Genomic DNA, 60948 nt, shown 5'->3' with positions numbered 1-60948 from the left:
GCAGGACTGACCAAAGTCATCTCCCAAGTAGGCTGTTCAAGATACTGCCTGGTACCAGGTTAGGTCCGAACCATTTTCTCTATCAAAAGGCTTGGTTAGATGTAAAGAAAAGATTGGACTGCTTTAGCAGAACATTCATGATTGGTGTTACTATGTTCTGAGACCACACACCGTACGGACATGGCTATAGTACTGGTAACAGCCATGCGTGTCCACAAAGTCATCCTCACCGTATTCACAGCAAGCAAGTTGAAAGAAACCTCTCTTTGTTTTATTTTACAATGTGACAAGTTTCAAGAGGAAGAAACTAAGGTATTGAACACCTTTGTGTGTCTGGCTATTTCATATAGCCCCTTCCAGACATGGTTTACAGGAGCTATGGTGCTACCAAGATCCATGGGTGTTCATGCTTTACCTAAAAATATTTGTGTATAGTGGGTTTCCTAATACCATATGTGTGTAAGTGCTATGGAAATTTCTAATACTGTATTTAAGAAATAACAAATAAAAATCGGTATGAGTTTGGTACACATTCTTCATGGAGTTGGTTGGATCCTGACGTGGGGCCCACAGTTAGAACCCAGGGCATTGTCTCAAAGGACATGCTTTGGGGCCAACGCTGAACTAACTTCAAAGTCCATGGGACATTTTAAAGTTAGAGCTAAATTATACCCAACACTGAGACTTTAGACAGGAATGTTAAGTGAGCCAGAATTCTCTTGAAGCACACAATTGTGGAAATAGGTCACGTAGATACAACTTTGGGATGGAGACATTAAATATGAAAGGAATCACTCAATGAAATGTCTTTTTCTATTCCGAGGTAGTCAAAAATTAAGGAGGAAGACTGGAGTCTATGGAACAGGCTGCTGTCACTGGACACTGAGTCTGGAGCTCTTTGCAATCCTGTTTTATTATAGTAAGCTTCACAGCAGGAGACCTATGGAGCCTCTTCCTGTCCCATTTGTACGCCCTACCTGCTAGGTCAGTGTAGGCACCAACAGTGTTACTTTTGCTTTATCAGTGACTACAAATTCTTATTCCAAGGTAAGGCAAATATCTAGCTTGTAACCTTTCCATTAAATGTGATGAGCCTACACAATAAAAGTAATAACTCTTCTCTTGTGGCATTAATCGAGACATTTGATCCAGCTGTTTTACCCTGGAAATACTCAACATCAGCTCAAGTTGACATGAAGATGTTTCCTCACTGCAAACCAAAATCCAAGAACCACGGCCACTTTGTGTGGTCTTGAGTAGACAGGGTCCGTGAACTCTCATCAGTGTCCTGTGTCAACGTCAGGGGTGCTGTGCTAAGGGTGAGCCCGGAACAAATAACAACAAGGTCATCATGCGCCATTTCTAAGGAAGCCTTCAGGGCAAATGCCAGGCTGTATAGCTCTGGTCTTGAGTCTGTCACCCTGTAATGATACAGACTAAATGAGTGCTACAGATAGCGGATGCTCCTGGGGTCAGGGGCCAGGGCATGTGATGTTGGCCTGGTACCAGCCACATCCCCAAAAGTGCCTGTAGTGTATGAACTGGGTTGGTGCTGGGTAGCTTTACTGTTCACCTTGACCTGAAAGGGTCCTTGAGGTGGGGTTGTTATTCTCACTCAGAGCAGGTGAGGCGAGTCTTCCCGGAACAGCCATTTGCATTTTATACTCCGAACAGTGCACTGGCATGGGTGGATTTGTGGCAAGGTTGTCCTTGTCTCCACACATGGGTGAAGCCAACTGAGACACATAGATCAAGCTAGTTTCTTCCGTCGGGCTTTCTGCCAGGGACTTCATGTAGTCTTTCCCTAGAACATTTAGTAACTTGTCAGGTGGGGTCAATAGTCCAAGTTGAAGTGGTGTGTCTTTCAGGGGTCCTGGAACAAGGCCATGGGAACCAGCGTCAAAAGCTGACTGATCGTAAGTAAAATTCTCAAAGAAGACACAGGGCACGGGGCCAGAGGAACTGTTTTCTGTTGGCACAGAGAGAGGCTTACTGGGTACGTCTTCAGTGTGTGCTTTCCCAGAGCCTATGCGCTGTGTCTTGGGGCCTTCTACCTTGTTTATGACTTCAAGGACGTCTGGAATGCAGTCTTTGACATGCATTATTAAGTGCGGGTTCTTCTGCAAAGGAATCAAGCATATGTAATATCAGTGCACTTGTGGGAGTAGCCAAATGGACCGTGTATGGCGTGTGCACCGAGAGCTTCCCCTTCCTTCCTGGCCACATGGTGTGACAACAGGCAGAGGATTCACCAGGACAGGACAGATTATTTCTATCCTAAGAGTGCTTGTCTGACTCCCAGTCGGATGAAGCCTTCCCCTCTCACCACTGGCTTTTAATAGCCCACGATGAACAAGACTCAATCACATTTGTTTGTTTGGCCTATGTTGGGAACAAAACAGGGCCTCACCCATGCTAGGCGAGCAAGCACTCTGTCACTGAACTAAACACTCATTCATCCAGCTGCCCGTCTCATGGCTGTGTGTGTGTCTGTAATTTATTATCTTTTCCTGAAGAGGTATAAGAAAACTTGATCAGTGAAGCCCCAAACACAAAATTTGATCCTCCCCCCCCTCTCTTTCCCTCCCTCCCTCCTTCCCTCTTTGTCTCTCTGTCTCTCTGTCTCTCTCTGTCTCTCTCTCTCTCACACACACACACACACACATTCACACTTTATTTTTAAGAGAATCTCACTATGTAGCATGGAAGGATTAGAACTAACTATATAAACCAGACTGGCCTCAAACTCATAAGGATCCCCTTACCCTTAACCTCACAAAGGTAGGGATGGCAAACGGGTGTCCCCGTGCCCGGCTGGATTAGTCCTTCACATGTTACACATACAACATCCCACATTTACCTTGGATTTTATCAGTGACAGGATGCTGCTCTTGTATGGATTCGGAATGTCAGGGTAGCACTTCTCCTTCACCCTAGAACAGTGAAATTCAGACTGGATGAGCAATTCAATGGAATTAGGAGTGAGAGCTCCGGAGTTTCCTCTATGAAGCAAATGACTTAACCATCGCTTGCTTTTATTACCGTATCCTGGGCTGCATGGATGTAACTACGGTACCTACAGCCTCACTGCAGGCACTCCATGGCTCATTCAGAGAAAGCACGTAGAAAGCTGCCAAGCATAAAGTGGCATAAATAGTAGCTACAGCCACAGAGGAACTTTTGAAGTGGTTCTTTTCCCCGCCTGCTGGCCCCGAAGGCACTACTGTCAACTGAATTACAGACGCTTGCCTACATTTCTTTAGCCCCCCCTTTCATGGTTCTTTCCCCACATTTTCCCATATTATTCCTAGATCACGGTTTACTTTTAGCTTTGGGATAAAGGCTTCCTCTGCACTTACCACTGGCTTTTCCAGTAGCACACAATGATGATGAGCAGGACGCAGAGAGTCATGGGTAATATGATCTGCAGCAGCCTGTGGGCTAAAGAAGACAAAGGGAAGGAATCGTTTCCGCAAAGAATAAACGGTTATGAGTGTGAGGCCCTTTCCATGTTTACTGCTCCTTCGATATATGTATTTATGCAAGATTCAATATGAGTTTTGAAAATGGGTTTAACTCTGAAAAATCACTTCTCACAAATAAATAGGTCTTACTTATTAGACTGATAGAAATTTAACTGAGTGAAACTTAAAGGGAAAATTTATTCTGACTTCTGCCTGACTCAGAAGGAAAAAGACCAATTAAGATAGATATAGTGGTGCATACTTTAACACTCCTAACACCCAGGAGTTCAAAGTCACCTTCTACAACATAATAAGTTCAAGGCCAGCCTGGGCTGTATGAGACAAAAACCATTGCCGGGAGCCTTTTGCGGTTAGCCAGTGCTCCATAGTTCAAATTCATCAAGTCTGACCGAATAGAGCATGACTGCCCAGTCGCTCACTCCCCCACCCTAGCTCTGTGGTAGGTTCCTGCCTGGGGGTTCAGCTGGTATGCTGATCAATGGATCAGAGCTGTGGTCCAGGCAGGAGCTGCATTATGCTTGCATAGTCATTCTCTTCTTTCACCATGGAAAGAACATGCCCAGGGTACTGCTGCCCTGTAACCAGAGTGCGCGTGACTTTATATGAACTATTCCTGCCTCAGACACAAGCCTGGAAGTCAGGGTGACCCAGACAGCCAAATCATGCTGATGCCAGACTCCTGATCAGAAGACCAATACTTGTTTGCCACTGAGGTTCTACGGCTGCTTATCATCCATTAAAAACTGGCTGAGTTCAGGAGGTCCTACCTTTTGATATTGTGACAACACTGTCACCTACAAAGTTCATACTCAGGAACTATTGTTTTTTGAAGTTACCAAGAAAACCCCCACATTAAAAAGTCATAATATTTTAAGTAAATTGGGCTACATTTGGAAATGTCCTGGAGAACATATGCGTTGTGGAATACTTGAGATGTGTTACATTCGTTTATGCTGTGGGATATTAGTTTAATGATGCAAAGATGTGTTGCATTGTTTATGTTTGTATTTGTTTGACACTGTGAAGCTGTGTTACTTTGCCTGCTTAACACACCTGATTGGTTTAATAAAGAACTGAACAGCCAACAGCAAGGCAGAAGAAAGGATAGGCAGGGCAAGCTGGGAGAGAGAATAAATAGGAGAGATAAAATTCCAAAGACAAGAAAAAGGGAGAAATGAGAAAAGGAGAGGAGGATACCAGGGGCCTATCCACACAGCCAACCAGAGAATAAGAAGGAAAGGAAGAGATGCAGAATAAGGAAAAGTAAAAGCCCAGAGGCCAAAGGTAGCTGGGATAATTTAAGTTGGAAAAGCTGGCTAGAAACAAGCCAAGCTAAGGCTGGGCATTCATAAATAAGATTAAATCTAAATGTATTTATTTGGGAGCTGTGTGGAGGGTTCCCAAAGAGTAAAAAAAAAAAAAGAGAGAGAGAGAGAAAGAAAAACCAGCCAACTACACATGTGACTTGTGGATTGCAGACTGGACATGGAGACGAGACTTCTAGTTAGTCTTACATTAAATTACTCGTGTTCATCTTAGCCTCCTTTAATAATCTGCTTTATTTATCAAATGTATCCAACATGACTATTTTCTAAAATACTCTCCTTGTTTCAGTTCAACTAATCAGTCACTCAGCTACATGTAAAAAATTCCTGAGCAAATGTCTAGGAAGGCTCTGAGGACAGTGTCCACGGACACATGGTCCTGTTCTATGTGTGGGTCTCTCCTGCCCTTCTCATTCCTCACCGGGGACTCACAGCATGAGAAAAAATATCTTGGTTTGGGGACACTGGGTGTTGGTTTGGGGCATTGGGTGCTAGTTTGGGGATACTGGGTGTTAGTTTGGGGATGTTGAGTAAGTGTTGGCTTGGGAACACTAGGTGGAGGTTTGGAGACACTAGATATTGGGTTGGGACACTAGATGTAGGTTTTGGAAGACTGGGTGTTGGTTTGGGGACACTGGGTGTTGGTTTGGGTACTGGGTGTTGGGTAGAGACTGAGTTTTGGAAGGAATACTGCCCTGGGTAGAGACCCACACTATTGGGGTGCGGACACCTGCTCTCAAGACCAGCCCTTTAAGTGTTAACACTCAGTTTTAAAATTTGGTAAAAGTATGGATTTATGTATTTTTATTGGAGAATAAACAGAGCACAAGTATCTATTATCAGAAATGCTTGGAGCCAGAGATTTTTAGCATTTCAGATTGCTTTGAACTGGGGAATATTTGCATATTCATGGTAAGATGTATGAAGAGAGTCTAATTACAAAATTCATACAAGATTCATCTGCATTGTGTAGCCTGAAGGTAATTTTATGCAGTATATTCAGTGTCCCATTACACGTGGCCAGAAGTTAAGTTTTCTTCTGTGGCATGCTTCCCTCAAAATGCTTTGATTTGGAATTTGAAATGTGGAATTTCAAATTTAACGTATTTAACCTGTGTGTGTGAGGAGGTAGGGGAGAAGAGAGAGAGAGAGAGAGAGAGAGAGAGAGAGAGAGAGAGAGAGAAGAGAGAATGGATTAGATTTTTTTCTATTTGTTTCAGTTCAACTACTTTCAGGTCAGTTTTGAAAACAAACCTTCAGAACATAACCTCCTTCTATACTGAGGGCTGCAAAGGTGCTCGCAGACCTACAGAGTTCTAAGTGCTACAGAAGATGCAGCCCACGCACCCAGCCTATAACAGCCTGGATTCACAGCAGCTGCGAAGACTGCCACTGGGCCCCCTCAGAATGGCCCTGGCTGTTGGAGCTGCGGCTTGTGCCACCATCCAGCATTTCACCAGCCTAGGAAAAAGATCAAAACGCAAGGAACACCTTCTTCTGAGTTTGTCCTACTTCTACACCTCATCAACCCAAAGTAATCTTAAGTGGAGCCATCATTTGGTAGGGAAACACCTGAAGCCAGTGTGCTTGTTAAATCCAGAGCAGACATAGTTCCAATGTCCAGAAGCAGAGGCAGAAAGATAGCAGACCCGGGAGGTCTCGAAGCAGGCTTCCTGATCTCTCTGTCTTTATTTAGTAAACTAGCCATTGTTCAAAGAGAAAGTACCAACTCACAAAGAAAAGGTCCTGTTGTTAAAAGATACCACAAAATGAGCAAAACTGCTACGCAATTTCAGCATTGCATTTTAAAAGTGTTTGTTCATTTTTATTGTTTTGTCAAACCAGTCGCCTCCTAGCAAATGTAAATTTTTCCCATTCCCATTTAACAAGGACTGAGGTGCAGTTAGCAGAATCACAAAACATTCTGTTTTAAAATGTACAAAGTGTCTGTCAGGGAAGTTGTGAATAACTGAAATACTTTCTTATTAATAACAATCAATATCACTAATAAAGCTAAGGTCATAAGGCTTACCACAGAAATTAATAAAATCTTGAAAATATAAAATTATCAGTTTGTGTGCACGTATATGCACATGTGTGTGCACAAATCAAATAAATTCAAAGTGTGGAAGAAAAATTAATACAGAAAAAAAATTAAAACACTAAGAGTTGGTCATGGCAAAGCATGCCCACAATTCCAGCACTGGGGAGGCGGAGACAGGAGGACCATGAATTCAAGTTCATCCTTAGCTATGTAGCCTGGTGTTGTGGGAGGTCCTCCCACTCCTCCAGCCTATCGCCGCTGAGATACCAGCCCCTTGGGGCGTGGTCTCTCTCCCTTTAAAAAAGCAGCCACTTCCCTCTCCACTCCCACATCAGCCTGGGCTACATGATACCCCAATCTCAAAAACAAACAAACGGACAAAATCAAAACAACAACAACAAAAAAAAAATCACCTCTTCCTTCAATGAAATTACTTCAAAGTGACAACAGTGCTCATATACCGTAAACCATTGACTCAAATCTTAATCTGATAGGTTTGGAGACATCGGATCATGTTTTAGTCTCTCGGACAGTTATCACTACCATCTGCAGCTGCAGCTGTGTGTGCCTGTGACACCAATCAGGGCATCCCAGGCCTAGGCCTACCATCGTAAACTAGTGTGGCCGTCCCATCTTAACAACTTGGGTTTCAGTGACTGGATGTTGCGTGGAGGATGCTGGGAATTTCCAGCTTGAACCTATCTCGTTCCTAAGACTAGTGTCTTCAAGGCCTCTTCGGCCTGCTCTTCTGTGGATTCTTTAGTGGAACCCCACCCCTACCCTGCCAGCACACACACTCATCAAAAGCTCCAGATCCTGCTGGCAACTGTGGTGCAGCCAGAGGGAGCCTAGAAGCGCCTCCAGCGAGACTTCCCTTCATCCTGAAGGACCCCTCAAAGGTGGGTCTTGATTTCACACCCGAAAAGAATTTCAGCACGAACCAATTGAAGCAGAGTTGAAGCTTTTCAGGTGTCTTTATTATCGACTTTAAGCGAAAGAAAGAAGAAAAAAGAAAGGCATTCAGGAAGAAAGTAAGAGACTCTCCAGAATGTTGGTGTGGGCTTCTCTAAGGAGAGTCATCCCAAGACATTCTCCCCTGAGTCCTCTATCAGATATACTCTGTCCCCACCTTCTGTCAGTGCTTGCCAGAGACTGAGATGGAAATGCAGCTCCTACCATGTCCCTTCCTCTTTCCTTCCTGCACCTCTCAAGTCAAATGCATTTTACTTAGAAGAACATATCTCTTCACTTGACCCCTTCCCCAACAGAATTCACTACCACAGAGCTGGTGATGTGCCAGCCCCATCTACCGCCAGACTCGAGCTACCCTTAGACCCTAGAAGAGCAAAAAGCCACCAGTCAGTCCAGAAAACCAGGCAGAAGCAAGGCTGAAGCAGGAGGCAGCCCACGACCAGCCATGTTGAGGAGAGAAGCTGCCAGATCTCCTGATGTCAACTCTAAAATATGCTGTGATTTTCAAGTCACCCTGAGACTGACTCCTAGAGACAGACATCCTGGGTCAACGAGAAAGATGAGAAGAAGGTTCTAGATCATAATTGGTCAGGTTACTGCCGCTTTTCCCAGGGGTTTGGAACAGGGGTTCTGAATAACACTTACATGTGGAGGAGGAAGGGTTGGGGAGAAGAAATTATTGAAACTTGATCTAGACAACACATAGGAACTCAATCTTGAGGGAAACATTTGATTTGGAGAAACTCACAGTTCTCATCCGGAGTCTTGACCCATGCAAATGTTTCATTGGGACCCAGGCCAGCACTGGTGTATGGAACGACCAAATACTCATAGATGGATTCTGGCCGAAGGTTTTCCACCATGAATGTCTTCTGCTCGGGGTCTTCAATGTCATATTCACAGAGCACTGACTTATCTGTGATTGAAAAGCAGTGTTGTTATCAACAAAATCTTATGAAGAGTGTAGGAGAGGGCCTGTGTGTGGTCAATTAGTGGAGTGTTTGCCTAGCATGCATGGACCCTGCGTTTAATCCCCAACACCACCCACACTGGACAGGAAGACACAGGTCTGTGATCCCAGCAGGAAGGGCAGTTCAAGGTCATCTTCAGTTACGTAGTGAGTTCAAGCCAGTCTGGGATCAATGGAACCCTAACTTATTATGAGAAAGAGGGAAAAACATATGGCAGAGACCTCATAGAAGAGCTGGGAACAGATGCCCCAGCTGTCTTGGAACCATCAGCATTTTTAAACCAAACTCTTGTAGGGATATTTCATTTGTATTTTAATAAATAAAGCTCGCCTGAAGATCAGAGAATAAAACAGCTGCACTGATCAGCCATACAGACCAGGCAGTGGTGGCACACACCCTTAATCCCAGCAGCTAAACTAGTTTGTCATAGAAACCGGATGGTAGTGGTGTACGCCATTAATCCCAGCACTAGATTGGAATGTAAGACTGGAGGAGACAGGTTTCAGGCTCAGTCTCATTCTGAGATTCCTGGAGGCAGGATCGCCATTTCAAACCGAGGTAGAGGTAAGAGCCAGTGACTGACTGCTTTGCTTTTCTGGTCTTCAGGTTGCACCGCAATATTTGTTTCTGGGTTTTTATTATTCATGCTACATTTGGTGCCCAACGTTTGGGGTATGACTTCATGAAAAAGCCATTTGCCTGAGGCTTTTTAGCTACACAGGCCAGAACTGGACCAAAACCTAGAAACCTGGGTTCAGGAGAAAAACTAGCACCCCACCCATCTGCTCACAACTTCCTGTTCACCCACCCCAGCTTTCTGTGGGTGGCTCCCATGGTTCCAGCGGCTTGCTGCTAACCCCTCGTGTGGCTACCACAGGCAGCTACTGCCGCTTCCTATGGCTACTGTGCCCATGCACGCCTACTGCACGGCCACCCTGACCACATTTGACCCTGTTCATTTCCAAAGAAACACACAGAGGCTTATAGTTGACCTATTAGCTCAGGCTTATTATTAACTAGCTCTTATACTTTAAGTTAACCCATAATTCTTGTCTATGTTTAGTCATGTGGCTTGGTACCTTTATTCAGTAAGGCATTCTTATCTTTCTTCCTCTGTTTTTAGATAATAACTCATCTCTGCCTATCCTGTACCAAAGATTCTCAGTCTCTTCCAACACTCACACCCCCCTTTGTTTGCCTATTGATTCTAAAATGACATAGGGAGAACATGGCCTGGTCCCTAGCTTGGTCACTATCTTAGCCCGGTCACATGAGGGCTCTGACTCGGCATCAATTTCATTGTTTTCTGAACAGTGCGATGAGCCTAGGTGAACAAGAGCAAGCATTACCTGGAAGAATCGTCCTTCTCCCTTTTGGATGACACTGCATGTCCTGGGATTTCAAGTACACACGGTAGCCTTCTATAAATGCAGACTGGAAATCGCTGTCATAAGCCGGCCAGTTTAGAATGAAGGAATTGGAGGTGAAGTTACTAACGCTCACTTGTGGGTTCTCCAGAGGAGCTAGGAAAGGAAGACGGGATAAGAACACGTTATGATTTGGGGTCTCAGAGCACGTATGTAAACTAAACAGACCACAGGCAGTTCTGGACACTAAGAGCTTGTGTCAAGTTAAAGAGTCTTGTCTTCCCCCCATAATGAACACAGACATGGTTAAGAGAACTGGGAAGGAGTTGGGTAATTGTCTCCTTCAAACCTTTCATAGATTAAGACCTAAATACCCAGAGAGAGTAAATAATTTGTAGAGACGTCATGGGAGAGGGGAGGGAAAATAAAGGTCTTGACTCTGTCCGTGAAGTCTCAACAGTATTTTCTGAATCAGAGAATGTACAGATATGAAGAGGAAGGAGCAGGAGAGACAAGATGGGTTCAAAGATGTGAGGGGGATTTGAAGAATCCGGTTATCAGGACAAGGCAATGCATGCATGTTATCAGACACTCTGAAAATGCACGGGGTGAATCCTGGCCCTGTCACTCACGTGACCATACACACATACATGCACACATGCACGCACACACACACATACACACACATACATGCACACACGCACACATGCACACACACATACATGCACACACGCACACATGCACACACACATACATGCACACACACATACATGCACACACGCACACATGCACACACACATACATGCACACATGCACACAATGCACACACACATACATGCACACACATACATGCACACACGCACACAATGCACACACATACATGCACACACGCACACAATGCACACACACATACATGCACACACACATGCACACACACATATGCACGCATGCACATTTTCGCATACTGTCTGAACAGAGATACATTCACAAATGTCATGCCTCCTCCTTTTCTCTCCACCAGTCGTGAATACTGGATCAGCTCTCCCAAATGAAGAATTTTAGAGTCAGTCTAATTGCTGAGACAACCAAAATCTTCAGCGTCCAGAGATTTGAATGCCAAGCATTCCAGTGGGGGGAGTGAGCAGCCTCATTCTGGTGGTAAGATGGGGTAATACTCAGAGAAACTGATTTCACAGCAATTCTACAAGAAATGAGAAGCTTATTTCAGAAGCCTAAGTCCTTTGACCCCAGGATTCTGCTTCAGGATTCATTTAAAAAACCATCATTGCCGGCATGAGGTAATACCTCGCTTGCTAAGTGTTTGCCTTTTAAGCATGAGAGCCTGAGTTTGAACACATGAAAAAAGCTGAGAGTGGTGGTGTTTGCTTGAAAGCCCAGGATGTGTAGGAGGGGAGACAGGTTGATGCCTGGGGCTTGCTGGCCAGTCAGTGTAGCCTACTTGATGAGCTCGGGGCCAGTGAGAGATAGATGCAAAAAGCTTGGTATATGGCACCCGAAGAATGATAGAGGCACTGTTTGGCCTCCACTTGATCTGTACCTGCACACATGTGCACACACACACACACACATGCACACACGTAAATACACACACTTATGGATATAGGCAAAGACTTAGCTAAAATGAAAGCAATTCAGACTGGCACAAAAGTATGGACACAAAAAGAAAGGTTTACAACTTGGAGCTACAAGATGTTTGGAGATAAAATTTACAGTTTCTCAGTGAAAAATCTCTGTAATCATCCTAAATTGTCTGATGATACACCTATGATATACCTGCGTATGACGTGGCATACGCAGAGAGGGTTTACTTTCCAATCACAGAAGGAGCACTGTGGGCAGTTAGTATTTTGTGGCGTTAATCAAGAAAAGCAGTTAACAGACTTTGTAGAGTGAGATCCCATTTTTATTTAAAAGCATTTATCCATATAGAGAAGTAGGTATCAGAGTATAATAAAACACTAAGTGGATATTGGCCTTTTGGGTGTTAAAATTAGCAATAATTGCATCGTCTTTCATGTAGCATTTCATAAATCACCTTTAATGAAGATGTTTCATTTATAGGGTTTTAAAATTTTAATGTAATCTCTAAAATAAGTGGGACCATAAAATTAAGCTTGGGGAGGGAGTCTTCCAAACACAAAGCTACGAGTAGGTGGATGGCTGAAAACAAGGAAGTCTCCATGAGGCCTGCAAACGCTGTCTACTTACCCCGTTCCTGCGTGTATCCTGTTTGTCTCCCTATTAGCTGGGCATCCTGTTGCAAAGATCTTTCAAAAATTCTGAAGTTGTAACGGACCCCTGGTTTAAAAGCATCTGGAGGAGAGAAGTCAAGGATTTTAACAAGACGGAATGACGTCATCTGAGTTGGGAAGAAAGGCTGACTACTGAGTGAGCACTCCTCCAGTAGAGAGGATGACCACTGAGTGAGCACTCCTCTAGTAGTTTCTTTTTCAAGATCTTTCCTATTTCCCTCCTTCTACTAGGCCTCAGAATCTTCCATGTTGTGAACACAGTGCTGTCTGGAAAGTTCCATAAGACTGTCATTCACTCTGGAGCCAGGACCCTCAGCCTGGCCTCACCTATGCGCATAGAAGTGGTGCAGAAGCAGCCAGACTCACCACCTACTCCAACATATGACATAGAAAGTCCATACAGTATTTACCTGCCGTCCTCCTGCTAAAACTCAGAATCTGGAAAGCCTGTATTTCCCTTCCGTTCTTCCTCTTTCCCCTGTAGCCCTGAAGTCTGGCTGCAAAGTTCTTGAGCCCCTGAATCTTGCAGGTGACTCCACCACTTTCTGGAACTAGACGATTCCCACATCAGCCCTCAGCCTAATAGATGGTACACACCTGTGCCTCCTGCTTATACCACTCACTGGAGCACCCTTGACTCCCCTGAAAGAGCAGGAATCTTCAAGCTACAGATTTGGTAAGGGAGGTGAGCATTCATGACTACAAGCTTCTTGAAACTAAAAGCTGATACTTTGGTTGCATCAACTTTGTACTCTAAACATGGCCCAAGTATGTGCTGTTCTCTGCATCTGTAGAAACTTCCTGCACACAGTTCCAATGTCCCTCTAATTTAGAAGGGCAAAATATTAAAATCTATACTCTGTCTACATTTTCATACTCTGCTGCAGTAGATTTTCAGATCAAAGGTCAGAACCTATTCTCATGACATCTAATCTCCAAGCAACCACTCTGGATCTGTCATTTCAAAGTTGTTACCCTAGCATACCATATCTGTAGGTTAGAACCGAAGTCTGAGTTTAACTGGCTGCAAGGGGGACATGCAAGCAGGAGGGCTGAGTTCTCACCTGAGGTGACCATGGTGCTCGTGGTATTGGGACCTAGCTTCTTCCACTGCAAGTCACAATGTTGGTCCCGGGAATGTTCACACCAGTCCACAACATAGCCTAAAGCATCTCCAGATGAGGGCTCCCAAGAAATATGGAATCCATCCTTTGTGCCTTTAATCCTTTTTTCATGGACCTCTTCTGTAGAGAAACAAATAGAATAATACTTCTTATTCCGCTCACTGGATTTTTTTTGACAACTTCCAAGGAAGAAAATAAACTAACAAACACTTGCAATTTTTTTTTTATAGTTTTGGTTTAAAATGTCTCTTAAAGGCTTCCGTACCTAAAACTTTGGTCCCCAGATTCTGGCACTGTCTGGAAGTAGGGAAACCTTTCAGATGTCAATAGTGGAAGATGGAAGTTTGATCACTGGGCATGCTATAAAAGGAGATGTTGGTACTCTGGTTCTATCCTCTCTTTGCTTCAAGGGCACCTTGAGGTGAGCTGCTTTTACTCTACCGAAAGCTAACTACCATGAAATCTCTGCAACCCAAAAGCACCAAGCTAACCAACCATGATATCCATCTCTCCAACTATGAACTTGAACCAACTTTATCTTCCTAAAGGTTGTGTCCCTCAGGTACTTTGTCCTAACCATGGGAGGTTGACTCAGTATCTCAGAAGTGAGAGCCTCTAATTGCTGCACAGGATCGAGGGCAGGTGTTCCTCACTATTTCTATTCTTCAAATCACATTTGCAGCTCTAGGACACAGCATGTTAGTGTTAGGACCCTAGGTTTGGAATGTCTGCTCTAAATGGTTCATTTGTAATATATTTGTGTGGCTCATCTTCAAAGGTCCTCCAGCAAGCTCAGGCACAACTACAATGAACAGAAAACACTGGAACATTGCTGACAGCTGGTTGAAGACAGCCCTCCCTGCCACCGGCCAAATGAAAAGCATAGAGCCCAAATTACTAAGAGCCAAGCTTGCCTGGTACATTTTAAATGAACAGTATATAAAACATCCGGATGAATCCAGTACAGATTTTGTTTGCAAAATGACAAAGGGAAAAGTAAGACCCGGATGGACGTGTAGGGTCGCATTCTCCTGCTTGTTCAGCCAAAGAGAAGACTTGTATTAGGTTAACAAAAACTGTTTTGCAGGCTCCATCAATGGCCGTTCTGGGTTCACACCTGGTTTTGTAAAGTCCTGAAATAAACCACCTTGTTCCCACCATTCTGAGTTTTCAGTGCTCCTCTTACCAAGTACTTTTCTCATGTCTATGCATAAGCGAAGGGGAAATGTCAGTTGCAGTGTGAGATGGATTGGTTTCTTTGATGGAGGAAGGCGAGGAAGCCATGTGGGTCAACTTTGACTGGGAGCCAACACCCCAAGGAAACCATCTCAATGACCTTTACCTTGTACCTAGAGCTGTACACCCTGCGGGGTGGGGGCTCCTGCTATGTAACAATGTCGTGGCCCAGAAAGATGAACAGCACCTTAGTGTCATGCCAATGTTAACTGGTCATTAGAACTGCCGGGTGACACAGAACACCCAGAGACTCTGAACTGCAGGCTTTAGTGGGATTCTGTGAAAATGGTGAAGTTCTTCAGCCTCTGGGCCAAAGTGCGGACCTACTCCAAAGCAATAGAATTGACTTCACACAGGACAGTTCTCTTTAAAATTAAGACACCTTCTGATCTGGTTCACTTAGCTTAAATTTAAACTGAATCAAAATGGAACCACATAATCTTTCATGGCCTCACCAACCTGGCACCTTTAACAGCAAGAACTGAAGGATGGCATTGTTGCAAGGTACATGAATGATCTCAGCGTTTCAATTCCTTTTGCCTTTTGTCCACATGTGCACTGCATCACAGCAGGGAACTGGGGATTGGCTATGCCAGGATTTTTCTGTGGCTTGGTCAAGAAGGACATTGCTGTCATTCTTGGGTTTAGATGTGCGATCACTTCCCAGTGGCTCATTCTTCAGTTGGCGGAGAGATTGGTAGCTAATCATCTGTTGCTATTCTACAAACTTGGCCAAATTACAGTGTCTCATGGAAGAGTACATCCGCTCTCCTTAGGGTGTCCATGGGCTCCTTTGCCCACCATAGTTCTCCCTCAAGGTTGTCTCACTATGTAGTACAGGCTGGACTCAAACTCATGAACCTCCTGCCTCAGCCTCCTGAGCGTTGTGAATACAGGCATGCTCTATCAGCATGGCAGTTCTATAAACTTTTTATAGATGACAACAGTGGAAAATATTTTTTTTGTTTGTTTTTTTTTTGTTTGTTTGTTTGTTTGGGTTTTTTTTTTGATTTTTCGAGACAGCTTTTTGGTTCCTGTCCTGGAACTAGCTCTTGTAGACCAGGCTGGCCTCGAACTCACAGAGATCCACCTGCCTCTGCCTCCCGAGTGCTGGGATTAAAGGCATGCGCCACCACCGCCTGGCCGGAAGATATTTGTTAACACGCAGAAAATATGGTGCAAATCCCATAAGTCACAAATCCCTGGGCACTGTCTTGGCTCTCAGAGAGGGCTGCTGTGGGATTTACACAAATGAATTTTAGATCATCTCTTAAGTGCTCAGAAGCATCCAGGGAGAGAGTGGGCTGGGTCACTGTGAAAACACCATTACATTTCAACCTGTGCTTACACCCAGCTTCAAAGGAAGTGCCTAACTGCACATGGTTGCCTCAAATTATGGTTTTATTTATTTAGTATGTCACTGGAAAAAATCTCCACTATTTTCCTTGAGAATGGAAGCCAAGTTGACCAATGTCGACTCACCATGTCCTGAATCGTTAGAGAGGACCATCACTGACTCAGGCGACACACCCACGCTGTTGTTGGCTGTGATGTGAATCTTGTAAGAACTCAGGTCAAGGCTCAGTTGTGTGCCAAGGGCTGGTGCCTCAACACGGTAGTGCTTTGACTCAGTTGGTCTATCTTGATTTTCTACAACTATATCATAGAATACGATTTTGCCATTGGCCTGTGATTTTAATAGTGGCTGAAAAAAACGATAATCCTTTTAAAATGAGCTTCACTCTGAAATTATTACTTTTTCATATCTTCCATCCATCAGCTGCCCAATCCACATATATCTAAGAACATATCCACTCATGCACATGCCTATGTGTGCACACACGTGCACAGACACATATTAGTAAGTCAGACATATAAAGATATTAGAACAAATGCAGTTTGCACACTTAAACAGAGACATTGTCTCAACACCAAGCTTAGAATCAGGCCTTTCAATCTAACTAAAGAAAACAGCGACAAAAATCATTTAGAGATGATATTAACAATTTATTGTATGTCCAGATAGCAGGGACTGAATCAAAAGTCAAGAGGAATATAGACTCCTTAGATCTGGAGGAAATAAAATTTGGAAGTCACCTTAGAGAAGATGCAGTAGTGGAACCAGCACCCAGGGTCCTTGTAAGAAAAGCCTGCATTCTGGCCTCCCTGTACCCAGTCTTTTCTCACCCTGACCCCTGCCACCTACCATAGACTCCCTCTTTTAGAAGATACTCATGGTTACAGAGAAGTCCTTGCCCTTACAGTCCCAGGCCAGCATCTGTCAGAGGTTCCTGAGGTCTGCTTTCCCTGGGACAGTCAGTGTCCTGCTCTGTGTACCCCAGATCTCAGATCAAGCTGCAGCTGTCCCCTTGAGGGTATGGAGAGAACTCAGACATAGGCTTAGCAGAGTCACACCTGTATATGCAGAGGCCTGGAAAACTGTGCCCAACTCAAGGGCAGAAGAAAAGCTGAAGGGGTTGTGACAAGGGACCAACCGTCTCCTTATCATCATGTTTTGGTACGAGACACTGAGGAATCTCAGAGCCCTGAATGCAAAGCTGACCTTCCAGGTTCTCATGCAGTATATTGGGTCAGGCAGAAGGATAATGCTGATCTTCCATTATAAATCAATAGCTTGATTTGAAACTATGGTATTTACATACAATTAGGAGTAGGGTATGTGACTCTAGGCATAGTTCCTTGTATTGATTCTTGGAAACGTTATAGTGGGCCTGAGTTGAATATACAGAAAAGGTTCTAGCGGTCCTTCTACCTGATGACCAGCCCCGTGAGACTGACATCACCACTGACATCACCGTTTCTTCCAGCTGGGGTTACACTGCTGTGCAGCGGCCGCAAGTCACTCCTGAAGCTGCACACCTTACCTTCCAGAATAAGGTCACAAAATGACTTCCATTCTCTGACCGAACGTGTCTCCACGCATCAGGAGCCTGTGAGGGAGCTGAAATTAAGCAAAGAAAAGTCCCTGGGTCATATCCGTGCCATGTTTCCCCTGTTCTTCTAACACAGTGGTTCTCAACCTTCCAAGTGCTACGCAAGCCCTGTGGGGGTCTGTAGGGATAAGTCCCGCCCCTAAGGGGGCATGTTCGCCTCGGGCTAAGGTTTGCCTATAAATTTGGCGAGTTCCTGGCCTCCACAGAACGGTGGTTCTGTAAGTCTATTTCTCCATTAAAGCTGTATATATATTTTTACAATCTGTCTGCATTCGTTTACGCCGTTACAGGGGTCTTGATCCACACGTTGAGAGCTGCTCTTCTAAGACATGGCTGTTACCTGTCTTCTCTGGGGCTTGCTAGTCAACCCTCTCCCTTTCTGTGACTTCCACCCGTGGGTCCACAGCCATACCGCACACTAAGCACTCATAGGGTGGGCTTTAAATATTCTCACTGTCTCTATTCATTGCACATGATACCATGTTACACTGAGAACAATTCCGTGTAAGTTTATAGTAGGTGCTCTAAAATTAAAGGTCAATTGCCCTTGGATGCAATTCCAAACTTGAAACTTACAAGTCGGCTCCAGAGCATCTGGAAGCCACCAAAGAATTTTTCATTGTCACGTGCAAGGCTAAGACAGAGACACACTGACCTAGGTCTCTGGGGACGCAAAGCCCAGGGTTTCTGGTTGGCTTTCAGGATGTCCTCCAGCTGCCCCTCACTAGAGTCACAACCTGGAAATGCTTCTTTGTTCCTGATCCTGCCAACTGTCTCCTGTGGACACACAGGGAACTTGATGCCCGGTCCTCAAGTCATGGCACCAAGTACTGCTTCCAAGAGTCCACTTTGCAAATAAACTAGAAGATGGAATCACAGCAGCCAGGTCTTGGCTCATCTGACTTTGAAACCCTAGCATCAGGCTCTGGGCCTAGGCCTTAGGGTGAGCTCCAAAAACACTGCTTGAAGAGTGAGCAGTGGACTAGAAGCCCAGAAAGCAATCTGCTCAAAAGTCGCAGTCTCTTCTCTCTGTACTTCATTTAGAAATTTATGTAAACTGAGAATTGATTCGCACTACACCTGCGCTTAATCCATTGATTTTAGAAGGAGGAATCACCCTCTTTTCATATCTGTCTGTCTATCTATCTATCTATCTATCTATCTATCTATCTATCTATCTATCTATCTTGTATCATCTATCCATCTTCTATGTATTTATCTATCTTCAATCTGTCTATCTTCTATCATCTATGTATCTATTATCTATCTATCTATCTCGTATCATCTATCCATCTTCTATGTATTTATCTATCTTCAATCTATCTTCTATCATCTATGTATGTATGTATGCATGCATGCATCTATCTATCTATCTATCCATCCATCCGTCCGTCTCTCTATCTTGCGTCATTCATCCATCTTCTATGTATTTATCTATCTTCAATCTATCTTCTATCATCTATGTATGTATGTTTGTATGTATGTATCTATCTATCTATCCATCTGTCTATCTTGCGTCATTTATCCATCTTCTATGTATTTATCTATCTTCAATCTGTCTGTCTTCTATCATCTATCTATCTATTTATCTATCATCTATCTATATATCATCTATCTATGTATCTATCTATCAGTCATCTATCTGTATATTTTTTTTAGTGCTAGAGATTGAACCCAGATCCTTGAGCATTCTAGGCAAGAGTTATACTACTGAGCTATACTCCCCCAGTCAGATGAACCAGTCAGTGTCTTAACCCAAGAACACTCTGGGTACCTCCCTTTAAAACTATTTGGGGGCAGATTTAATGTACATAAAACAGTAGGCAAATGCATAGAAAGGTAACTAGGTGTCATGCCCACTCCAACTATTTTATATACATTTGCTCATCTGATTTCCTGTAGTGTAGGCATTCTTATTCACTCCATTCTCCCAATAAGGGAAATGAGGATCAGAGAGACTAAGCTAAGTGCTCAAAATCTGCAGAAACGGGGGTGAAGCCACTGGAACTTATGACTGACAGGTTCTCAGCCATGCCATTATTCAAGAAACTGATGGTCACTTTCAGGCTTAAGTCGCAGGCCTGAGTTCAACAAAGATGCTCATAAGCATGTTTTTATGATAGAAAATAATAATACCGATGTGATTAACTTTAAAGCTTTAACGAAATGCATCTTTCATTGTTGCCTTTTACTTTTAAAAAAATGGATGGAAGTGCTACCAAGATGGCTATGTAGTTTTTAGTTCCCAATTCACTTTGCTTGAGACTTGCGTCACACTGTGTATTCTACAAAGAACCAAAATTTCCGTTGTGTTTTTGTGGTCATACTTGGACATAAACGGGAGAACTGACCAATTATAATCAAAGAGAACATGCAGGCTTCCTCCGCTACAAGGGCTGCCAGGAATACTGCTGAGAGCAGATATTGGCCCTTGGCATCTTTTTAGCTCGTTCATGGAAACTCATAGGTATGGGTGGCTCCGTTCTCCAGTGAGGCCCTAAAGGCACAATTCATACTCAAATGCGTTCTCAAGACATCTCTACAATTAGCCTGTGAATGGGCTGGAATCCAATCTCAGCTGAGTTGGGAAGGAAAACTACAGCTACTCTCACTGAATATCAACTTTTTCAAGGAAATTCTTCCTCAACCTTTTGTCTATGTGTAACATGGTCGTGTTACATCAATTGTCATACATTCATAAATTTTAGCAAAATGAAGCTGTTTCATCTTCTTTATGTTCTTTATTTTTATGTTTGAGGGGACAGTGATGTGATGCAAAATATGAAAGATGATGCAAAATATGAAAGAAGGGCCATAATGGGACACAGAACACAAAAAATCTATCTCTATTAGAAAACTATGGTTGACTGCAATCAGCAATCAGATCATTGTTTCATTTACTTCCTGATACTTCATACAAAACTTCAAGATAAGATCCATATTCAAATCCAATGTGAGACCAGGAATAGCAAAGAAACTACTTGAGAAAGCATACACTAGAAATAACATTGTTATCAAATGCCTTTGCTCCTTACGCATTTAATCTAGTTTTAGAGTATGACTTTCCCTTTCCTTCAATACTTTCTCAGCATTCGGTACAAATGAGAGAGCTGAATGAAGTTGACCCAAGCATATCGTGAGATTTAGTCTGTGAGTTCCATGCCAGGGAGCCCCACGTACCAGCCTCGGGTGTGGTGAACTCCTTTTGAGCCCAGTCACTCCATTTCCAGAAGTGGTTGGCATCCGCACAGCGCACACGAGCCTTGTACTCTGTGTCTGGCTCCAGATCACTGAAGAGGTAGTTCCCACTCACGTGGACAGAAACATTGTGTGCCTGCATCAAGAAGACAAGGGAAAAACAAAAGCTATGTGTGCATTTGTGTTGCAAAGCCAAATCAGAAGGGTGGCATCTCTGCTTTGGAGCAAGACTGGGTCTTCTTCAAGTGAAGGCTTTTTTCCCATTTCAGGACCCCTTTCAACAGATAATCCACACTATGAACTAATGTTGAAATAAAGGCCTGACTGATTGATTTTTCTTATTTTTAGGTTGTTCTTTTTCGCCTTGGGTAAGGTCTTGTAATGTAGCCCTGGCTAGCGTAGAACTCACTGTATACATTAGGTTGGCCTCCAACTTGTAGTAATCCTCCTGCCTCTGTCTCTCAAAGCTAAGATTACAGATGTGCCCAGTATGTTTGGCCTGAAATAAGACATGTTTGTTTGTATTTTGGCTGTTCTCACGGATAGAGTCTCATTATGTAAACTAAAGCTAGCTTCAAACTTGTGATTCCCAGTTAGCCTCCTGAATGCTAGGATTCCAGGTGTGTGACACCCAAGATTAAAAGTTTTTTAAAACAGGAAACAACGAAATGTTCTTACGTGTATCACTTCTCTTTGGTGCTGGAGTTCAAGCTGACACAGGAGCATGTAGTTGTCCCCACGGGAGTACACCTTCCAGGTCATGTTGGCTTCTGTAGCACTTAGTGTTTCAAGGGTGACATCATGGGGAGGCTTTTGATGAACTGTTAACAAGAGAAAAAGGAACAAACAAAAAAAGAGAATTCAAGCAGATCCAAACCAGAATTCAGTAAGCAGGCAATTCATTTCATCTCTTGTCTGGTCACCAGTACTTTTTGTTTACGTTTAAGAAAAGAGAAACAATGCTGGGCTTGCTGACAGAATGTAGTGTGTCCCGTATGCAATCCTTTTCACTCACTAATGGCCTTATGTATGTTATATTGTAGTAGACATGGAGGTAAAATACAAAAAGTAACTATGTGTAAACTCTTAAAATTAAATATGATCAGTAAGGTTATGGAGGAAGAGTCAAAATTTAAAGAAGACAGCCAATGGAGGAAGGTTATAATGCAGCCTGAGTCTAACTAAAATAATATTAACAGTGTCAAGGAAACAACCCTAAACAATCCAATCTACAAAACATCCCAGAGTGATATCACCAAATTGCCAAGGGAAACGATCATCAACAGATGTCGCCAGTGACCTATAGGATACATCTGCTACACAAGAGTTTGAAACTGGTCCATGAGCCAGGGCCAAACAGACGAAATGCGTAGACGGAGAACAGTTCTCAGCAGAGAAACTGAAACTAATAAGGGGGGAAAGGAAGGGGGAAGAGTGTGCAGATTGAAAGGCAAACTAGATAGTTACTGCAGAAAGGAAATAAAGAATTAATTTAAAGTTTCAGAGCTGGAAAGTACAGTATGGAAAAAAACCAAACTACATGTTGCGGTGATGGTTACATGGTCTGTCCCTGCCTTCCTTTCTTACTATATGAGGATAGGGGTGGGAACTGGGGCTGGGGCTGAAAATTGCCCCGATGGTCTATTTGCCACAGGGAAGAGTGATTAATTACAATTCTCTGGGGTTTCTCGGTCTCTATCCTCAGATTTTTCTCACTTTAGGATTTGAGCTACACATAGTTTAAAGCAACAGACAATTTTGGCTAAAGAAGGACAGAGAGAGAGGTTCTGGAATAGACTGTGCAGTAAGTATACGTCGGAATGCTAGTTTTCAAGTTTGTTAGAGAGCTCAGTGAGACTTGAGATAAGATCAAAACAGGAGCTTGAGAACGCAGGCATCCATGAGGGTAAGTGTGAGCGAATAGAAGTACAGGGGTTTGATCAGGGGTGTCTTTCTGTATGCTGCAAACGTGTGTTGTTTATATTGGTTGATGATGGCAGAAAATAGATAGGCAGGAAATCAAAACAAAGATGCGGAGAAAAGGAAGGCTGAGTCAAAGAGATGTCATGTAGCCACCAGAGAAGAGAGACGCCAGCAGCAGCTTACGGAGAAACATGCCAGAGGTAACGGCACAGCCTTGTGGTGATATATGGGGGCAGTAGAAGTGGTTTAATTTATAAGAGAGAGTTAGGCAAAAATAGCCTGAGCTATTGGCCAAATATAATTAATTAAATTACAATTAATATTAAGCTCTGAGTGGTTATCTTATAAGCAACTGTAGAACTTGCAGGCAGAGAGAAACAGGTCCAGTGTGACCGCGCGAGACAGAAAAAAGTCTCCCTTTACAAAAATTAGCTTTCCAATGGTTGTGAACTAGGCCAGGATCTACAGTGTATTCGCTGGATCTCGCTGTATAAAATACCATGCTAACGGCCATCATGGGCCACGGCATCGCAGTCTCACCTCTATGGGTCAGATTAAAAATTAGGTTGACACTTCTTTTTCGTAGGTTGTTTTTGGCTGTGAGTGTGAAGTTATATGTTTCCTGTGAATCTTCGGTGATTTGCCAGGTATGCGAGTTTTTGTGGTCAGAAAGCTCCTGTCTCCCAGAGAACCTTAAAAAATGGAATAAAACAAGACAGCAAAGACAGGGTTTAAACACTTCCGTCAAAGCAGATGTATACTGATCCCTTGGAATTTTCTGTCACCAATATATGAAACATTTCAAAGAATAAATAAATACATTTTTATGTATTTATTTTTCAATGAAAAAATAAAAACATTTCAATGAATTTTCTCTATGTGATAAATTTTTCTTGTGGGTGGTATAGACATCAATTAATCTAGTTGAATATTCTTAACAATTTAGAAAAATTAGGGAAAGTTATATCAACAGATAAGACTATTCTATTACAAAGATACACAATCAACTATTATTATTTTTATTGTACACGTTCTTTCCGAACAATCAGGTAGAAGGTCCTACACCTCTGCAGGCAATGGAAGATTTTCCTGTGATTCCAGCAAGCAGTTCTGAAATATTTGGACACATTTTCTGCAATGTCTGGGTATAGCTCTCCTTGTGTCCCATGTGTTTTTTATGAAGTGGAGTTGGACTTTTTCTACAGACACTTTAGTATAAGTTTAACTATCCAGGGTAGGAGAAAGAAGTCCATCCAGAGGAAAGAAGACACATTCAAGAGTACGTGTCTCTTCTCTAAGTGAGAACCACTTGCCACGTGTTGATTAAACAAGGAAGAACCTGCAGATGATGTAACTAGAGCAGACTCACGATTCATATAAACTGTAGGTTTGAGAATCTTGTTGATTCCAAGCCAAAGCAGTGTCTACCCCGGGTTCCCACGAACATGTCAAAGTCTTAAAGTCTTGGGTTTCACAGGAAAAATTCTTGGGCTCCTCAAGTATTTCTGTCCATACGAAAGAGAAGATGAAAGATCTAATTAACCCCTTTCATTACATGGCAAGTCAAAAGGAGGTTCTGCTTGGGGTCTTAACACACAGTCCCTCAAACCAAGAAGGAATCAGGAGGTGGCAGTAGTAGACCAAAGCGTCAAAGAGGCACATTTCAGGAGCTTCCCCATGCTATACTCCCCCATTCTGGGGTACCTTGGGGATGAGTAGTCAAAATAGCGCATGGGATTGGCAACTCTGTCTATCTGAAAACAGGGTTGGAGCTCCATTTTGATTCTGTGGCTTGCATTAAACACTAGGGCTGCCAGCTAGACTGTGAACTGGTTCAGTTCTGCAGTGGGGAGCAGAAAGTCCCAGGCAGGGCAAAGCTCCTTGAAATGTGGAGCCCCTTCTGTTCCCAGGGCCTACAGTAAGGGATCAGATGATGGAAGCATCCAGGACTGGAAGTGCCTTCTTTGTCAATAGAGAGAGAGATGCTTCCTATGGTTTAGAGTGACAGAAACTTGAGAGTAGACGTAGAAGGTTATAGCACAGGCACATTGCAGCCTACAAAAAGTCTGCATGCTCCCACCCCACTGAGACAGGCCAAGGAGTTAATTTTCCATTCAGTTAAGAAGACAAATGGCCACTGTTGTTGAGCTAATACGCCAGGGCTGGAATCCGCCCATATTCATAGATTCTCTAAACCGTCACTATGCCTATTCACGGAAATGACCAAGAGAACAGGCCTAGCCCGTAGACAGGGTCAGCATAGGTCTTTGCACTTCTAGGCACCACCCTTCCGTGATTGGCTGGCCTACAGCACCACCCCTCTCTCCATGATTCAGACAGAATTCCAGGTCATCTGGGTTGAGGCAAAGAATATTTTCTCAGAGGAACAGGTCATAACCTGAAATCACTTTCCTTTAATACTGTTGGTTCTAGGAATAAAACTGTTAGCAATAAAATAAGAACAATAGAAAACCCTGGGAGTATTGCTTTGGGTATTATTTTCAAAAACTCTTTTGGACAACTTGTAAAGGTGAAGAAAACTAAAGCCACATGTGAACATATTTCTTTGCCTTCTGATACATGAGATCCAAGGTGTACCATAGGAAATAAAAAAGAAGGAGACCTCGCATGTTAATACAGTTGTTCTCAACCTGTGGGTCAAGATGCCCTGCATATCCTGCATATTTCAGATATCCTGCATATCAGGTATTTACATTACAATACAGCTACAAAGTAGCAAAGAAATAATTTAATGGCTGGGAGTGACAACAACATGAGGAACTGTATTAAAGGGTCACAGCATTAGGAGGGTTGAGACCCACTGTTGTTAATACTTACTTGAGACAAAGAGAACAGTGCCAAGCAGTTTTTTAGTAGCATTCATGGCTTGACAATTGATGTTTGTCCCTCTGATGTTACGGAAAACAACGCTATTCAACTTCATTAATGATACGTGTGAATCAAGTTGTTCTCTATGGATTGGCTTTTCTTGCAACTTACAGGATATATTATATACATACTGTCCATACATCAAACACATGGTGACATTGGAGCCTTCTTCCAACAGTTTGTCTTCAGGAAATATTAAGAATGTATTAGGTTCAACTGAAACCTGTACTGCAAAACAAAACGCCTCTGTTAGAGTCTTACTCAGATTCCAAGACAAATCCCCTCCTACTCCCTGTAGTTAAAATAATTTTATTCTACTTTCTTGGGAAAATAACAACCTAAGCTTCCACATGATTCCTGAATCTTTTGGGAGATCCAAACCAATCCTTTCCACCACACCACCTTTTGTCAGACTGTTCCAGCTAAAACAGCGTCACTACCATCACTTCCGGTTACTGTGACGTTGCTGTTGTCTGCGGCTGCTCTCTGCAGAGCCTCCATCATGCAGGAGGCTCAACATGAAGCAGTCGGGTTCCTTATCTCAACTCATCCTCAGAACTTCTCAACAGTGGAGTAAGCAGGAACTCTGAGCTAAGTTTGTTCAGCTTGTCATTAGTAAGGCCTTATTCAGATCTCCTGGGCCTCTGTGAGTGTCAACTTGAGATTCAGAATCTTGGGAGATGAGTCTCTGGGCAGATCTATGAGTGATCACATTGATTAGGTTAGTCAAGGTTAGGAGATGTTGTCCCTGTGGGAGGCAGCAGTCCCTGGCTGGGATCCTGGACCATGTGAAGAGGAGAATGTAAGCTGAGCGCTGGCGTGGCTGTTTCCTGATTGTCGGTGAGATGTGATCAGCTGCTGCAAGCCTTTCCCAACCTGGCCGTCCATGCCATCCCGGAGTGCACCCCTGAACTGAGAGCCACACAGTCTCCCTTGAACTGCCTAAACACAACTAAAGCTTGCCCAGCCCCTAAGCCATGTCTGTCTCCATCATGCTGAATCACTCCCTCCCCCTTCCCAGAGATGTTGCTCCCTCAATTTCATCCCCTTCTGCTCCAGTCTTTTCTTCCCTGTGACCTCAGACATGTTAAAATCCTTAGGACGCTCCCTCTTTGAAGGAACTTCCTTCCTCCCTGTCGCCACCTTCTCCAGCGTCATTTCTCCCTCTGGCTTTCCTACCTCTATCTCCAGGCTGACATAGCCTGGCTGGTCACCTATCGGGCCACTAGATATTGCTGTCACCGATCTCACCTGTGACAAGTGCCCTGGGCATAGCTTTTCTGAGGGCTTTTAAGACTTCTTGATGATTCTGCTGAACAGCTATGGGTGAAAAACAGCCCTCTGAGGGATCTGACGGTCAGGTTTTCATTTATTCTTATATAAATTTTATGGTTACAGTTTTAAGAAGTCTAGTCCATTATACCAGAGTTGTTTATAATACACTTATTTCTTTTTCTCTTACTGTTGTTAGCTTGTTCTGAGGTGAGATCTCATTATATATTCTTGGTCAGCCTTGAACTCACTATACAGTACATTCAATTTATTCAGTGAGTTTATGTTCACCTCTGACTCATTTACTGAGCAGTGATTATGTGCTTACATGCATGGCTTTTTATTTTTACTATTCTCCTGCATTTCTATTTTCTTTCTGCACATATATACATATATGTACATACACATATATACATATATGCATGTATATACACCGCAACACGTATATACATTCACATACATATATACACAGACATATATGTATGTGTATATATGCATGTGTATGTATGTATGTGTATGTATATGTATATATGTGTGTGTGTGTGTGTGTAATCTCTCAGCAGTAATAAACAGTTGTGAAGTACAAGGCTTATGTAGGTTCTTTACTTTCCCTGGTCCTCATTTTCTATATCTGTTAAGTGGGAATGAAAATAAAGCCTATTTCTTAGGGTTAAAGTGATAACTAAACCAGTGTCTAAAGTTTAAAATGGCAGAATGTATACTTCATTTTATTACTATCAATGGGTGCATTAAGTTATTCCTGGGTTAATAAGATGATAGTTTCAGTTAATAAATTTGCACCAAAGCTTGGCAAAGGAATGATTATATTAGTATAATTTCATATAATATGTCAGGACATATAGTGAGGAATAAAGATACTATTGCTGTAGAGCTGGCCTGCAGCCAAGTGGAACATGAGAAGCTATGGTAAAATCCAGTCTAAATTTGACCTACAACAATGTTCAGTGATCAAAATTAAAGGATAGTTAAAGTTATTTGTCTACAATTCTATCACTGTAGTGAAAAGCTGATTTCCTTCTCCCAGTATTGCTCCCTGCCTCTAAATTGAGGATGGGCAAACCACAGTCCATGAGCCAAGTCAAGCCTACCATCTCTTTTGTAAGTAAAGTTTTATTGACACACAACTGCCCTCATTTGTTCATACATTGTCTAAGGCTGCTTTCTGAAGACTTAAGTGCCATAGTCTCCAAAGAAACTGTTGGGCCCTTTACAGAAACATTTACAATACCTGTTCCAGATATATGTGTGTGTGCATATATATGTATATATAGATAGATATACACATATTTATATATATATATATGTGCTGCTTTAATAAAAATGCACATGCAAATCTAAAGTAGACATATTTTGCATATTTGGAAAATGAATACAAAATTATCTAAATTATATAATTAAATCAATGAAGGCATTTGAGGTAAGACTTCAGATATCTAGAGCTCCATGGGAAATTTCAAAACCACTTTTTAGTTCTATTATGACCGAATGAAAATAAGACAGTGTCTACTCAGGGCTTTCAAAGGGAATGGGACATACTACAGTTGACTACTGACTCTGGTTATTCCTGTGACCACTTCATGTATCCACTTCACTTCTTACCACTAACTTCTTCCCAGGGAGTCCAGCTGCTCCAGGAACGCTGCGGAGGGTACTTGGCATCATCTACCACTGCCCTTATTCGGATGAAATGTGCTACACATTCCAAAGGGATCTCAGACTTCCAGTTCCAGTGCAGAACTTGGTTCCACTTCACAGGGGCGCTGTAATTCTCCTAAAAAATAAAGGAAATGTCTGGAGACACACAATCATTACATCCTGGAAAATAGGCCAACCTGAATTATTCCAAAGGTCAAGCTCCTACCCCACTTTGACTCCACCATGCTGCTAAGCCAAGTCCACTCCTAGTTCATCACTCCCTTGTTCTGATGTCTCAGCATCGGAAGCTATGATCTCCTGTCTCCTCAATCCTCATGACTGTCACATTGCCCAGAGGCCTGGGCAGATCAAGTGAGAGAAAAGAGAAGCCATTCAAGGCTTGAATCAAAGATTTGAGACAGATATTCAACCATGCTGGTCACTTAGACCCTGCTAAGAAAATTCTAGAAATCTAATTAATTGCATGGCTCTTTTAGAAGTAAGCAGTATATATATTGGTATTTTTAAATACTCATTTTAGCCAGGGTTAGAGCAGACTAGCTAAAGTTGAGAAAACAGGGTAATCTTTCATGACACCCTGGGAACACCAAGATCTCCAGAAATGGTCCTTGTTTTTCTCTCTTGTCTTCTCAAATGTGGCAGTCAGATGGACCACATCTCTCCAAGAAGCCCCCTTTGTCAGAACCTTAGGCCCTACAGTAACCAATAAGACAATGTTCCTCATACTGTTCTCTGAGGACCCTACTCAAGGTGAACTGAATCTTTCTAAGATGGTGGCATCTCTAGTCTCAAATTTGTTCAACTTCAATGGTGCCATGACATCTTTCTCTACCTTGCAAGGTTCCCACAGTCTGTTTCACTAGTCTGAAGGTATGTTCTCTCTGGACCCAATAGTCTGCCCAATACTTTTGTAGGTTTTTCTGGCATTTCAGTATCTGCTCATGAGGCATTGCTGGCTTAGTGTCCTCCACTTCCCTCTGCATTAGGAATTAGCTGCATTATTGAAGCCCAGGTCATACTCCATCTCCTTCATGAAAGCCTTCATAAAATATCTCCGTGCTGTAGATGGAACCCAGGGCCTCACACATGCGTGGGTAGGGAGAACTCTGCATAGCTGCACCTCAAGTGACTGTGAGAATTTTCTGCTCTTTTATTTAATTTTTTCCCATCTCCAAACACCACAAAGCCTTCCTGGAATTTACCTGTGACTCCGGTGTGGGTCTAAGAGGGCAGAGATTATGTTTTCTTTTTCTCTGAGTCCCCCATAGCTTCAGGAACTCATTTTCTTTAGTGTGCCCCTCCAGCACCCCTGCCTTAACCCCAAGTCTGTGCTGGATAGTTTTACATCAGCTTGACACAAGCTAGAGTCATCTGAAAAGAGGGAACCTCAGTTGAGAAAATTACTCCATAAGATCAGTCTGTAGGCAAGCCTGTAGGGTATCTTCTTAATTAGTGATTGATGGAGGTGGGTCCAGACCACTGTGGGTGGTACTGTCCCTGGTCTGGTGGTCCTGGGATCAGTAAGAAAGAGAGCTGAACAAGCGGGGACGCTGAACTCTACGGTCTCTACATCAGCTCCTGCCTCCAGGTTCCTACTCTGCATGAGTTCCTGTCCTGATTTCTTTTGATGATGAACTGTTAACTGTTACATGGAAGGGTAGCAAACAAAACCAAACACAATAAACAAAACTCTTTCCTCCCTAAGTTGCTTTGAGTCACAGTGTTTCATCACATCAATAGAAACCCTAACTAAGATGCAATCCTTACAGATCCTTGAATTTCCTGGGGAAGCCAGTGTGAGTCTGTACCGTGTACCTTAGCACAAATGGCAAGTCCTCAGGATGTGGAGTCCAGTAGCCGCATGCCATGCTTGTAGGCCACAGCTCTTACATCTTTACCCTGTTCAGATCACCAATCTTAAATCATGGAGACAACAGATTCATACCGCCGGGGAACAAGAACACTGTGATCCACTTGGGTACATTTAATTGTACTCTATACAGAACAGATTCTTTAAAAGTGTTACTATTTTATATCGCTTTATTATTTTGCTTTGTCCTTAGATGACAAAATATATTTTTGTCTGCCTATTTTGATATCCTGATTCATGAAACTTTCGTTATTTAATGAATACCCTTAAGACATCATATTTGAATATTGTTAAATATAAATACTAGACAGCAAAAGAGAAAAGAAAACTAAACTAGGCAATAATAGTAAACTCATTATGCAGTCAGCAGGCCACAGAGTTGGGGTTCCCCTGTGGCTCTCCCTACAGCCACCCGTTCCTGCCCTGGTACTCCCCGGCAGCCAACTCTCATGTCTTGCCACACCCCTTCTTCTTACTGCTCTTGAGGTAAACACATCTGATCATTCTCCCCATGGCCCTGGGTGGTCTTGTCCTGCACCTGCCTGCCCCAATCTGTCTCCATGTGCTCTAAGCCCACACACTGCATCCTGCTTTCAAATCTGATCGCTAACCCACACCCTTTCTGAAGGCCTCTGATCGCTCCCGTTGGGTTTTCCCAGAGATCTTGTTCCCATCTTTTACACTAAATTAACTCCAACTTTTCTTTCAGATCTTGCCTTGAAGAATCTTTTATTTAAATTGTGGGAGAAAATTAGGCCTGGTCCCAGCATTTACAAGTGACCCTTACACCCCCCACACTCTTAGAACATCCCATTGTGTGCTCGGCCTTTAAATCCCCACACCTTGCCCAAAGCCCGATGCAGGCCCACAGCCCAACATTCTGAGCTAACTAATGTCATCACCTGATTAATATGCAGTGTGTCATGTTTTCCTAGACACTGTGTGGAGTCTCTCTAACCTCAGATTATGCTCTGCGATCTTTATAGCCTTGCCAAGGAAGAAGATAAACTTTGACTATGTCAGTCAAATTAGTGATTAAGAAATGTGATGAATTTGATTTCTTATTTTTTAGTCATTGAAGCGGCAATTTGAATACAGACCTTGCAGGTACAGAAATTGGCAGAGACACAGGCATAGAAATGTATCTGAGGTCAATAACTCACGGCAGAAGCATGAATCCTACCCCTCGATGATTCCCACCCCTGGCATCTTTCCAAGCTTGAGATGCTATTCTGCCTTCTCTTGCTGTTGAAAAAGAAATACAGAAAATGTCCTAGAAGAAAAAGCAAAGTTTGGCCTGGGGCAGCGCCATGTAATGTGGCTGTCAGCAAGGCTCTGTGTGGCCAGCAGTGTCAGGGAAGCGTCCTGCTCTAGCTATGAGCACCTAGGTCGTCTGGCTTGTTGGAAGCACGGTGAACGATGACACTGGAAGCTGTTCTCCCTCAGCACAAGTAGAGATGGGGTTCCTAGCTTGCACTCCAAGGAACTGCCCAAGCAAAGAAGAACCTCCAGAAGGAAGGAAGATCTCATGTCCCTCCTCAACTTCAGGTACCAGAAGAGTCAGACAAGTCATAGCGTGTGAGCTGACATCACATATTCGACAGCGACCACTGTGGGAAACTGCCCTTTAAAAAGACAGCCAAGCAACAGACTTGCTGTAAACCCAAGTGGACTGAGTCAGATTTTATTTACTTTAGGCTCCTTGCTTAGACCTCATATTTGGTAATGGATATGGGAAAGAACTGAAGACTTTAACATTAGCGACAGGCTTAACTGGAAGGATAGACATTCTTGATCCCTAAATGCCAGGCATTTGCTGCCTGAAAGAAAGGGGACTTCAGTGGGGCTGATGGGTCCTCATCCCAGTCTTCTGTGTCCTTTACCTCCAGAAGATGTCTAAGATTGTCCTTGAACTTCTCATAACAGTATCTAATGCCTCTGACCAAAGTGCCCTTAGATGAGACTGTGTCGGACACAGTAGACACATCCATTACCTGAATCAAGATGAGTGAAAATCTACCACCAAATAATTCAGAGCAGAAAAAAGTTGAAGATTTTCTTTCATTTGGTTTGATGCAAGGGTTCATGTAGTCCAAGGTGGCCTTGAACTTATTCTGTAGCACAGGGTGTCTTGAACTCCTGTTCCTCCAGCTTCCACCTCTCAAGAAGGATTTCATCAATTAATTTATCTATTAGCAAACCCACATTCCAGGAAACAGAGGACACTAGGTTATTGTCCAATGCAGTCTATGGACACCTCCTGTGTTGGCCAGACAGTAAGTGCTGGGACTTGCTCCCCTGTGCCCTCAGCACAGGGTAAGTAAAAGGACCCCGATAATCCTCACTGTGAGAAAAGTTTCAGTAAGTCATTATATCTTATTCCGGACCATCCAGCTTTGCTGGTGATGCTGGGTGCACAGAGAGGAGAGGAGAGGGTGAGATAACTGATCTGCAGAACATGCAGACCCAGTATTCGCAGGGACAGACCCAGTGACTATCTTGGGACAAACAGCAAAACAGACAGAATCTATTTTCTTAATTAATCCGTCAAACCCAATGGGACATATTACTTTGTTTTAACTCAGCTGTTCTCAACCTGGGGGGTCAAATGGCCCTTTCACTGGTATCGCCTAAGACCATCAGAAAACACAGATATTTGCATTACAATTCACAGCAGAAGTAAAATTACAGTCAGAAAGTAGCAATGAAAATGAATTTATGGTTAGGGCTCACCAAAACATGAGGAACCGTATTAAAGGGTTACAGCATGAGGAAGGCCTAGAACCTCCTGTCTTAACTAAAAACGCAGGGATGCCGCTGTTTAGGAAACCTGTATTGAGAAGGAAATGTTGTGGAATAATCAGATTTCTTGAATGATATAAAAGACAAATCAAAATGCTTACCACCCAGATGATGTTGGATGTTTTCATTCTACTGATCTCTATTTGAAATACCATGTTTAATTCTTGATGAATAAGGTTGGGGACAGTCCATTGTAAATTCACTTGCTGAAGTTTAGACTCAACAGTTACATTAAGTATCTCAGGCGTCAACTGGAAAGGCTCACCCAGCACTGAAAGACCAAACACAGATATAAAATAACCCTCAATGGGGGTACAATTGAATAGACACACACCCAAGAGAGACGCTGTTCCATGTGCTCCCCAGCGAGCTTTGGACAGTGTGTTTGCATATACGTTCTAGCATCAGGTACTGAGAGACTCTGAGAAGGCATTAGAAGTTACATCAGCAAAGGAAAAAATTAAGACCCCAAAGAAGCAGAAAACTTGCTAAGCAATGCACAGCATATTACCGAGCTGGTAAACAACTAGATAAATGTGTCTTTCCTGAGTAATCTAACTGATGTGAATTCATAATGGAGACAATACGATTTTTTTAAAAAACATCTCATATTCTGATTTAATACTAGAAATCAGTTTTTGGAAACTTTGAGTTCCATGGCTTATTAGAAGGTTCCAGAGTGGAAGCGTATCACCTATATAGACACAGTTCCATGTATTTCAATGTGCTGAGCTTAATAATAAAAAAAACACTGGTGACAAGATTCCCGAAGCAGAGAAAGAGTCTAATTGGAGAGACACAACACAATCATGAAAACAGTCGTGATTGTGAGCTTGGAGCACTGGAATGACTCCTCAAAGGAACAGAAATTCAAACACGGACAGATTCCTGCACATCATTGGCCCCTGGAAGTGCCCAGTCTCTTCTCCTGACTGTCATTAAACCTTACATAGAACCACAGGCATAGCTTGTATACAGAGACATCAACTGCAATACACTCTGCGACAAGAAAGAATGTGGGCCTAGATCTGCTTGGGTTACTGTCAGTTCCAGAGAATAAATTGTTGACTTTCACTTAAGAGAGGGAAACACCATAGAGAATTGAAAGGAATTATTTGTTGCTGATTCAACTGTTTCAACTGTTGGACCGAGGGGGTCTGAAATAAACTGGGGACGTTACAAGGGTTTTGAAACAATAAAGGCTCCCTTCATAAAACCAGCTGGTGTCCGCTGACCCATGTATAAGAGAAATCTGCTTCTTGGCCTTCATTTCCCTAGTTTTTTAGAAACTGGTGACTTGAAAGCTTCTTGTATTTCATTTAAAAGGCAAAAAAGCTTCTAAGGGAGGAAGCTTTGGCAACTAAACACACACTTAGCATGGATAAGTGTAGTGATATTTCATTTGTATTTTAATAAATAAAACTTACTTGAAGATCAAAAAAGTAAAAAGCCACCCTGGCTAGCCCTGAAGACCAGGCAGCAGTAACACATGCCTTTAATCCCAGTAGGCACACTAGCTTGCCGTAGAGACCAGGTGGTAGTGGTGCATGCTTTTAATCCCAGAACCAGAGAGAAATATAAAAATGGGAGGAGACCACTCTCGCACACAGTCTCATTCAGAAATTCCTGGAGGCAGCATCGCTATTTCAGACTGAGGTAGAGATAAGAGCCAGTGGCTGGCTGTTTGGCTTTTCTGACCTTTAAGTTGAACTCCAATTTCTGTCTCTCAGTTTTTATTAATCATTCTACAAATAAAGCCCCCAGTTCAGGTCCCCTGCAGCCTGTCCCTTCCACAAAGGGGTTCACTTATGTGAAACATCCAGACTAGGTAAATCCATAGAAATAGTAAGTGGACTGGTAGTTGCCAACATTGGGAATCAAAGAATCTGGAACTTTAATATAATCGATATTAATGTTTCTAGTATCCAGAGGCTGTGTTTCTGGTCCCTAGCAGTATTAAGAAGCAAGGCTCCACCATTCATCCCCAATAGGCCAACCAAATAAATGAATAACAGTATACAACAGAGAAAACAGTTTTATTTAGTGTATCTGCATTGGGAAGAGAAACAAAGAGACCCAGTGACTCTCTAAGTCTTCCTTGAAGGGAAGTACAGGTTTAAATAGAAGGCAGGACCATGCATCGTCCATAATTAAGCAACCCCAGTCAAAGTGTGGTCCTGTCCATCACTGTCTGCAGCTTGCCCGTTGAGGAATATTACTTTAACTATGTAAAGATGTGCTGCATTTGTTTCACCTTGCCTGCATAAGGCACCCGAATGGACTAATAAGAAGCTGAAAGGCCAGTAGCTAGGCAGGAGAGGGACAGGCAGCACTGGAAGGCAGAGGGAATGAACAGGAGGAGGAATCTTGGCTCAAGAGAAGAACAAGAAGGAGGAAAAGAGAACGAGAGAGAAAGAGAGGGATATCCCCAGGGTAAGAAGCCAGGCAACTGGCAGCCAGCCTGACATGAGAAGCAGCGAAAGTAAAATAGAAAGAAAGAAAGAAAGAAAGAAAGAAAGAAAGAAAGAAAGAAAGAAAGAAAGAAAGAAAGGTGGAAAGTCCCGAGGCAAAAGGTAGATAAAGGGAAACAGGTTAATTTAAGTTAAAGAAAAAAAAAAGCTAGTCAGAAACGAGCCTAAGCTAGGCCAAGCATTCATAACTAAGTCTCTGTGTCATGACTTGGGAGCTGGTTTGTTGGCCCAAAAGAAGAAACCTGGTACACCAGTCTCTCCTGCAAGGGGGTTGGGAAACCTCTTCTTGGGAAAAAGCTCCTCCTCTGGAAGACACTGGGCTTCAGCATTTGCTTTCTTCTGCCCTCTGACTCCCAGGGAAATTCCAATTCCTTGGATGATAAATAATCTGACAGAATAAGGGAGGGGCACAAATTTAAAATATCTTCACTCCCACCAGGATAGTTACAGTAATATTATGAAATATTAAATGTCACTGATGATTGACTCACCGTAACCATAAAGATAATTAATTTTATTAATTAATTAATTTTAATTTATTAATTTAGTTTTATGTTATGTGACTTCTAACTCAATAAAAATTTTCATGATACATGGTAATGATTAAGAAACAATAAAAAGCTGAGCTTCTAGAATCCTGTCAACTCCATTGTCACTAAATTGTCAAACTTAAATCATGTGTTTTGATTTAAATTATTCCACACTGTGATGTGGGAGTTCCCTCTGTGTGCTATGGTTACCATTAATGAATAAAGAAACTGCCTATAGCAAGGCAGAACTTAGGTAGGCAAGGAAAGCTAGGCTGAATGCTGGGAGAAAGAAGGACAGAGTCAGAGAGAAGCCATGGAGCTGCCACCTGAAACAGAGGCTGGGAACTTTACCCGGTAAAGTGGTGACGCACAGATTACTAGAAATAGAATAAATTAAGATGTAAGAGTTAGGCAATAAGAAGTTAGAGCTAATGGGCCAACCAGTGATTTAAATAATACAGTTTTTCTGTGATTATTTCAGGTCTAAGCTAGCCGGGTGGCCGGGAACCAACAAGTGTGGTTTGTGTGTGGTTTGAGTATCCAAAAGAGATTCTCAGAAATATGGTTCTAGTGTGGGGATGGCCAAAGGTGGTAGACTATTAAGAAGTAGGGCCAAACTAACATGCTAGCGGAAGTCCGTAGCTGTCTGATCAGAGCTAAGGCCCACTCAAAGGCAGGGAAATCACACCTGGTTTTAGAAGGCTGCCTCCCAGGGCTGCCGATGCAAAGCATCACAGTCCTGCCTCTACTTCTTCCCCCACTTTGGAGGGCTGTGTCTCACCCTTCCTTCAGCTGTCTTTTTCAAGTGTTTTGTCATGGTGACTTGAAAGTAAATAATTCCCATGTTCTCTCTCTGTCTGCCTAACCCATGGCTTTCTCACCCTTGATGGGAGCAGGTTGTCAGAGGCTGCTTTTCTGCTGAGGGCTGTGGCTGAAACAAGAGTGTGACAAAGTCTTACTTAGCTCAGGGAAATCAAGATTAGCAACACATGGTGAGTATAGACATTCTACATTTGATCGACACATGAATGAGTCAGCTCCTGTCTCACCTTATTTCTGGAAGCTCTACCCAGATCTACCATGTTGTTTCAACAGAGGGGAAGCTCCGGAAATTAGCCTACATTATCAGCAAATGTGGAACAACTCAGGTACTTGAGTAACGTCAGTGAGAAGTAATGTGGAGGAAGAGGAACTAAAACTCCGAGGTGAAGCCAGGCAGGTCAAAGGGACCGTGGAGATTAATAAATCCAGTCTCGCTGACATTTCACAGAAGCTAGCTGAGGTTAAAAGTGGAGGTGGATGCCTGTGCCAAGGCTCAAACAAGACCAGACCCAGGGATTTTGGCTCCCAGGCCCACTCCCATGTCATGACATGGAAGTGTGGCTCAGGAGACCATTGGAGACTCCATTCTGGGCTTAGTCACAAACACAGTCCCATTTTCCCCATGGTTTCTCTGACCAGCCCTAACACTTCTGGAGGAAATACTGTGTGGTTAATTCCCAGAAAGAGATATCACGTAATAGTTCTTAAAACAACATGATTCCAGAAACATCTAATATCAGAAGGAAACATCCATCCTATTTAATGGCTTAAATTTAAAAAAATCCCCCGGAGACAGGTTTTTCTTTGTTTGTATATATGCTTATGTGCATTTATGCTTTTCTCTGTACAACATGATTTAACCTTTTTTACAGCGTGTATTGGAGGAGAGCAATGTGGCTCTGTGAGACAAGGAGCTTGCGGCCAAGCCTGATATCCTGAGTTCTATCCCTGGAACCCACATGGTGGAGGGAGAGACAGAGTCACACAATCTGTCTTCTGTCCTCCACACATGTATTGTGACATGCATATGCAAATAACTCCTATATGCATGTGCACATGTGCATGCGTGCACACACATAGACACACATGTTCTCCTCAATAAATGCAAAAAAAATTAAAAAACTCCACATATTTACAATTTTTCTTATGTATAACCTCAAAGAGAGAAGAACACGTCAGAATGCTGTGGTCAACTCCTCTGGCTGATGGAAACATGGTTGGAGCTAACTGAATGGTCTCACCTATGTCCTATTGCTTGGAAGAAGTTGGCTCAGGCTGTTTGAAATGCGGTCTCTGACCTGAGCCTAGTTAGTTCATTGACTGGTGTCCCCACTAGTGTGAGTGGAGGTGTAGTGGGCAGTAGACACTAAAGAAAATCCCACAGCTCTGACGAAGACAAAGATCTACCTGTTTTGTAAAGAAAGTTGGAGGCAGAAATGGAAATCGGGTTGCCAGGAACTTAGGGAAACAAGTTTGATCTAAACAATAGAAACGGAGCCGCCAAGGCTGACGTGAGAACAGTACATGTCACATGCAGAAGACACGCCAGGTACAGTTGGGTCACATCGTGAGACTCTGCTGGAGGGAACAAACTGTGGCAAAAGCGTTGGGAACACTGAAGGTGGGGGGGGGGGGGTGCCTCACCATGAGGATGTGGTGTGTTAGGCTGTCTCCAAACCAGGGACTCTGACCTGAGCCTGGACATTCTCCATGCTCAGCCTCCCTAATCAGTTACAGTGTGCTTGACCCCAGGAGCGAGACAGACTGAGGGAGCTACACACGCCACCGGTGAGAGAGTCCCATCACCTGGCAGCTCAGCTTATATGGAAAAGAACTTCACCAACTGCTGTGTAAGACGCCAGGAGAAACAGCATATTCCCACAGGCTGATACCAAACCTGGCTCTCGACGACGAGAGGCAGAACTCGCGCCTATCGGCAGAACTGAAACATCCCCTTTTCTTTTCTTGCAGTCCTAAGGATAAATGAAGAATGCTATGCATATTCTTTGCAAATGTCATTTTTCCATGCACGGAATTATATCTGCGCTCTTTGTTAAAAAGCAAATACAGCAAAGAATAATACAGGAAGAAAAAAATGCAAGGTTTTATACGATATGGACAAATGCAGGGGAAATTTATGAGCCAATAGAAACTTTCTCAAGTCTAAGGATCTATGTTTAAGTGAGTTCAAAGTAATAAAGTATCCACACACATTTGATAAAATATTCACACGCTTGAGCATTTATGGAGTCGACTTACTCTAAACTGCGGTCTTCTGGGGAGAGCTAATTGACAAACACTATTTCTCTGGCAGAAAGCAGATTTCAGCACTTCCGATATTACATCCTTGAGAGAGTTCCTACTGCCTGCCAGGCTATGATTGCTTTTTAGTCATATTTTATAAGCCTAACAGCTCTCGGCAAGCGTGACTAAGGGGCATGGGAACTTGTTCTAACCCAGCCATGAGAACTAGTCTGGGCTGTTCCATCTTGCCCAGCAGGGCTTGGAAAGAAACCCCCTGGCAACGGTCTCCATGAAACAGCAATTCCGAAGCTCCGTGATCTCAGATCCACTGACAACCACCCCAATGAGCAGAGCACAGAGCAGGAAACCAAAGCGAAGTAGTGGACTTACTAGTGGTGCCCTCAGGATGAGGGAGGCCATGTCCAAGGCAACTGTGGCTTCCAGAGATTTAACACATCTCATGTGAGCTAATCACCAACTCCGAGAGAAAAGAAATGGCTTTTCTCCAAAGCACCGGTTGGTTCATCCTTATATGTTCTTTACTTCTGTTTTGACTCCTTACCTTCGGTTAGGGATGCTCTCAGGGGCAGCACTGCCAGGAGGAAGACTGGATGAAGGACCGCAGAGAAAGCCATTGGTCTGACTGTCTGAAAAAGATAAATTACAAGAAAGGGAATTTTATTTTTTTTTAATCTTTAACTCCTAGTTCGTTTCTCGTGCCAGCTGTGGTCAGGGATGGGACTGAAATCTCTCCTTTTACTCCCCTTGGATTAATTTTTCTCTGCCTTTGGAGCAAGAATTCACATTCCCTGTCTCACGAAATGCTCCTCAGGTCATAAGTGAGGCCCAGCTGATAGAGACCTGTGTGAGCCTTGAAGACTTCCTCTGTGGTGGGTTTCTGAGGCATGGTGGCAAGCGCTCAGTGATCAGCCAGTTCGTTTGACTCATCCAAGCAAAGCCAGCAAGGCAGAAAACCAAGTGAAAAATGAAAAAAACCAAACAAAGCAAACGCTGACTGAAAAGAACAAATATAATCTCAAAAGGGCTCGTGTGAGGGGCTAGAGAAATGCCTCAGAGGTTGGGAGCCCTTGTTGCCCTTGCAGATGGCCTGGGTTTCGTTTCTAGCACCCACACTCGGTAGCTCAAAACCATCCAGTTCCAGGGGTCCAACACCCTGTTCTGACCTCTGCGGACACATATGGTACACAGGTATATGTGCAGGCAAAAATAACTACACAAAAAGTAAAACAAGCAATTTATTAAAAATATTAACCAATAAATTTTAAAAATAAACTGAATTCACCCCCTAAGCCATCTTTACACTTCCCCTTTCCTCTCACTGAAATTCAACCTGGGAAAAGTTAGCATACTCTAGGCGATGGTCATTCTCGTTGTTCAATACTGTTTCCGCTTTTTTTCAGTTCTGGTGGGTTTTTTTCTTTTTAATTTTTTTTTTTTTTTTGGTATTTTGCCTCTGAAAAGAATTGCAAATTGCAGCAGGCCAAACGAGTTCCACTGATTCATAAGATGATTTGAACGGAGGACAATCTGAGGGCAGAGAGAGGAAGGCTAGATGACCTCAAAAAGACCAATTCCTTTCTAATTTAATAGCAAACCCATTAGTCAGGGGAAGCATTAATCCTCACTTTTCTCTTGAGGACTCTGAGTCAGAACGGTTCATAGAAAGCCCGTTTCTGCCCTTGTCCTGCTGCCCAGAGCTCACCCAGAGCTAGAAATTCTGGGAGTCTGCTTATGAGTTCCCACTGCCACCGTCTCCGTTCATTTTCAAACAGGGTCTTACAGATAAGGAGCCACCACACAGACAAGAGGTGGCTAAAGCAAATGGCTCTATGGTGGTCACTGTGCCTGTGGTCAACCACGCCTGTGCGCTGAAGTCGTAGGCAGCCTTTCTGCACTGTTTTCTACTCTTGGCAAAACAACAATCCGTTCACACCTGATCTCTATTGCGTAGTCTGACTAAACGCCAGAGCCAGGGGGAGAACTAATTCAGGAGAAGCCATGTGTGCGTGCGTGTGTGTGTGTGTGTGTGTGTGTGTGTGTGTGTGTGTATACGCACCAAGAGAGCATAGGAAGAGACCCATTGGGAAGTGTCTACCATTCTGTTGAAAGTGACTGCAGCCTGAATCCAGGCACTTGCCACTGTATCCTCCCACTAACTCTTGGGACACAAAAGGGCCACGGTGGGGAAGAAATCTCATGCCACAGTCCGAAAGAAGAAGGCTCTGGAGCTGATGTGCACACCAAATGGTTTCTCTATGACTGGGCTATTAAAAATGTTTCTAAACACATGACGCTACCTCAAGACGTTAAAATCATGGGCAGAGAAATGCCCAGAGAAAACCAGAAGTTATGGTAAGTAGAAATCAGGGGGTAAAGGTTACCAGGTAAGACGAATGCAAACCACAGCATTCACAGAAGGCCACAGTGTCGGAATCCCAGCAGGGTGTCAGCAGCTCCCACCCTCTGCTCTCTCATACCTGTTGGACTGAGAAGCCTGAGAAAGAGCAACAGCAGGGCTTCTGATTTCTTGTCGTAACTGAGGCCCCCTGTCTCATACACACCAGACAGGTAGCGATTGTGACCCAGAGGTCACTGCCCTCACTTGAGTTCAGTGGCTATTGTAATCTCCCTTTCTGCCATATCACCATCCTTTGGCTTTCCTCAGCCAGCCACTGTCTGACAATACAACTGGGAAAGTTCCAGAAATAATTAGAAAGTTTACATATTTTTATAAGTATTTATTTAGTGACTGTGTACTGTGTTGTGTGTGTGTATGTATGCGTGTGTGTGTGTGTGTGTGCATAAAGCTCACACTGTGGCTCCACCATGCAGACTCCCAGATCAAGCTGAGGTTTTTAGGCTTGGCAGCCAGGGCTCCTGCCCACTGAGCTATTGAGCTTCAGTTGGCTTCTACTTCAGACTGTTGTTACACTTGCTCTGTCTCTGGGGCTGCGAGTGTCTTACTGTACAATCGTGCACAACACAAGAAAACAACAGCACGTACAGAGTGTGGGTCCCCACTGCTTAGGGCTGTCTTCTGGGGATCTTAGGATGCCCTCTCTACAGACATAGAGGACCCCTGCATAGTTTGCAGTGTCTTCCCTGGACGGCCACCATCAACCCGAGGACCATGGGCCGCAGGACTGTAAGTCTTCACTGTTGCCTGGAATCCTCCTGGAAAAATCAATAAAGTTCTTGAAAACTGGCAGAAAGGGAGTTGGCAGCTGCAACATCTCAGCGGAGTGTTTCTTCAGAAACCACACAGTCCGACAGCCTGAGGCTAACAGTGTGTGGAGAAATGGACACCACTTACTTGCAAACCCTGGAGCACAGCCTTGTGCAGGGTAATAGAGCCTTCCTCAGTTAGGCTAGCCTGCGAGTGCCAACTGTTTCTTGATGGAATTGTGAAGACGAAGAGTACCCAGAAGATTCAAGGACCAAAAGGAGGCAGGTGTGGCTGAGGGGAGAGGAAGAGTGAGAGGAAGCCCAGGGATGAGACTGAGCATTTTTGGAGCATAGAAGAGAAAGAGTAGGCATTGTATTTGCATAGCTTGAACTGCCGTGGAAAATCCCTGGAAAGATTTCACAGAGCTATACTGAGCTGATGCGCAGGGCACAGAGTTCAGAGATGCAGAAAGAAAGAAGGAAGCGGAAGTGGAAGGAGACATGAAGCCGAAGTCAACAGTCTGGATAAAAACTTGAGGACAGAGTTTGAATGGTGGAGGTAGCAAGGTGTGGTGGGGTCAGCAAGAGATTTCAGAGGCAGAGCTGACGCACCATGGGTGGTGACCAAATGAAATATCAAGAATTTTGGCTCAAGTGCTTTGAAGAATCACCATTTAGCAAGGCAGAAGACTGGGCTGGATGGATTGGGAGTCTCTATCAAAAGCTCTCAGCTCCAGATAGAAATTTAAGATGCTTGTTTGATCTACCTAAGCAGCCAGCTGAACTCATGGAATTCCTGCCAATCAGTAGAAGAATTTCGGGTGTGCATGAGACTACGTGATTGTAAATAAAGACAGAAAAAGGACAAGTTCAAGCCCAGAGCTTGGGATACTCCACAGCCTACACTATCTTCCGGGGCACACATGCACCATACAGACAAAAATGAAAACCCTGAGTAACTTGGTTTTCCAGCACTCTCAAGGATGAGGGCTGTGAGTGGGTGAGTGGGCCGGTCGATCAGTACCTACCTAAGGAGCAGAAATTTCCCACTGCTCAGGGCACACGGTGTCCAGACACCCAGCCTCAAATTCACCCAGCAGCCTCAGAAGCTGCGGCTCTCAGTGAGCAGTGTTCTACTCCAGATTCCCAGTAAGAGAAGGAAGGCAGAGAGGGGTGTGTCTGTTTGCCTTTCTCACATTTTATCATCATTGAATAGACGTGTGCCACTAGAGAGAGCAGAGCTGAGTCAAAGACCCTCTGTGCCCCAGAGTCCCAGGACATACCTGCCACCCAGAAAGCATCTAGGAAATGAAGAAAAATGGGTACCATTTTTCTCCTACTTCCTCTTCTTTGCTTTCAACTTATTTTTAATGAAAGCACAAATTGACTCCCTTTCAGGCCTTTTTTCCTGCCATCACATTTGCCCAGTTTGTAACCTTTGGCACACTTGGGGTTTGGGCGGGGTGGGGGTGGGGTGGAGAGAAAGCTGCCATCTCTTTTGTAATTTACACTCTACTCATCCATCCACTCCCGTCTCTCCATATCTTCCCCGTCTCTGGGCTCCCATTCAGTGTAGATCAACCAAACACCCCTCTTTGAAAATCTTACTCGCTTCACTGTGTTCTTGAATGTCCTCCCTGCTCTTCAAATCTTCCGTGCAAACTCCTATTTTCCCCGGAGGTCCTCTGAATGTCCGTCAGGGTGAATGCTATAGGCGTAATAATGTGCACTTCTAAGGAACTCCTGGTGAGCCTTCCCTTACCAGAATTTCTGGCTCAGTCAGGACTAAAGTATGTATTCCTGAGAAGTTTCTCTACCACAGAGAATCCTCATGAGACATTGCAACAGCCAACAGTCGGTTGTTTCCCCAAAACCTGGGTGTGTTGCCAAATTATTCAAAACTGGCTGGGTGACCTAAGGCTATCATATTCAAATGCCATTTAAAGATGTTGGTGGATGGTGTGTGTGTGTGTGTGTGTGTATGTGTGTTTGAAAAAGAAAAAGTTCTGTTTTTAGAATTGAACAGGCTCCAAGAGGTTATATGGTAGACCACTGTCTCAACAAATTTCTAAAAATTGAAATCATGGCAAGAATCATTTTCAACCTCAATGAGGACAAACTGGAAACCAATTCCAAGAGCTCTGCGCTGCCGTGCGGAGCGGCATGCATTTAGGGACAGTTCTCCATCGTTTCCTTCTTCCAGGGCACTGCCAGTAGGATTGCCACGCCCCTCTGAAGGGTCCTCATTATTTCTGTATAAGACTGATGACTTACAGGTTCCTTCCAGTTCCCTTCCCTTAGGCTCCAGGACAAACGCCTCCTGAAGGTGCTTGCATTTCTTCTCCATCCTAACTTTGCATCCCTCCAATGGATAACACGTGTCCGCCAAGTTCATAATCAAATCCTGACATAAGGAGCTGAACTAGTTCCTGTACAAGATTATTTCAGGGACCTGTGACCTTCACTTCAGCTAATACTTACTCTCTGATTGGTAGGTAAATCCACAAAAAATGATAAAACCAAATGCAAAGAATGTTCTTGATCCAAAAATGCAGAAATTTCACACATACTAAAGGTGGTAGAATCATTTGGGAAGAGATACTGTTCCTTTAAGTGATACTGGAGCAATAACCTGGACATTATAGGGCATCAAGCATGTACTGAACTGTGGTAGGGGACTCAGGGTCACGCTCCACTTTGGTAGTTAGTGGCTGTATAACCAAGCGCTAACTCTTTGACTGCCTCTTCTGTGAGAATGGAAGAGCCTGTCAGTAAATAGGTAGGAGGGTTAGTAGGATTAAGAGTGACCACACATAGTAAATATAGTAAGTCTTATCGTTATTGTTACTGTTTTACTCCTTCAAGCAAAATATATTCCAGATAGTCACAAATACAAGATACAAACCACAAAAAGCACCTTAATAAAAACAGTACTGCAATTTTATGCAATCTAGCAGTCATAAAATGAAACCCCAATGCAGTAAAGATAAAGGCTGCTATCTCAACTATGTAATTTTTAAAGAATTAATGCCAAATAATAAAACATAACAAGCCAAATCGAAAAAATTAATACCAACTAAAAATATATGGCAAGGAGTCATTGTTCCCAATATGCAAAAATCTGCTAAAAGTAAGATTAAAAGGAAAATAGCTACTGAAAAATAGAAATATGTAATTCAGAAAAAGAAAAAAATCCACATACTAAAAAGTAAAAAGAAATTGAGGAAGATTACTCGGATTGGTGGAAGCCAGTTTAAAACAGTAATGATGCCTATTTCACCAGCAATTGGGAGACAGAGGCAGGAGGAGCACCACAAGTGTGAGGCCAGCCTGATCTAACTAGCAAGCTCTACAGCAGCCAAGACTATGAACTGAGACCTTGTCTCGGAACCGTCACAACAAACAAACCCAAGCAGTCACTGAATATGAAAATGTCTGTGTAACATCAAACTATCAGAAATAAAGATGCTCTCAATACCACTAAATGGTAAGGAAATAAACATCACCGCTCATTAAGAATCAAAGAGGATGACCCTGCAGAAGTGTGTTTGACTGTATCTATTAAATTTTAGTATGCATTTTCTTTAATTCAAAACTAATCTATAATTCTATTATTAGGGTTATCCTACAGATAATATAAATACATCAAATACCCCCTCAAAGGAGACAGAAATTTTAATTACTCTGCATCTCCACAGAGGGGAACCAAATGGTATATGAGGGGGATAAACTAGACACAGGTGTTGACATGAAAAAATGTTAAAAAAAATCCCGAGTGGAAAGGTGAATTTCAGAATAGTGTTTGCGCAGAGCATCTCTGCAGGACAAACATGACAGCTGTGCCACAGGGCTGCCCAGAATTCCTTCCCAACAGACCTGAAATGTGGACACCAAGTCTGACAGCATCCACACAGCCAACACTGGCCAATGACGAAGCTTACTAAGCCTTTCCCTCCAATGAACTACCCTGAAAAGCAACTTCCACAGGTGTCTCCCCCAAGTCTAGCAAAAGTTTCCTGAGATCTGTGGCCCAGATGACTCAACATTTCAGAGCACCTCTGTTGAAGTTTCCTCTGAGTTCCACATCCAGAACAGCCTCAAGACTGCAGACTGAGATGATCCAGCCTCACAGAACACTCCAGTCAGGACTTAACTATAATCCTAAATTTTCTTTGGGTCTCATAAAATTATTAGCACACTCAATCAGCAGAAAGTAGCCTAGAAAATTACGCCCACATTCCCCAACAATGGATTATGGAAGTTTTTCTTTGTTTAGTGTATTAGTTACAAGTTGTTATGGATAAATGGTCAGGAAAAAACAAACCTAAATAAAGGAGATTAAATTTAGGGTCTTGTTTTGAAAAAAAAGGGAAATGCTGTGGGATCATGCTCTTGTACTCTGTAAAGATTTGTCACTTGTATTGCTTTAATAAAGCACAGATTGACCAGTTAGTAGCCAGGCAGGAAGTTGATGCAGGGCAACCAGACTAGGAGAATTTTGGGAAGAGGAGAGGCAGAGAAACACAGTCCCAAGCCAGACACAGAGGAAACAAGATGAGAATGCCTTACAGAGAAAAGGTTCCAAGCCACATGGCTAAACACAGATAAGAATTATGGGTGAATTTAAGTTGTAAGAGCTAGTTAGCAATAAGCCTGAACAATAGCAGAACAGATTGTAACTAATATAAGCCTCTATGTGTTTCTTTGGGAATGGCTGCAGGACTGGGTGGAGTAGAAACTTCCATTTACAGAACTGCTTGGTGGCATAAAGAGGTCCTCCCCACCTTTCTTCCTCCCCACTTTGCACAGGTGCCAGGTGGGCACTGGTCTGATAGTCCTGCTCCACTCTGTTTTGTTCCTCATAAGAACCTATCTTAGTTAGGGTTTCTATTGCTATGAAGAGACTCCATGAGTAAGGCAACTCTTATAAAGGGAAACATTTAGTTGATGTGGCTCACTTACAGTTTTAGAGACTCAGTCCATTATTATCATGGCAAGAAGCATGGCGACATGTAGGCAGATATGGTTCTGGCCACATCTTGATTAGAAGGCAATGAGAAGTGGTCTATGACACTGAGCATATACAGGACCTCAAAGCCCACCCCCACAGTCATACACTTCCTCCAACAAGGCCACACCTACTCCAACAAAGAAATATCTCCTGATAGTGCCACTCCCTTTGAGGGCCATTTTTTCAAGCCACCACAATACCTCTGTATACTTTTTACTATCTTTTGGTCTTCTAACTAAAGAATTCAAACTGGCCCGAAGGGCAACACCTACCTATCCACACTTACAAATGTAGAGCTTGGATGGAAGGAAGGAGGTGGGATGACAGAAACTACAAATATCTTTTTCAAATTACATGGTCCTGTAACATAAAGCATTCTTTAAGGTGTGTGTATGTATATATACAGATGTGCACACATGTGTTTATACTTGCAAAAGCAGTGAGAATTCTATTATTTTTACATTTGCACTATATACTCCAGGAGAATCGATTAGTTGGCTTTGTTTTCTGATTCTATTCTAATCCATGGCAACTGAGAAGATCTGAAAGAGGTTAGCAAATTTTATAACCTGGAGAAGCCTAGCAGGGTGTTAGTTGTTATGTTTAATATTTGTGAGCTCTTAATCCTTGGATGCAGGTACTAAAATAATGCATTCCCAATGCAAAAGGTAGCCAGTGTCCTGAGTAGAAATGCATATTGCCAACCTTCTGACGAAGAGATGCTGAATTTATATGTGTGAAATTAAATTACTCTAAACCATTTTAGTTTAGTTATCTGGCATGTAATTGTGTGTATGTTTTCAGGGTTACCTATGAGAATGTATTTGCACATGTGTGCGGAGGCCAGCCTTGGTTGTCATTCCTTGGGAACTGTCCACCTTATATTTTGAGATAGGGTCTCTCATTAGAACCAGAGTTGAAATGGTTGAGGCTAGGACAGCTGGCCAGTGAGCCTCATGGAAGAGTCTGTCACTATCCCTGGAGGCAAATGAGAACACTAAGGGTGAAATAGGTTGAAGGTAGCTTGCCTTGTGACACAACTAACTGGCTGTAAAGTCAGTGTTTGAAACCAGGTGAGTGAGTTACTAAAGTTCACCCCCTTCCGTCTGGCCTTGCCTCTTCTGTGGTTCAATTAAAATGGACAGTGAGGAAAACACCATTGCTAGTAACTGTGAACTCGGGAAAAAATCTGATGGAACTTCATTAGATAAGTTAGAAACTTTACAGGCAAAGTAAATCTAAACACCTACTATTTAAACTCCAGTACTTAATGACCTAGTATTGACATGAAAGGGGCCCCCAAAAAAACTAATGGAAAGAACCCAGTCCAGGGATGGACCCTGTAGGAAGGGGAACTGATTTCATGATGAAAACCCAAATTTCATCTTGAATGATGGTACATGCCTGAAATCCCAGCAGTCAGGAGGACAGGAGAGTTGTGAGTTCAAAGCTAATCTGAGTTATATAGTAGGCTAGAATAACAGCAGTTGGTTGCTGTTTGTGTGACTTCAAAACTACACCTATCAAATGTAATGCGAAGTCAGTGAAACCTGGGGAGTCAGGATCATAGAATGGGGGTGGGGATGGAGACTGTGAAACTGGGGTCAGCCACTGGGAAGGAAAACCTCAAGTAGGGACAAGGACGTGTGTTTCAGGGAAGGGGTTTGCTCTCAAAAGATTCTGATAAACTGTGCTCCTTGTTTCCGACTCACAACGGTGTTCTGTTTGTTTTGCTTCCCCCCACCCCCTAGAAATGTTTCCTGTCCAGAGAAGAGGGCCAAAACTTACTGTTCCCATAAATGAGCTGGAGAACGCACACTGCGATTTCCTTCCAGAGTCAGCAAGACCCAGCCCAGGTCCCACAAACCTTTCTCTTGTTAAAGGCAGTGAGTGTCCCCAGTCACTCAGAACCACAGCCATGTTCCCAACTCGGTTCTTTTCTCCTGACAGAGGCATACAAAACATCAGCACCCATGGCTCTCCTGTGCACTGGGGATGGCAAGAGGCAGGTGACCAGGGTAGGAAAACAGGATGGTTCTGGTCATCTCCAGATCCACTCCAAAAACCCCTCGAATTGGAAGCGCAGCAGAGGGGCTGTGAGACTCCGATGTGACATGTCTCTGTCACTTAACTAATGGCCCATCATCCAGTCACTCCATCTCACTGATAAAATGAAGTACACAGTTCTCGGTCAAAAGTAGCAGGAAGCATTATTATGATATAAATAAGAAAAGTGAAACTAAGCCATAAAGAGTAACCTGGCCTAGATCCAGGTCTATTTACATCAGGGTTTGGACCTGTTGCTGCCCCCCCCAACCCCCGCCTTCTTTTTTTTTTCCAGCAGAGTGCTTTAGCCTGCACCTAGGTTCCTCTTTTTTTTTAAATCTATTTATTTATTAAGGATTTCTGCCTCCTCCCCGCCACCGCCTCCCATTTCCCTCCCCCTCCCCCATCAAGTTCCCCTCCCTCATCTGCTCGAAGAGCAATCAGGGTTCCCTGAGCGGTGGGAAGCCCAAGGACCGCCCACCTCTATCCAGGTCTAGTAAGGTGAGCATCCAAACTGCCTAGGCTCCCCCAAAGCCAGTACGTGCAGTAGGATCAAAAACCCACTGCGATTGTTCTTGAGTTCTCAGTATTCCTCATTGTCAGCTATGTTCAGCTAGTCCGGATTTATCCCATGCTTTTTCAGACCCAGGTCAGCTGGCCTTGGTGAGTTCCCGATAGAACATCCCCATTGTCTCAGTGTGTGGGTGCCTAGGTTCCTCTTTTAATGGTGTCTGAAAGCAATCCCTGTCCCTGTGCCTCTCCTCTGGTCACTTACTTGCGGCAGGACAGGTGGAAGCATCCATGAATGAGTGAGTGGGCCAGCGGCCAGTGCAGAACTGATAAAGGGAATTGCTGTTCTCAGGTTCTGATTTCGGCACCCACTGCTACCTCAGGGACACCGACCCGGGTGTATAGCTGGGCATCGTTGACTGTGAAGGGCACCACTTTCATCCAGGCAACTTGAGAAGAGGTACCAGCTCTCTCCACCTGTGCAAAAGCGCTGCCCCCACGCTATCTCAGCCGGGTGCTCTTCTCTACTTGGAAAGGGAAGCACCCATTCCCAGAGGAAATACCAGGGCAGTGTAGGGTTGGATGCAAGAGGATGGGGCAGTCATCAACTCCCACAGGCTATTTTGAGAGAGGAGCCAATGTGACCCAAGTGGAAATTCTAACTCCGTAAACATTTCCCAAACCACTGAAGAGAACTCAAAGAATGGCGATCCTCAAAGCAGGCCTGAACTCCGAGATACCCCAGCGACTTGCACTACGACAAGATCTGGTCTTTTAGAATTACCCACTAGGTAGGCGGCACTTGTCTGGCACACCTCTTTGTGGCTTGAGAGTAAGCGAAACCAACGCAGGACAGAGCAGAGCCAGGAGTCTGCGGTGCACCGAAGCGCGGAGCTCTCCCATCGGGGAAGCGGAAGGAGGCGGCGCACGGTCCGCGAGGGTGCGGGGCTCCGGTACTCACCCGTCTGGCGAGCGGCTCCGGAGCCCGGCCGCTCTTCGGCCTGGCAGGGGCGCGGGTGCGGACGTCTGTCCCGGCGTGTGGAGGCGGCCCCGCGCCCCGGCTATGAATCAGCTGCGGGGCAGGAGTCCAGGGGCGGGAGTTACGGGAAGGCTACTTCGGGGAGGGGGGGTCCGAGGGGCCAGCACTGTTGCAATTTCCCGTCTCGCTGAGCACTTTTGGCACTCCTGGGACCCGCAGGAATTTGCCTTCTGGTCCCAGGGGGGAACGATCGGGACCCTGCAACAGGGCGCTGTTCCCGGGGAAAAGGCGGGCGGGACCGGTGGGAAGGGAAGTGGGAGAGGCCTGGAAAGGAAAAGCTGTGCCCAGAGAGTAGCATCCCGCTACTCTGCTAAGGACAGGGGAGGAGCCAGGACTCTGTGCCCTGGGCCAGGTACTCCTGCACGGAGTCACCAGTGATATCTGGGAGACCCAACCCAGCGGGCTCTGTCAGAAAGTTGCTTCAAAGGACAGACTCTTGGGTCAAACTTATGATCGTGTTAACTTTCGGCTTTGAGAGCAAGACAAACGTGTTGGAACAGCCGTCTATCCTGCCTGTTTCTCCAGAACAACCTGGAAACGCCCTGTCTGACCACGCCTCCTGCCGCTTCAGACCGGATTGCTTCCTCCACGGAGAGCCGATTTGCGTTCTCTTCTTAAAATGCAGTCTGGTCTTTACTGCTCAGGCGTTTGAAAGACATTTTTTTTTACCTCTCTTTATGGTTCTATGACGGAATGCCCTTAGCCAAACCGACTTTAGGACCTGGCATGAAGCGTGGCAACGCGTTCCCTTCTGCCCAGGCCCAGAAGCTGGGAGAACCGCCCACCTGCACGTGCACCTTGCTCCCCGCCAGCAAACCCAAGTTCAGTTCACCTTGGGAAACCACCTAAAAGTCACTAAGGGAAGGGAACTGAGGGGGAATTGTGATAGATCAGGACGTGCGGACGACGAATGAGGTCTTAGAATCTGAAATTGAGTTAATGGGATACCTTAAAACAATGTCAGAAAAATTAGTTATTGCAAAAATCTTTGCTTTCGTGTCTGTGCATGTTTTTTCATCTTTCCTAATGACATTTCAGGGAAGCGGGTTTTTTTTGTTTTTTGTTTTTTTTTTTTTTTAAAGAAAAGATTCTAGTCCTCTCAATACCTGATACCCAATGGTGCCCCGAAGACTGGCGTGCACGGTAAATCTTTGAAGACAATTAGGAAAAACTACATCAATTCTAGTGAATAAATGCGTGGTCCTTTGCCACACCTTTCATTCCGTAGCTTTAAAAGAGTCCATTAGTGTGGCCGCGTGAACAGCCTTAGGAATATCTTCGAGCCAAGTCTCACCCTCTGGAGAGGCTTTCTGATCTATTTCACTAAACATACAAACGGTGTGTGAGTGTATCAGCACCTCCTTTCTCAGGAAGAGTTGAGAGTCACGGCTGAGGAACTTTTATAAGGGAAGCGCATGCGTGGAATGGACTGCTACCATATTCAACTTCTCAGAGGGAAAGTGGATGCACTACTAATAAATCATAATATACCCAGGCGTATTTCTTTTTATATATACATATATAATATAAAGATATAATAGAGAAATTTCATGTAAATTGTAAAATACAGCTATGATTTTTTTCAACTGCTGCAAATAGCTATAATTTCACATTGGATGATGCATCACCACATTGATAAATTGGAAGGAATTGAGATTTTCCTGAAGAAAGTACCCTTATAACTCAGCAATGGGTAGCATTTGATAATTACCTTCATCTATAAGATTTTTTTGTTTTCATATTTGCCATAGATTTCACATAGATTGTCGTCAGTGCCGTAGGAGGTTTTACAGCTGTGGTTACCCGCCTACTGGGACGTGGCCTCTTATACTATATATGCTGATGCAGAGCCTGAGTCTGCTCTCTTTTTGGCTGCTCTTTTTAGTTGCTGGATTCGCTCTCTGTTTTCCGTTTAAGCAAAGGATTTTTATTTGTGAGCTTACCCCTAAATAAATAACCATATATTTTTAAATTTTGAGCTGGTGTGGAATTTCTTTTTAAGCCTCCTTTCACATTTGGCGCCCATGTGGAATCAGACTCCCCGCCTCCTGAATTTGGTTTCTGTTTTCCGTTCAAGGATTCTGATTTGTGAATTTACCCCTAAACAAATAACCATCTGTTTCTCAATTCTGAGCTAGTATGGGATTTCTTTTAAGTGTCCTTCCACACGTTAGGCCTTCAGTGAAGCAAACATCTAAAATTATGATAAGTGATGATCTTGACTTTTTTGTAATAAAACTTAATGTAACTTAAATTATGATTTTATCAATGTATCTGTTTATAGTGAAAAAAAATAGGCTTTCTCCAAATTTTTAAATCTTAATACATGGCATAAGCTTTAGCTAAGGGACATCTAAGCCTTTTAAATATCTAAAAGAAGAACTCCACATGACTAGGGAAGCTGTTGGATAGGAAAGGGCCACATAGAACCTTTTAGGTCTTCTTCCAAAACTTCCCTGCAGAAACCCAGAGGACCACGTCTGAGGGCTGAGCAGAGAAAAGGTGAATTGACATGAGGGAGAACATCGTTTTGTAAATTCTCAGAGAGTTCCTGTTGTAACCACACTCACGTCTTATTTTAGAGATCACTGGAAACAAGATCATATGGAGAACTTTTGAATATCTATTTCTTTTTTTCTCCCATGATCTTTAGAAAAAACGTCAACTCTATGTTTGTTTAGGCGGCTGCTAGCCTTTTGATTATGGGGCTTAAACTTGGATTCAGTAATAGAGCTAGAAGACAGGTCACTGGCACTCAGAAAGAAGATAGGAACTTGGGGACTTTTGAAAGTTATTTGTAATTGATCAAAAAAAAATGCCCTGCTATGGTTTTGACCTTAATCATTCCCCAAAGACCATGTGTTGAAGACCCTTACCCACCAGTGAGGCTACGGAGAGATAGTGGAAGCTTTAGAAGTTGGAATCAATTGAAGAAAATGAAGTCACTGGTGCACACCCTCACCTCGACTATTGGAACCAGGCTCAGCTCTCTCCTCTCTCAGCTTCACTGTGAGATGAACATTGACCTTCTCCACCATGTGTTGCCACAGTAACATGATGCACTGTGCCATCAGAGCCCTGAGACTAACAGGGCCAATTCATGACTGATTCCTCTGAGGTCTTGAACCAAAATTAATGTTTCTTTCTTTTGAGTCCTTCATCTCGGGTATTTTTGTACCAGCAACAGAAACGAGTCTACACCTGAAGTTTTGGAGTCTGTTTCTCTTATAGACAGCATGTAGTTGGGGCTTTCACAAACATCTATTAATAACCCAGCAATTTAATTTGATAAAGATTTTATTACTCATATTTAAGGCCATTGTAGGTACACTTATATTGTGCCTGCTATCATGTTTCTCTTCTTTGATTTTTTTCATTTGTTTGGCTCACTCTAGTTTTGTTTTTCTATCCTTTCCTTTTTTCTTCTCGTAGATTTTGAATTAAAATGTTTTTTTCTTGTAGAATTCCACTTTAATTTTTTCAATATGCCTTGCTACATCATGTTATTTTTTTCTCTACAGATTAAAACATATAGTCTTTATGTTCACTGTGTGCTTTACACAGTATTGCAAGTACTATGTAAATAAATACATTTATTCAAAGCCTATTTTCTTTACACTATAGCTATAAAGTGTGTTACATCTACAGACAAGATAAAACAGCATGGTAAGTTTTTAAAGAAAATGAAGGAGGTAGATAAAATGGCTCAGAGGGTATGGATGCTTGGCTTGATGCCAACCCTCACCACCTGAGTTAGGTTAGAGACTCTCAGATATCCTGCTGTTGCCCTGAGAACTGGGAATCCTGCAGCTATGGATCCGAAGAGCCAGTCCCTTCCCGTGCTCTAGCAGCTCCAAGATGGGAAAATGTTGGGGAGCGCCACCTCAAAGCCCTGAATCTTGACCTAGGAGGTAGTTGCGGTTGATCACCCTGCCAGCTTTTCTGCATCCAAGCCACCACAGCTGACTCTCCTCTGACCAGATGAGGAGCAATATCAGCTCTCGGCTCTCCCCCATACCCACGCCTCTGGGTATACCCATGATAGGATGGTCAGTTTAACAGAGCCATTCAGCTGTGACTGGGGTGTCCCTCCCTACATGTGCAATTTGACCTTCTAAGCATCTTTCAGTAGGAAGTTCTAGCCCTTTCCTCTTCTAGGTTAGATTTTCCTCTAAAACAGTTGTGTGTGTGTGTGCGTGTGCGTGCGTGTGCGTGCGTGTGTGTGTATGACTTAGCTTCCTATTGCTGTAACAAAATCTGAGATAGTCAACTTATAAAGAGAAATAATTTGGATGCTTTATTTTAGCATCATTGGGCTTAGTGGGTGATAGGCCTGTGTCGAAGCCACGAGTTCCAGTGGGAATGTGACTGCACAGATCTCTCTGGGGAGAGACTGAGGGGACAGAGTCCCACTACCTCTTCAAGGTCATGTTCCCAGTTAACTAAAGGTTTCTATGAAGCACTAACTCTTGCAGGTCCGAATACCCCCAATAATGTGGGACTCAAGCCTTGATGATTCAAGGCAGCATTCAATATCCAAATGGTAGCAGGAAATAAAAGCCTAGTTTTCACTTTCTTTCTCAAACAGTAGAGTATATTTATCTTCTTCTTAAACATGGAAGTAGATCAGAGCAAACCACATTTAAAAAAAAAATCTGCTGAAATCACATAAAGTTCAGTATATTATGGCTAAACAACCCACCACAAGGAAGATGAATAAACATTATTAGCACGGCACTACAAGGTAAGTACTTTAAACAAGAAAGGGGGGAGTCAAGCATGTTCCTTCTTTCCCCACTGAACGCCGAGCGAGTGCTAAACAGTGTTCAGGCAGTAACGAGCTACACCTGATCCTTGTGATTTCTATGGTTGAGCTAAGTATGCTGCCATGCAAACGTTCTGAGGCTACTCCCCTCTCTGCTGCACTGATCAGCCTCTTTTATCTGATGTGAGCGCAGCAGCAACTCTTGTCCACTGCGGACGGAATATGGCCGTGGGATGATGCTTTTAACTCTGTGTGACCTCGAGTAATTTGCATACTCTCAGGGGATGTGTGTGGGAAACCTGCTGGGGAGAAGGGTTAGAGTTCAGTGTGGAACTGGCTAAAAAGGCACACACCCAAGAAAGAGGAATGTCAAGCTATCCAATTTCTTAGCTCTTGCAAAATGAAGGAATCCTAGTGTAGGAAGTTAGGGGTGGGGGCATGGCAGGTAGACCCATTCCCTAGTAATCAGCTTTGCCCATCCTTGAGATTTCAGAGGCCAAATGAAAAAGTGGAGACATCAGGCTTCCTTGAGGCTCCCTAAGGGAAAGCTACTTCATCAAAAGAAAAAGTATTCTGAATTCTGCCTCTGGCCCTGGGAAGAGGAATAGCATTTTGAACTCTCTCAAGAGAGTTATATCCCCTCTCCTAAGAGTTAATCCAAATGGGACTGTCAATCACTTGACCTGAGACCACCACTCATTAAAGCTCATTCACCCGAAGACATGCTCAGGAAGTGAGGAATAGTTATCCCCTGAACTTGATAACCTACTTTCACCCCTAAAACTCCCCCTTCAATACAGCTGCTCACAATCTTCAGTAAGGCTGCCTGCTCTGCGGTCTAGCTCAAAAAGGGCAAGTCTTCCTTTGACCCCTTTCTCCCTCTTCTTGGTCACAAGACGAAATCCTGCATATGCTTACACTCAAGATTCTCACTCTTTCTCCAAAGTCCACCCAGGTACTTTCTCCAGCCTCTTGCTGACCTCCATTGCTGAAACTGTCTTCTTTGGACCCAAATTAAAAACAGTATAACTTTTTCTCTTCTTCTTCTTCTTCTTCTTCTTCTTCTTCTTCTTCTTCTTCTTCTTCTTCTTCTTCTTCTTCTTCTTCTTCTTCTTCTTCTTCTTCTTCTTCTTCTTCTTCTTCAGGTATTTTTGTTTTTATATCCCAACCAAAGTTTCCCCTCCCTTCCCTTCTCCCAACTCCTCCCCCCATCTCCCTCAACCCCACCCCCATTCACTACTCCACAGTTTCTCTTCAGATACAGGCAGGCCTCCTGTGGCTTGTAGGAACCAGAGGGGTCAAGGGCACAATGAGAAAACCTACCAAACCAACTAACCTGTGCTCACAGAGGCTCATAGAGACTGAACCAACAACCATGGAGTCTGCATGGGACTGACCTAGGTCCTCTGCATACATGTTACATTTGAGTAACTTGGTCTTCTCATGAGACTTCTAACAGTGAGACCAGGGGCTGTCTCTGATCCGATGTCTGCTTTTGGAACCCATTCTCTCACTGGATTGCCTCATCCAGCCTTACTAAAAGAAGAGATGCATAGTCTAGCTTCGACTTGATAACCTTGGCTGGCTGATATCCAGAAAACTTTTTCTCTTCTTACCCACACCCTTTCCAGTAGTTGCAGAGATTTATAGCTTGCTTGCCCTGTGGCTTCTCTCTCAACTGCTAATAAAATGGCCCTCAAACTTCCTTCTGAGTCTGTTTTTAAATTCTTTGATTTATGAGATCATGAACCCACAAAGTGGAGCACCAATTCCCTGTTAACAGTAAGAACATGTCTTCCTAGAAACTACTGCAGCATGAGCCTGAAAAGTAAGACATAAATGTTTCCAAAAAGCATGGTTTTCTTCTGAATACGGTCCTTGTTCTCGGGAACAAAAATAAAGATTTGTTTAGGTGACTGGAGCTTTAGGCTTACAGCGTTCATGCTCACCAAACCGCAGCTTTCCCACGCACACAGGGGCTTCTCAGAACAACAGTGTTTGTAACAGAACCTCAAACCAGAGTTGTGGGTTGTGGGGGAACACACAGCTGTTGAGAGCCATGGAAGACTTGGAGAATTCTCTTAGACTCTTAGCCAGAGGGGCAGCCTTTCCAGGCCTGGAGAAAAAGCCAAATTCAAGGAAGCAGAGTTTAGTGGGAGAGGCAAACCCAAGCCTGGCTAAATAGTCCAGGTTTTGTGGGGGGGGGGGGTGAGAGGAGGGTGAATAAGCTTTCTTCTCAAGCAACATTTTGGTTTTTGCTGTTTTTAAAAGCCGACAATTTGAACAGTTTTTTTTTTATATGTGTCCATGTGTGTTTATGTCCACATGGGGGCTGGTATCTGTGGGGACCAGAAGAGGGCACTGGGTCCCCTGAAGCTGGAGTAACAGGCATTTGTGAGACCACAGAAGTGGGGGCCAGGAACCAAAGTCAGGTCTTCTACAGTAGCAGAAAGACACTAAACTTTTATAGCCATCTTTCCAGCCCCCCCGAGACTGGGTAATTCCATCACTGCCCATGGAAGTCCCCTTAGTTTCTCCAAAGAGGGAGTTCAAGATTTCTCTTCCAGATAGGCTGTTTTAAGGGATTTGATGTGTAATCCAGTGAGAGCTCTCAGTCTAAATTGTCCTATTTGAACTCTTATCTCTCCTTGGATTAAGGACTTATGGAGGGCAACTTCAAAGGTGTCTGTTAGGAATATTTTCCTAACTGAGCCACTCTGCTGACACAAAATAATCCTAATCAAACCAAATCAGACCAAATGAAAAGATATCCAGGTTTAATTAGACACCCACTCCCAGGTGACCATAAGGGGAAATGGGAAGCCACCAACATGACCACCAGAGAGGGAGAGGGAAAACCACGTGTTTGTTTTCTGGGGAGCAGTTTCAATAGCCTGTGGGAGTGATCTTGACCTTTCCCGGAGAGGGGTCAAGGTTCAAGGGGCACAGAAGAGGGCCCTCCAAAGATGGAGGCAGGAGGCTGGGATTACATTCCAGACTGTTTGTATAAAGAACAGGAAGCGGAGGTGATATTTATGACCAACATTTTAAGCTCCCTTTGGAGAAAGGGGTGTCAACTCAAGTCTGGCTACTTCCTGTGGGCATGGGGTGATGTGGGGGAGGAAAGAGCTGCATATTGGTGGGTTTACACTCAGTGAGAGGTGTGGCTGGAGAGAGATGTTCACTGTCATCCCAGAGATGCCAGGCATCTGTTTCTTGAGGGAGGTAAGAAGGCAGGTGTCTAGGAGAAAAAATATTGTTAATACCTGTTTTGTTTGTATCACCAAAGAAGAGAGTGTCAGAATGAGGAGCAGGTAGGCCCTTCACTGTAGCATCTTGGAAAACTGAGGGGTGGAAGGTCCTAGCTGCTGGACAGACCAAGTGTCCTGGGTAGGCGCCTGCTTGGGCCTGGAGAGATGGTACTAGCATGGATGTCCCAAGGGCTTGGCAGCCGAGGGGTGGTGAGGTCCTGTCCATCGAGGTTCGAGAGACCTAGGAATTAACTGTTTCAGGAGTACTCTGCCCCCCTGGGGAGAGCGGGACAGGTTTAGGAGCATTAGGGTCCCCTGGTGTGGGCACAGGGAGACAACTGTTAGTGTGTGAACAGAGAAGGGACACAGAAGGAAGAGGTAGGGTAGATACCCCACCAGTGGAGGAGTTTGGACTGGGAGATAATGGTTAAGAAGAAAGGGCGTGCTATAAAGCGGCTCAAAAGGGCTCATAGGGGAACATGGAGTCACCCTGAGGCAAGTAAGGGCAATGGGGAGAAGGGAGGGCCAAGATAACCTGAGTTCATTGGAGAGCTTGGTTAGTTGTTGTTTGATGAGTCCTTTGGCCCTCTCCACCTGTGAAATGAGGCTACTACCTTTAAAGCATGCTTGAGTGTCCCCACTCCAGCAAGGCACAGTCTTGGGTCCTTACTGGCAGAGAAATTGCTGGACACTAGGTTCACCAGCAGGAGATTGGTGCCTGGGCCAAGCTGATAGTGGATAGTGCCAAATCTAGGTTGCCAAGAGCCTTTGGCTTCTGGATGGATGGAGAAGAAAGCCTGCAACAATCTTCCCACCCTAGGGGCCTCATTATCTGTCCTCTGCCCTCTGAGCGAGGACCACCAGCACACAGCCACTCCAGGGAGACCCAAGTCACTCGGTTCTCACCAAGGGCTAAGGAGAAACTGCTGCAGGTGTCCCGAATGATGCTCCCCCTATTAAATATCAGGGTGAAATGGTGATTGGGAGGAATAATAATACTTTTTTTCATGCACGAACACTGCCTTGTTCCATTTGCTGCAAGGATCCCTGTGATGGCTACTATGGTTTGTTATTTCATTTAGATTTGGATTCAACTGGAGACATGTTTCTGCACAGGTCTCTGAGGATGTTTCTAGGAAGGCTTAACTGAAAGAGACCAAACCTCTCACAGGGGGTCACCTTTCTGAGGGTGGCTCAGATACCAAAATGTCCAAGAGAAGGGTAGTGTCTCTTGATTGCCCTGTCTTACTGCTTGCTGAATGCTTCTATTCTGATGATGCTGCCACCATCCTGTGGAGGCCCCAAAATGTGAGCCTATTTCTACCTTGCCTGAGTTTGAGTTTGTTCAAAATTGTTGACAACCACCAGAGCTACACAATCTGACCCCGGATGTGGTTACTTGGCTCTTTTGACATTAACATGGCCCATACCGGTAGATCCATCTCAGACAGATGGTCAGGATGTGCAAGCATACTTATGCTCCTTCTTTTGTAATTGGAGTTTAACCTAGAGAGTGGCTGCCTTCAGGATCCTTGGTCTAGGGTGGCTTCACTGCCTAAACAACAGAATGTTAATAACTTGATGTCTCAATGTGTTAGAACAATTAACTGTTCTGAGTTGTCCTTTGTATCATGTTAAAGATGTCTTTTGTTCCTTTCTTCCCCTTTTGTATTGGGGTATAAAAGTGAATA

General features: G+C 43.7%; 1 protein-coding gene across 3 annotated transcripts; it reads right to left on the bottom strand.

Moving 5' to 3' along the window:
* Window positions 1–257: 257 nt before the first annotated feature.
* Window positions 258–51294, bottom strand: Osmr (oncostatin M receptor). 3 transcript variants are annotated; one of them, XM_075975939.1, is made up of 19 exons: window positions 51164–51247; window positions 40012–40096; window positions 33484–33653; window positions 28654–28825; window positions 25711–25989; window positions 24242–24377; window positions 23413–23564; window positions 21628–21770; window positions 20932–21085; window positions 17683–17759; window positions 16280–16502; window positions 13502–13681; window positions 12394–12498; window positions 10147–10320; window positions 8575–8742; window positions 3360–3441; window positions 2861–2933; window positions 1994–2120; window positions 1441–1873 (listed from the first exon to the last, which is right to left on the bottom strand). In XM_075975939.1, the coding sequence occupies exons 2-19, from the start codon at window positions 40082–40084 to the stop codon at window positions 1563–1565; spliced, it is 2799 nt and encodes a 932-aa protein (XP_075832054.1). In that variant the 5' UTR covers window positions 40085–40096; window positions 51164–51247; the 3' UTR covers window positions 1441–1562. The 3 variants fall into 3 exon arrangements, with proteins under 3 accessions (XP_075832056.1, XP_075832055.1, XP_075832054.1); XM_075975941.1 differs by having other exon boundaries at window positions 258–2120; window positions 40012–40092; window positions 51164–51251; XM_075975940.1 differs by having other exon boundaries at window positions 901–2120; window positions 51164–51294.
* Between the last annotated feature and the right edge of the window lie 9654 nt (window positions 51295–60948).

This window comes from Microtus pennsylvanicus, chromosome 6, assembly GCF_037038515.1.
Source record: "Microtus pennsylvanicus isolate mMicPen1 chromosome 6, mMicPen1.hap1, whole genome shotgun sequence".
In the NCBI taxonomy this organism is placed as follows: Eukaryota; Metazoa; Chordata; class Mammalia; order Rodentia; family Cricetidae; genus Microtus; species Microtus pennsylvanicus.
This window is presented reverse-complemented; position numbering and strand designations above follow the sequence as displayed.

Bases quoted from the DNA above. Each gene is read 5' to 3' on its own strand.
- Osmr (XM_075975940.1), bottom strand. From the start codon at position 40,084: ATGGCTTTCTCTGCGGTCCTTCATCCAGTCTTCCTCCTGGCAGTGCTG. The intron at 12,499-13,501 runs GTGAGAACTCAG...TCTCTCCTCCAG, and splicing joins GAGCACCATGGTCACCTCAG to ATGCTTTTAAACCAGGGGTC. The intron at 3,442-8,574 runs GTGAGTTTCTCC...TGTCTTCTTTAG, and splicing joins CAAGACTCCGGATGAGAACT to CCCACAGGCTGCTGCAGATC.